The sequence below is a fragment of the Callospermophilus lateralis genome, chromosome 18 (genome assembly GCF_048772815.1).
Source record: "Callospermophilus lateralis isolate mCalLat2 chromosome 18, mCalLat2.hap1, whole genome shotgun sequence".
NCBI classification, from domain to species: domain Eukaryota; kingdom Metazoa; phylum Chordata; class Mammalia; order Rodentia; family Sciuridae; genus Callospermophilus; species Callospermophilus lateralis.
Genome location: NC_135322.1, coordinates 5,834,475 through 5,900,570, shown reverse-complemented (window position 1 = coordinate 5,900,570; position 66,096 = coordinate 5,834,475). Strand labels below are relative to the sequence as shown.

The 66,096-nt window shown below is 54.0% G+C and overlaps 8 protein-coding genes across 13 annotated transcripts in view; all 8 read right to left on the bottom strand.

Annotated features, from left to right (window-relative positions):
• Positions 1-294, bottom strand: part of Klk6 (kallikrein related peptidase 6) — a 7,549-nt gene extending 7,255 nt beyond the window's left edge. Inside the window, exon 1 of the mRNA XM_076838136.2 lies at positions 180-294. The gene's annotated coding sequence lies outside the window, so the exon portion shown is untranslated. The remainder of the gene's footprint in view (positions 1-179) is intronic.
• Positions 295-8,153: 7,859 nt separating this feature from the next.
• On the bottom strand, positions 8,154-11,211 carry Klk7 (kallikrein related peptidase 7). 2 transcript variants are annotated; one of them, XM_076838137.1, is made up of 5 exons: positions 11,139-11,211; positions 10,677-10,840; positions 10,311-10,554; positions 9,574-9,710; positions 8,154-8,309 (listed from the first exon to the last, which is right to left on the bottom strand). In XM_076838137.1, exons 1-5 carry the CDS (start codon positions 11,209-11,211, stop codon positions 8,154-8,156), a joined length of 774 nt encoding a protein of 257 aa, XP_076694252.1. The 2 variants fall into 2 exon arrangements, with proteins under 2 accessions (XP_076694252.1, XP_076694253.1); XM_076838138.1 differs by having other exon boundaries at positions 10,311-10,558; positions 10,681-10,840.
• Positions 11,212-19,188: 7,977 nt separating this feature from the next.
• Positions 19,189-23,368, bottom strand: Klk8 (kallikrein related peptidase 8). The gene is made up of 5 exons (XM_076839532.2): positions 23,299-23,368; positions 22,693-22,852; positions 22,236-22,498; positions 20,424-20,557; positions 19,189-19,344 (listed from the first exon to the last, which is right to left on the bottom strand). Exons 1-5 carry the CDS (start codon positions 23,366-23,368, stop codon positions 19,189-19,191), a joined length of 783 nt encoding a protein of 260 aa, XP_076695647.2.
• Positions 23,369-25,048: 1,680 nt separating this feature from the next.
• Positions 25,049-29,741, bottom strand: Klk9 (kallikrein related peptidase 9). Its single transcript, XM_076839533.1, has 5 exons — positions 29,699-29,741; positions 29,369-29,525; positions 26,769-27,034; positions 25,525-25,661; positions 25,049-25,201 (listed from the first exon to the last, which is right to left on the bottom strand). The coding sequence occupies exons 1-5, from the start codon at positions 29,739-29,741 to the stop codon at positions 25,049-25,051; spliced, it is 756 nt and encodes a 251-aa protein (XP_076695648.1).
• Positions 29,742-32,415: 2,674 nt separating this feature from the next.
• Klk10 (kallikrein related peptidase 10) lies at positions 32,416-37,171 on the bottom strand. Its single transcript, XM_076839528.2, has 6 exons — positions 37,060-37,171; positions 36,458-36,562; positions 35,313-35,490; positions 34,423-34,697; positions 33,964-34,097; positions 32,416-33,545 (listed from the first exon to the last, which is right to left on the bottom strand). Exons 2-6 carry the CDS (start codon positions 36,546-36,548, stop codon positions 33,393-33,395), a joined length of 831 nt encoding a protein of 276 aa, XP_076695643.1. The 5' UTR covers positions 36,549-36,562; positions 37,060-37,171; the 3' UTR covers positions 32,416-33,392.
• A 1,788-nt stretch (positions 37,172-38,959) lies between these two features.
• Klk11 (kallikrein related peptidase 11) lies at positions 38,960-41,477 on the bottom strand. Of its 2 annotated transcripts, none has more exons than XM_076839531.1 (5): positions 41,411-41,477; positions 40,855-41,011; positions 40,235-40,500; positions 39,615-39,751; positions 38,960-39,112 (listed from the first exon to the last, which is right to left on the bottom strand). In XM_076839531.1, the coding sequence occupies exons 1-5, from the start codon at positions 41,448-41,450 to the stop codon at positions 38,960-38,962; spliced, it is 753 nt and encodes a 250-aa protein (XP_076695646.1). In that variant the 5' UTR covers positions 41,451-41,477. The 2 variants fall into 2 exon arrangements, with proteins under 2 accessions (XP_076695646.1, XP_076962027.1); XM_077105912.1 differs by having other exon boundaries at positions 40,235-40,610; positions 40,851-41,011; positions 41,411-41,450.
• A 2,697-nt stretch (positions 41,478-44,174) lies between these two features.
• Positions 44,175-47,209, bottom strand: LOC143384458 (kallikrein-12-like). Of its 2 annotated transcripts, XM_076839534.2 has the most exons (5): positions 47,173-47,209; positions 46,709-46,868; positions 45,764-46,020; positions 45,144-45,277; positions 44,175-44,330 (listed from the first exon to the last, which is right to left on the bottom strand). In XM_076839534.2, the coding sequence occupies exons 1-5, from the start codon at positions 47,207-47,209 to the stop codon at positions 44,175-44,177; spliced, it is 744 nt and encodes a 247-aa protein (XP_076695649.1). The 2 variants fall into 2 exon arrangements, with proteins under 2 accessions (XP_076695649.1, XP_076695650.1); XM_076839535.1 differs by lacking the exons at positions 45,764-46,020; positions 47,173-47,209 and having other exon boundaries at positions 46,709-46,835.
• Positions 47,210-63,632: 16,423 nt separating this feature from the next.
• The window catches only part of LOC143383781 (kallikrein-13-like), a 9,182-nt gene continuing 6,718 nt past the window's right edge, over positions 63,633-66,096 (bottom strand). For all 3 annotated transcript variants that reach the window (XM_076838698.2, XM_076838699.2, XM_076838701.2), the window contains 2 exons: positions 65,945-66,081; positions 63,633-63,866 (listed from right to left, as the gene is read on the bottom strand). In XM_076838698.2, the coding sequence (XP_076694813.2) occupies positions 63,678-63,866; positions 65,945-66,081 (326 nt within the window). In that variant the 3' untranslated portion in view covers positions 63,633-63,677. The remainder of the gene's footprint in view (positions 63,867-65,944; positions 66,082-66,096) is intronic.

Sequence of the window (66,096 nt, the reverse complement as noted above, 5' to 3'; positions counted from 1 at the left end):
AGTTTTTAAGAAGCTGACTGAGGACCCAAATGCCAGCCTCCAGATAATCAAATGGAGGCCCGGCCTCAGGAGTCCCCCACCCCGTCTGAACTTCTGGGACCTGCAACCCTCACTCCTGGGCGGGGAGCACTGAGGCCCTGCACCAGCTCCCTGGGTTCAGTGGGGTTGGGGTGACTCACCTGCCCAGAAGTCCCTCTGTGGGTGCTGACGACCTCTGTGTCCCAGGAGAGTGTGAGCAGCCGGCAGTGAGAAAGGGTGTGTCCGCTTGCTGGCCCTGGCCCCCGGCGCGGGCTGGGGAGCAGGCCCAGGCACTGTGGGGAAAGGGCCCCAAACAATCCGGCTTTGTCCGCCCTGCACCCAGTGCCGCGCTCCCAGCAGCTCCGTTTCTCAACCTCTTTCCAGGCAGGCGGGTGGGAGGCTGTGTCAATGGCTCTCCTTTGTCCCTGTCTGATTGGCAGTCGGGCCAGGTCCTTGACTGCCCACCTGGTCCTGCCTGGGTATTTCAGCACTCTGGATCTGCCTGGCCCTGCTCCTCTAAGTCTGGCCACCTTTGGGGTCTCTGGCTCCATCTTTCCCCCGGCCCTGGTCAGGTGTCTCCATGTCCGTCTGTCTTCTCCATCTCTGGTTTGTGTCTCTCTAACCTTTGCCTCTTTCTTGTTTTCTCTGCATCTCTCCCCCTCCCCACCTTGGCCGTAACTCTTGCTGCTTGTTTTCTGCGGGTACCTGCAGGTTTCCTGGGAAGCGTGTGTTCATGGAGTTGGTCTCGGGGCTGCAGTGGTGGGAAGCTGGCAGGGCCCCGGAGCAGCTGAGGGCTCACTGGTGAGATGAGGGCACTCAGGGAGGGACACAGAGGGAGAGGGAAGCAGGGATGCAGATGACTCGGGAGCCACAGGGTTTGGTGAGAAGTGGGGTACCAGGAGCCGCAGGGATCTGGGAGAATTTGGGGAGGTGCCTTTGAACTTGGGTCTGGAAACTGGAGGCAGGTGCTAGTCAAGGGCAGAGGGTGTGGCCCCTCAGGTGACCTTGTTTTCCTTGCACTACATCTAACTGTCACCCTAGATCGCTCAGCTCCTATCACCTTCAAACACGGTCCAAACTGGCATTCAGGATCCTCTCTGGACCCTTCACACCTGGTCCCACCTGCACTTAGCATCTTCTTCTTGGGACCTAATTGCAGTCCTTGGAGCTGTAACCCTGTCCCCCTGCCTCCTCTCTGTGTGGGCTCACCTCCCCTCTGGCCCCATGCTCCTGGCTCCTCTCAGATCAGACCCCCCACCATCCAGGGGCTCCTGGTCTCTGCTTCCCCTGCTGGGCCCCAGAGGGTCTCTGTGCCCTGATTCCGATCCCTGCTTCTCACCTCCCTGCTGTGGTTCCCCACACCTCATGGGACAGTCTCAGTTCTTGACCTGGTATTTGAGAGACTTCAGCATCCAGAGAAGCACTAATCAAGACGCACATAATGCCCCCCAACGCTTACGGTTTCTAGTAGTCACGTTTCTTTAAAAACTGGAACGAAGGCTGGGGTGCAGCTGGGGGTAGAGCACTCGCCTAGCATGCTAGCCCCAGGGTTCCATCCTGAGCACCCCCAATAGTAAAAGTAAAAAAATAAATAAAAAGAAAAAGAAGTAAGATCTTCCGTGTTCTTACCACACACACACAATATGAATCAACATGTGAGGCCATGTGTGTGTCAAATAGCTGGATTTCGCCTTCACACAAGGTACACATGACTTTTATCAAGACCTCATGTTTTACAATATAAATATGCCCAACTTTTACTTGTCCATTAAAAAATTTAAGAAGGAAAAAAGTAAAAAGAAACAGGAATTCATTCTAATACACAAATTAACTCAAGGTGTTAAAAATTAACATCTTAGAGAAATGCAAATCAAAACTAAGATTTCATCTCACTCCAGTCAGAATGATAGCTATTAAGAATGCAAACAACAATAAGTGTTGGCGAGGATATGGGGGAAAAGGTACATTCATACATTGCTGGTGGGACTGCAAATTGGTGCAGCCAATCTGGAAAGCAGTATGAAGACTCCTTGGGAAACTGGGAATGGAACCACCATTGGACCCAGCTATCCCTCTCCTCGGTCTATACCCAAAGGACTTAAAAACAGCATACTACAGGGACACAGCCACATCAATGTTTATAGCAGCACAATTCACAGTAGCTGAACTGTGGAACCAACCTAGATGCCTTTAGTAGATGAATGGATAAAGAAAATGTGGCATATATACACAATGGAATATTACTCAGCAATTAAAAAAAATAAAATCATGGCATTTGCAGGTAAATGGATGGAGTTGGAGAAGATAATGCTAAGTGAAGTTAGCCAATCCCCAAACACCAAATGCTGAATATTTTCTCTGATATAAGGAGGCTGATTCATATCGGGGCTGGGATGGGGAGCATGGAGGATTAGACGAACTCTAAATAGGGCAAAGGAAAGGGAGGGAAGGGAGGGGGATGGGGGTGACAAAGATGGTGGAATAAGATGGTCATCATTGCCCTAAGTACATGTATGAAAAGAAATGAATGATGTGACTCTACTTTGTGTACAACCAGAGACATGAAAAATTGTGCTCTATATGTGTAATATAAAGTGTAATGCATTCTGCTGTCATAGATAACAAATTAGAATAAAAAATTATCATCTGCACATGAAATTACAGTAAGAAAATCAGCACAGGGATCTTGGGGTACCCCCTGCTTAGACTCTGCCATCTTTGACATGTCAGCTCCTCTCAGGGATACTCACCACACCTAGGGCCATCAAAAGCCAGCGTGGCTGGGGGCAGCTGAGGGGGGGTCATGGGAAGACCGGGGGGCCGGGGGGCTGAGGGCCGCCGTGCCTCCCATGTTGCCTGGCGTGCGCTGCCCGCCTCTCTGCGCTCCACCCCCCAGAGGTCCTAGCAGCGCGTGCCCCTGACCTTGGCCTCCACTCTGCTGGGCCCTCTTAGAGGCTCTCACCACATTTTCCAGGCAACAACCACTTGTTCTTCCGGCCTTTCCTGGGCCTCACCTCTTCCTTCCCTGAACACTAGTCACCTCCACCTGCTGCCGTCATTAGTCACTCTCTCATGTGGTTCCCACAGCCTGTGCCTCCCTCCAGTCACCCTGGACCACGGCCATCTGGATCAATGTCCCTGACCCCCACGGGACTTCAGGCTCTTGGGGACAGGCCTGGGGCTGACTCACTGCTGGGTCCCACGTACCTGCACAGGACCTGGCCCAGAGGAAGCCTTGGGAAATGTTGACCTAATGACTAAAAGACTTTGTTACGCCCACTTCTGTTTTACAGATTGGAAAACTGAGGCTCAGAAAGGGGAAGTTCATTGCTCAATATCAAACAGTCAGGAAGAGGTGGAGCCTGAATCGGAACTTGACCTCCAACTCGGTGGTGAACAAGGCCCATCTCTTGGCATCCCCTTGGTGGTCAGCCTTGGGGAGTGGAGGAACTTCTAAGAGAGACCCAAGCCTCCAACTCCAGCCATTTGACAGTAACTGTCACGGTCTTGCTGTCCCCCCAGCCATCCTGTTTATTCATTGGATATTTGTCTCCAAAGTGACTTGCTCTGCAGAGGTCTTCAACAAAAAAATTTTTTTAAAAAAATTTATATTTTTTAAAAAAATTTATATTTGACAGTGGAATGCATTATAATTCTTATTACACATATAGAGCATAATTTTTCATCTCTCTGGATCTCTGGTTGTATACACAGTATATTCACACCAATTTGTGTCTTCATACCGCACTTTGGGTAATAATGATCATCACATTCCATCATCATTAATAACCCCATGCCCCCTCCCTTCCCCTCCCACCCCTCTGCCCTATCTAGAGTTCGTCTGTTCCTCCCATGCTCCCTCCCCCATCCCACTATGAATCAGCCTCCTTATATCAAAGAAAACATTCATCATTCAATGCATGAATGGATTAAAAAATGTGGCCCATGAAAACACTGGAATATTACTCAGCAATAAAAGAGAATAAAATCATGGCATTTACAGAAATATTACTTAAAAAATATATTTTTTTGTAGTTGTAAATGGACAGAATGCCTTTGTTTATTTTCATATGTTACTGAGGATCCAACCCAGTGCCTCACAGGTGTGAGGCAGGCTCTCTACCACTGAGCTACAGCCCCAACTTGATAAATTACTTTTTTTTATAAAGAAAGTTCATAAGAGAATGAGCAGGAAAAATACCAGGAGGCATAAATAATAAAACCCAACACCTATTGAAGACTTATTCAGTGTCAATGTTCCAGAATTTTCTACATATTAACTTATTTAGTCTTCATCACAACCCTGTGAGGCAGGTACTCTTTCTCCCAGTTCAAGGGTGAAGGAGAAGCTAGGCACAGTGGTGCTCACCTGTAATCCCAGCAGCTCTGGAAGGGGAAGCAGGAGGATCTAGTGTTCAAAGCCAGCCTCAACTACAAATTTCCATAGTGGTGCAGCCACTATGGAAAGCAGTATAGAGGTATCTCAGAAAACTTGGGATGGATCCACCATTTGACTCAGCTATCCCACTCCTTAGTTTATACCCAAAGGACTTAAAATCAGCATTCTATAGGGACGCAACCACATCAATGTTTATAGCAGCTCAATTCACAGTAGCTGAACTATGGAACCAACCTAGGTGCCCTTCAACAGATGAATGGATTAAAAAAATGTGGTACATATACACAATGGAATATCACTCAGCCTTAAAGAAATTATGGCATTTGCAGGTAAATGGATGGAACTGGAGAAGTTCATAATAAGTGAAATAAGCCAGTCCCCCCAAACCAAAGGCCTATTGTTCTCTCTGATAAATGGATGCTAATCCATAGTGGGGGAGTGTTGGGAGTCCCCCCCCCACTCCAAAGACTAACTTCCCCATCCCCCAAGAAGAGCCGTCCAATGGTGAGCCCTGCTGGCTCACATGATCCTGCCGTCCAATGGTGAGCCCTGCTGGCTCACATGATCCTTACCCACCAATCAGAAAGCACCCCAGCCAACTGTCAAACCATTCAACCATTAAACTGTCACACCGCCCCTGGCTCTATAAATATGCAGAGCTGTGCCTCAATAAACGGGCATTTTCTCCGCCGGCAAGCCTTGAACGTTCTTTCAGGGAGAGGGTTAGGGAAGAATAAAGGAACTTGGGTTTGTGCAGAGGGGAGTGAGGGGAGGGGTGAGACTGTGGGGGTGGGAAGGACAGTAGAATGAGACAGACATTATTACCCCTATACATTATGATCACACTACTGGGGTGGCTCTGCACCATGGACAGCCAGAGGAATGAGAAGGTGTGCTGCATTTGTGTGCAATGTGTCAAAATGCATTCTACTGAAAAATTAATTAATTTTTTAAAAAGTCAGCCTCAGCAATGGCAAGGCACTAAGCAACTCAGTGAGATCCTGTTTCTAAATAAAATACAAAATAGGGCTGGGGGTGTGGCTCAGTGGTTTGAATGCCACTGAGTTCAATCCCCAGGACCCCCTCCCACACACACACATAAAAAAGGCTGAAGGAGAGGGACAGTGAAGTAATGCAGGAAGAGTGATCAGCTGAGGTGGGCTGCAGTCACATGGTGTATGCACGAGACCCTGGGTTCCATCCCAGCATTGCACACACACACACACACACATACACACACACACATATACACACACACAAATAGCTGGGATTTAAATCCAAGAAGCCAGGTCTTGGAAGCTGCTGCTTTTGACTACTATACTATATTATACTGTCTGTTAAGAAAATGATGTTATTATTTTTTTAAAAATCAAAATAAGGAGCTGGGGTGGTGGCTCAGCAGTAGAGTACTTGCCTAGCATGTGTGAGGCCCTGGGTTCCATCCTCAGCACCACATTAAAAAAATAACTAAATAAAATAAAGCTATAAAAATTTATATTTAAGGGGTTGGGGATATAGCTCAGTTGGTAGAGTGCTTGCCTTGCATGCACAAGGCCTGGGTTAGATTCCCAGACCAAACAAACAAACAAAAATATCTTTAAAAAAAAATATTCAGCTGGGCTCAGTGGCGCATGCTTGTAATCCCAGTAGTTTGGGAGGCTGAGACAGGAGTTCAAAGCCAGCCTCAGCAATGGCAAGGGGCTAAGCAACTCAGTGAGACCCTGTCTCTAAATAAAATACAAATATGGGATGGGGATGTGGCTCAGTGGAATGCCCTTGAGTTCAACCCCTGGTACCAAAAACAACAACAACAACAACAACAAAAAACAAAACCAACCAAAAAACCAAAACCAAAAAACCAATTTAACATGAGCACCATCGCCAATCTTTGCAAACCAGCCCACCTACAGATTGCCCATGGAAGCAGAGGACCAGAGGCCTCCAGGCCAATTCAGTGCAGCAGTTTTTTTTTATATTTTAGATGTGTGTTGATTTGGAGTGGATGCAGGAGAGAGAAGGAAAATGGCTGAGCTTTGTGGGGTTGAGTGAATAAAATCCCTTCACATTCCTTAAATGTGGCCCCAAGACAGAGGGAACTGAGGAGCTGGGAGGGCTGGGGTCTGAGGTCCCGGATCTGAGGGAAGCAGGCTGGGCCTGGACCCCTGGGTCTGAGGGAGGAGGTTGGGCCTGGACCCCCGGGTCTGAGGGAAGAGGCTGGGCCTGGACCCCTGGGTCTGAGGGAGGAGGCTGGGCCTGGACCCTGGGTCTGAGGGAGGAGGGCTGAGGTCTGGCTTCCTGGTCTGAGGGAGGAGGCCTGCCTCTTGTGAGCCTCCTCTCTGCACAGGATCGGTGGTGGCAGTCCCTCGGTATGACAGGCTTGGGGGATCAGGAGAGTCTCAGGGAGATGAGATGAGAGGGAAGACCTGGGGAATGTTGGTGGGGAGGAAATTCTGGGAGAGAAACAGGAAGGACAGGTAGGAGAGCAGCTCCTGGGCTGGAGAGATCCCTCTGTCAGCAGCGTCTGAGGTGTGACTGCCCAGAGTTGTCCAAGGGCAAGTGGCTAGGAGGCCACCTGCCTCTGAGTCACAGGAGACTCCCCTGCCCCTTTGAGAGGCCCTTCCCCATCTTTGTGGAGCAGGAGCGCACTCACCACCTCCTTCCTCTGGCACCTGGACACAGGTTGCTGAGTGGGGGCAGGCCTCTGGGGCTCCCCTTGTCCTGTTACCTGCCACACCCATCCCTTTCTCCCTCCTGTGTGTGGTTCGGGAGATGCTCAGAGCATTTTCACATCCTGCTACCTGATGTAGTGGGCAGCTCCTCTCCTCCTTCTTCCCACCCTTTCTATCTCCCACTTTACAAATGAGAAAAATGAGACCCCCGAAATGGAGAGAAATGATGACCAGGTGTGGAGGAGAGACCAGGCTCAAAGTCAGACACTTTCCTAGTCTCCTTCCTCAAGGAGTCCTCCCTGGCAACCTTAGGACTTTGGAGCTTTCTCAGCCCTATTTTTCAGGCTATGAATATGCACATCCATAAAGGAGTCAATAGAAAAAAGGAAACTCGCAGCATTAACACCACCTGCAGGTTGGCACATGTCCTTCCAGGTTTTATTCCGTGAACATTTCATTTTACATACATTCTACATGGTTAGGATCACATAATTTTTTTTGTGGTTTTCTTTCATTTAACATCATATAGTGTAAACATTCTTGCATGACACAATTTTGCCTATTATTTTTAATAACTTCGTAACATCCTTGGACAACCTGACCCAATGTCTAGACAAGCCATTCCTTTGGAACGTATTCAGTGTTTCCATGATTTTGCCACAATACATAATGTGGTGATGGATTCAAACCTCGTTGATGTTTTTTTTAAATTCTGGTACTTTCTCCCTAGAATTGGAGCTACTGGGTCAAATGCACTAAGTGAGGTTTTCAATTCATGTGGCCAAACCACCTTCCAGAAAGATTGTACAAATTTACTGCTCCAGCGTTTGAGAGTGTTGGTCTCACTGCGTTTTCCACAGCACGGAGGGTTTTTGTTTTGTTTTCTTACTTCTTTGGGTTTTAGAGCCTTGCTATTTTGACAGGTTTATAAACATGGTGTATTGTGGAGGTTTTATTATGTCTTTAAGGAAAGAAAGTCAGATTTGACTTTACAGGTCATCCATGTCCTTATCTCCGCAAGCTTTCTGTTCAGAGCACGCGGTGATGTATTCACTCTTGGTGTCGCGTTAGCGATACCTTTTCATGGTCTCTTTTATCCAACTGGTAAACTTGCAGACTTGGGTGTAGACACCTGGGTCATTGGGTTGGCCACAAGGGAAAGTTCCCCAGGACACTATACCTTGCAGGGTACCTTTGCACACCAATGGTCCTCCTGAGTCACCCTGGAGGGAACAAAGGAGGGAAAATGGATTAGCTTTGAATTCAGATCAAAGCCCCCTAGAGTCCTAACTCAGTCTTCTACACCAGCTCACGGTCTTTGTCTTGGCAGACCAGTGGCTTCCACTCTGGCCAATGAGAAGAGACTCATCTCTGTGAACCAATGGGAGAGCAGGAATTAGTACCCTAGCAGAATGGACAGACATTGATTTGAGTCTGGCCAACGCAGCCAATCTCAGGAAGGGGGCGGGGCTTCCAATGATGCTAGGCCATTAATTTTCCCACACAAGGTGAACCATAAGGACTTTTCCAAGTCAGTGGGCAGAGGAGCATTTCTCCAGGGGAATGATGTATGACCCCTCCTGCATGAAGTGGGCCAGGAATTCCAGGACAGCAACAGGGGAGCTTTAAACCAAGCGTGGGACCCTCTGAGTGTGAGACTCAGGGTCCCTACACAGCTTGTGCATTCACGAAGCCAGCCTTCAACAGAGGAGGGAAGGATGCCCACTCTGTCCAGAACATGCTCTTGTCCTTCCTCGTTCCTAATAACACTGTTCCACCTCCCCTGAGAGCTGAAAGGGAGGAGTCATGGGCAGGTGGGGACCAAGCCTGCCCAACACAGAGACAAACTAAGAGAAAGAATGAAGTTGGGCATAAAGAGAGAGATGTGGGGAAATGTTCAGAGACAGAGGGTGGTGACAACAGATGAGGAAGAGGGGACAGGATCAGGACAAGGGTCAGGCAAGTGAGGAATTAGCATCAGGCATAAAATCTCAGTAATCACAGTAAATAATGCTTTAAGATAATACTTTCAAGATCAAATGTAAATCAAAAAACTACCACCTGGATGACACAATAGCAAATTTTAAATAATAACAGCATCAGTCCCAGGCTGTGCTGAACCAGGCCGGTGCCTGAAGCAAAAGGACATTCAATAAAACGAATCCACTTTTCATTTAAAATTGTGACACTCTGTTCTTTGTGGGCTTTTTGCATGAACAATATTAAAAATGTGTTGCTTAGAATATGATTTATCTTAATCACTGAGTTTTTGGTGCCTGAGGCTGCTGAGTGGCCCTACCCATCTTTTCCAGTCCCACTGAACTCTGCACATGCCCAGGGTCACAGCAGCCCCTGGGTGGGGTCCTGCCCCTGACCTGGCAGAGAGAGGGGTAGAGAGAGCTGAGGAGGCCAGGCCTGCAGAGACGGCAAGGGCAGGTTCAGAGCTGAGAGGAGGCAGGCAGGGTGGCGGCTGGAGGGGGTGCTCACGTTGCAGGTGTTGGTCTTGGAGTCAGGGACACCAGCACACAGCATGGTTTTCCCCAGGAGGTCCTTGTAAACCTTCTTGCAGTCCTTGGAGGAGATGAGCTGGACATCACTGCACATGAGCGCTGCTGGAAAGGTCACTGCAGGGAAGGGGGCAGTGTCAGTCAGAGGCGTGGGTGCCCGGGCTGCCGGTGCTGATGGGGAGAGGATGGGGCCAGAGTACCCAAAGGGCCAAGGCCAGGCTCCCAGATCTGAGGGAGGGGGACTGGGGCCTGGACCACTAGGGTCTGAGGGAAGAGGATGGGGGGGATGGACCTGGACCTGTGGGCCTAAGAGAGGAGGCTGGGGCTGGACCCCTGGGTCTGAGGGGGGAGGCTGGGCCTGGACCCCTGGGTCTGAGGGGGGAGGCTGGGCCTGGACCCTTGGGTCTGAGGGAGGAGGCTGGAGCTGGACCCTTGGGTCTGAGGGAGGAGGCTGGGCCTGGACCCTTGGGTCTGAGGGAGGGGGGCTGGGCCTGTGCCCCTGGGTCTGAGGGAGGAGGCTGGAGCTGGACCCTTGGGTCTGAGGGAGGAGGCTGGGCCTGGACCCTGGGTCTGAGGGAGGAGGCTGGGCCTGGACCCCTGGTCTGAGGGAGGAGGGCTGGAGCTGGACCCTTGGGTCTGAGGGAGCAGAACTGGGGCTGGACCCTGGGTCTGAGGGAGGAGGCTGGGCCTGGGCCCCTGTTCCTGAGGCAGCCTCACCATCGGGGCTGGTGGTGGTGCCCCAGCCAGAGACAGTACATGTGGTGCCCGGGGGCTCGCAGCTGGAGGGCAGGTCGACCTTCTTCACTTTTGACGACAGCCTGGCCCGGCTGTTCAGCCTCACAAGCATGAGGTCGTTGGCGTGGGTCTTGGTGGAGTAGCCGGGGTGTCGGAAGGACTTTGAGGCCCTGATCTTCTGGGCACTCTTGTCCCCCAGCCGATCGCTGCCCAAGTGCACGTTGTACTCACTGGGAGAAGGAAGTGACATTCAGAGACCTGACAGAGGGAAAGGGCCGGGACCCAGAGAGGGGTGGAGGCCTGGCTGCCCCCCCACCACCCGTCCACCCGCCTGCCCGCCCCGGCCACCTGCCTCATCCTGCAGTGGGCGGCCGTGAGCACCCAGCGCTCGTCGAGCAGCACGCCCCCGCAGTGCAGCTGGCTGTTCTTGAGCAGGGCCACCTGCCACGGGTGGGAGCCTCTTTCACACGGGAAGCCATCGATGATCTTGTCCCCACTCTTGTCACCCTGATCTGAGGAGAAACGTGGAGACCCGTGCGTGAACGGCAGCAGAGGGGGGCGGGGATGGAGACCCCGGGACATTCTCAAAGCCCGCGGGGGCGTCTCATCCCAGGCCGAGAGGAGGGAGAGACGCTGAGGGGAGGAGACAGGGCCCTGGGCAGGCAGGGGCCCCTGGAGTTGGGAGGAAGCCGCAGAGAAGGGGCACAACGCCAGGCAGCCCCCCCCCCGGGGAGGAAGATGCCCGGGAGGAGGGAGCGCCGACTCAGGGATTGCTTGGAGAGTTCAGGGGGACGCGGGGAAGGGCCTCACCATCCTGTCCAGCAGTCCCCAGGGCTAAGGACAGCAGTAGAATTAGCAAGGACGGGAGAAGGGATCCCTCCATGGTGCCTCTCAGGGACTGCCAGATGAGGACTGGCCCCTGCTGGATCTGAGAAGGGGAGAGAGTTCAGGACACAGGAGTTCAGCTCAACCCTAACCCTCAGGCCCAGGAGTCCAGCCTCCTCCCTCAGGCCCAGGGTCCAGGCCCAGCCTCCTCCCTCAGGCCCAGGGGTCCAGGCCCAGCCTCCTTCTTCAGACATAGGGGTTCAGGCTCCAGCTCTCCCCTCTCAGTCCCAGAAGCCCAGACCCAGCCTCCTCCTTCAGACCCAGAGGCCCAGGGCTCACTATCCTCCCTCAGACATCCCTCATACCCAGGAGTCCAGTCCCAGCCTCCTCCCTCAGACCCAGAAGTCCAGGTCCCCTGGCCCTTACAGGCTCAGGTAAGCAGGCTCCCATCCCTCTCCCACCCTGTGAACCTGTAAGTGGGAATCCTCAGTCTCTTTCCAAGTTGCAGGCCTCCAGCCCCATGGCACCTGGAGTCAGCCGGTCTGGCCAGCATTACTGCCTCGCCCCCACACAACCTTCTTGATAAGGTCCCTTCTCACCTTTGGAAGGTTGATCTGATCTCAGCTCTGGCCTCTGTTGGGAGCCAAGTGTCTGCAGCCCTCTGCCGGGCTGTCCTCTTATACCACCCCCGCCCCCGTGCCCGCCCCCAGCGCCCTGGGGTGCAGGCAGAGCCGGCTCCAGGACACCTTCTTCCTGTGTTCAGTTAGGGTTATCTGGAATCCCTGGGGCAGCCGAAGTAATTGATACCACACTGCTTCCCCACCCTCCTGCCCCAGCCAGGCTGGGCGGCACCCAGCTAGCTCACCCCTACATATTCAGCCCCACCACCCCTCCTGGTTGCTCACTGGGAGGGCCCAGGTGCAGGGCCTGAGGAGCAGGAGAGGAGCAGGATTCAAGAGAGGCAAGGCACAGCTGCTGGCTCTGTCCTGGGTCCTCCTCTGGGGCCATTCCCTTGCCCTCCCCCGCTCTCAGGTGGCCTGGGCCCTCCACCCTATGGCCGAGGAGCCTGTGGGAACCCGGAGAGGCCAGATCCCAGTCTTACCTTTGAGCCTGAGCTTGTTTCCAACTGAGGGTTTACTGTTAACCGCTGAGTCTGTGTTCTGTTTATTTCTATTCACGTCATATGTAGGTTTCTCTCTGTAGCCGGTATATGTAATAAAAAATGTCTATAGCAAATATATCTAATGCAACCTTTTTTAATATTTATTTTTTAGTTGTAGTTGGACACAATACCTTTATTTCACTTATTTATTTTTATGTGGTGCTGAGTATCGAACCCAGGGTCTCGCACGAATGAGGTGAGCGCTCTACCACTGAGCCACAACCCCAGCCCCACCTTTTTTTTTTTAAAACTTTACAAAATATTGTGAACAGTTGTCCCTGCTGGTCCCTTTAGATCCTTTCCCCTTTCTTTCTAATGTTGTATGATATTCCGTACTATGGCTTTAGTATTGTGGCTTATGTAATCTGCTTCACTTTGAAGTTCGCTTGCAGAGTTTTGAATGTAATAATGAGGAGTAAATTGGTTTCTTCATCTTTGCTAGTTGCATTCATCCTTCAAATGTCTACCGTGTGCCAGAAACTGCTCTGGGTCCTGAGGCCATGACAAGACAGATTTCTGCCTTGATGGGGACTGCCTGCTTGGTTGAGTTGGAGACCCAAAAATAAACATATGGAAATAAATAAGCTCATGAAATACAGAGTTTGTTAAGTGGTGGTGAGTGCCATGGAGAGAGACTGACATGTGATGTAGTTCTAGCCAATGAGGAGTGAGGGGGAGACCCTGGCACTTCTGAGAAAGCAGGGAAGAGGGTGAAAGAATTATGGGTTCCCCCTGCCCTCCAGGATTCTGGACTCTCATATTAGGAAAGATGTTTCGAAAGGCTCCTGGTGAAGGTGGCATGTGCACTTGAAGGAGGTGATGGAGGAATCCATGTGGTTACTTGGGGGTGGAGAGTTCCGGGGAGAGTGAATGGGCAGGTGTGTTAGACAAGCAGCAGGCCCAGAAGGCCATGCAGCCGGAGCTGGGTGGGGAGAGGAGCTGGCAACTAGGCAGAAATAGAACAGGACTCTGGTGGCGGGGACCTTGAAGGCCAGACTCAAACAGGAACCATTTTCAGATTATTTCTTCAACACGATAGAATTGACCTCAATTTCTAGATCAGACTCAAAAAGTGATCCAGTCTTCAACCCTGAGCCCAGACCTGCTCTCAGTTTGACCCCCCCTCCACCTTTGATCTGTGTTCTGACTGTGACAGGTATTATGTCCACCCAGGCTTTTGTTCCTTCTGCAAACTCTGATTTTCTTTCAGTAACCTTTTTTTGGGGGGTACAGGAGATGTGCCCCCCTTTTTATTTATTTATATTTTTGAGACAGGCTCTAAGTTGCATAGGGCCTCACTAGGTTGCTGAGGCTGGTTTTGAACTTGCAATCCTCCTGTCTCAGCCTCCCAAATCACTGGGATGACAGGCGTGAGCCAACACACCTGGCTTTTTGGATAACCTTTTATCCTCATCATGGCTGTAATCCTGGAGGATCCAATTATGGAAACCACATGATGCTTGCTGCTGATTGGTTTAAAATTGACATGTGATATGGTCTTAGCCAATAAGGAGTGAGAAGACCCCCCCAAATTTTTTGAGAAAGATGTCCTAATTTTCCCAAAGACAACACTGGAAGTTTCTTTATTTACCCGTGGCGTCTCTTCTGAATGCAGATTCTGGAACTGCGTGAGCGGACCATGAGGAGAAGTGGGCAGAGGATTAAGCCAAAACACTTCCGGAGCCCACAGGTCATCGGCTGGGTCTTCCATGCCATCGCTGGGGTGGCAGTCCGCCAGCTGTGCAGCCCCATCATCACATGGCTTTTCCAGGCTTCCTGTGGGGGTCCAAGTCCTTTGGTCCTTGTAGTCAAGTTCATCCTTACTAACACCTCCGTGTTCCTGTAAATCCCAACTCCGATACCAGATCTTGAGCCGGAGCCATGAATCCAAATCCAGTGCCCATTTGAATCCCTATCTGGAAGCCACTGTAGTCACCAAACCCAACCCTTCCTTCAGCCTTCTTCCCCTGTCCACAGAGGCCCCATCCTTCACGCACTTAACAACACGTAACAGGCAGAGCTGTGCCAGGCGGGGTCGGTGCTGAGTACTGTGGGGCAGGTCACTCCGAAAACACACCAAGTCCTCGTTTTGTCCAAATTGAAGAGTCTTTATTGTTGGACTGGCAGAGACTGCTTCCTACAGGACCAAGTTTTCTCTGCAGGAAGACAGCCTCTAGCCTCAACATTTTCGGATATTTAAAAGCAAAAACTGCAAAACCCACATTCAGGTTGACATAGCAACCAGCAAGCAAGCAAGCAGGCAGGAGTCCAGGAGCTGAATGACACCATTAACCAAACAATGCAATGTCCTTAATCGTATTTTCACTCTATTTCAGAATTTCTCATGGGATTTTTCCATAATCACAATCAAAAGAGAAATGGATCAAAGTGACCCTAGTCGAGTACAAGTTAAAGAATGGCTACTAACGTCTAATCAATTATTCCCCAATAAGGTACACTGCCCAAGGAAAATGGGAACCAAAGAGAGGGATTTTACATCCTATAAGAATTGCTACTTTGTGTTGCCAAGTATGCTGTGCTAGGCAACTAGTCATGGGTACAGGGGTGGGGCTTTCCTGCGGGAGAAGCATTTCTTACATGCTATGGAGTCTCAGGGTAAACATGGAGTCTGTTTGGTCATTGCCCATAAAGCCTGGCCCTTAACACTGAGGGCACCTGCACAGATCGGGATAGAGCCCTTTTCTTCAAGGAGCTGTGGGTCTCCTCCAAAAGAACAACCTCAAATAATTCAGAATAAGCCAATGTAAAATATGGTATGCTCCGAAGGAAAAGGACGGGGTATCGTGGAAGCACATCGGGGAATTTTGACAATGAGCTCAGAGGTGAAAGAACAGCAAGCGTTGACTGGAAGTTTATAAGCGGAACAAGGAGGACACACTGTGCAAAGAAAGTGACAGGTGCAAGGGCCCTGTGCTGGCCGCGATGTGGATGCAGCCCAGAGCCAGAGGCCGATGGGGGCAGGCCCCGAGGAGCCTTGCGTGTCGCAGTGAGTCCCACTTTATCCTGCAGACAATGAAGAATGACTTGGACTTTAGTGAGGAGAAGAGCATAAGAAGACCTGTATTTTCAAAACGTCACCCTGGCTGCTGTATTTGGGGGATGAGAAGACCCTGGGAGACCATGAGGAAGTCATTGCTCTTGTCTAGGGAAGGGACGTTGGTGACTTGGACAAGGACATAGGGAGGTGGAGATGATGGTAAGTGCATGGATTCGAGTTATGCTTAGGAGAGAAAATCAACAGGTCCGAGCCAACAACAGATGTGTGCAGGGTGCAGGGTGTCAAGGCCGTGGCCTCTCGAGGGTGCTGATGGAGGAGGGGCATGGCTGGTGTGGCCAGCTGCTTCCGACAGAGGCAGAAAGAGCTGGGAGGCCAGCTTCAAGGTCAACCCTAATGCCAGCCAACACCAATCTTCACATAGCCCTGGGCTGAACTCCAAACCTTGACTGGTACACAATCGTAACACCAAATTCTGCTCATCCTTGACCAACCCCAATTTCTACCTGAACCCAGAACTTCAACCCTGACTTGAGTTCCTGACTTCAAATATCCACACAGGCCAGAACCCAGACCTCAATAACCTTGACCCTGGATCTCCCCTAACCATAAGCCAAACTCTGCCTGAACCCAAATACCGAGTATCACCATAGCCTCAGCCCCAGACCTGCCCCACGTACAACTCAGACTTCAGTGTCTGCCTTGGCGGCAGGGAGCCCACTTGACGTCCTCCCCACAGATCCACCCAGCTGCCATCCCACACCAGTCCCAACACCCTGACCCCAATCCCACCCTGATTCTCATCTCCAACCCAATTCCTACCCTCGGTTCTATTCCAACTTCTCCCCAAACTCCACTGTCACTTCTTCAACTGACCCTTCATTAAACACAAACTTGAAAATAAACTCTGCCAACTAACTCGGTTCTGACGGGGGTGCTGGGCTAATTCAGTTCAGGCTAATTCTTTAGCCCTGAGATGCTGACTCCCGTCAAGTCCAACAGCAGATTCCAGAACTGGGCCCTTGGCCTTGCCCACTGCACAGCAGGGCCCTGGCCTTGGGGAGCATCAACCTTCCTGATTTGAGCTCCCAAAACAAATGCAGGCAGACCCTGGGCCATGTGAGGTCACAGCCCCATGACCCAGCACCTGAATCTTTCCTTCCTGGCTTCCCAAATAGAGGAGTTTTAGCAAGACTCGCGGGATGCTATCTCCTGCCCACATGCTCATCCCAGATCCTCTCATCCCTCAGTTCCCTGCCTCCTCAGCAAAGGAAAGGCGCTATGTTGGCGCGGAGCCCTGTCATCCACCCCTAAATCACCAGATGTGGTTGGCAGACCTGTCACCCTGGAAGCTGTGGCCCTAATTATTTAGTCTGGCTTTGTTGCTAAATGCTGGTCTTCAGAAGCAGAGGCGCTCTGTTGTTTTCTTTAGCACCCAGCCCAGACCAGAGAAGATAGGAGGGACTTACACAAACACTAGTTTGCAAGCCTCTGGCACCCACAAATCCACTGCCTTTGTGCTCAGGCCTCCCTTGATCTCTGAGCCATTCTGCCTCAGGGTGTCATAGAAAGAATGTGGCTCACAAGTCAGTCCAGCCCAGGTTTGAGTGCCTGTTGCCCACCCTGCAACTTCAGGTAAGTGACTTCTCTTACCTGAGTCTCATACTGCCCTTCTCTCAGGCGGGAACCCGCAGAGCTTACCTCTCGAGCCAACTGGGAGGATTATAGAAAAATGATGGGAAGTTGACAGCTACCCAGCAGGCTCCAAGTTAGTATCAGCTCCGTGATCCACCATCCAGGGAAGGAAGCAGGTTGCCACTTAGCTCTACCTACAGGGGGCGTGTCCAGTGTTCTCAGATCTTATCTCTATTCTTATCTCTATCCAGCCCAAGTGAGGATTGACATCTTCATTTTACAAATGAGGAAATGGAAGTTTAAGAGATCAGATCCCCTGAGCAAAGTAGCACGCTGAAGGAGCAAGTGTCAGAATTTGACTGTCAGGGATTGAAGAGCCCAGGGTATCCCTGCTGCACAGATGCATACTCTGAAAAGGAAAGTTCCCCTTTCCACCCTCAAACACCTTGAGTCTCTCTGCTTTCAAGACAGATTCAGAACCCTGGGCCTGTTAGAGATGCATGCCCCCACATGGGTTAGAGCCCCCTGTGCCCTTCAGGGTTAGTCCCAACACCTGTTGCTAAGTCCACCCAGACACCTGGCCTCATACCTCCCGCCCTCTGACCCATGTCCTGAACCTCTGTCTGGTGACTCATCTTGCAGCACATGATCACATGAGAACTGGCATCTGACCATCCTGCCCCAAGGGACCCTGGACACACTGACTCTAGCACCTCCTGACTCAGCCTGTGGTTTGATGGCCCATTGTTTCTGACTTTCTGGATTCCCTTCTCCCTTCCTCCAAGAGCAGCACCCCACTTCTTTAGGGGAGTTGCTCCCTCATTCCCTGTAGTTCTGGAACACTGTCAATCATAGGTCCCCAATCCCAGCGGCCCACTGGGCCACAGGAAGGACTCAGGCCAAGCCAAGGAATCTCATGCTTGACCTTTAACGATAATGATGGGCCCAAGGGGTGGGGCCAGTTCAAGCTGGACCAATCAGATTTGGAGACTGCTGTGGGCAAGACATCTCAAACACGCATAGCCCTAGTGGAGAATGGCCTTCCAACAGCCCTGAGTGGCCAAGTTTCCTACCATGTGACTCCACATAGCCACCATTGGATAGGACTGGTTACCTGACCAGAACGCAAACAAATGGTCACTCAGTGAACTATGCCGTGGCTAAAGGAGAAAAGGTGAGCTGGATCGGTCAAATTCTCTTTTATAAGAATAATCTGAAATCCTAGGACAGTGACTGTTTATGTCCTCACACTATGTACTACCCGCCACCTTTCCCTAAGAAAATATTTATTTATTTTTCGAGATGCTCAGGATGGAACCCAAGACCTCACACATGCCAGGCAAGTGCTCTGCCACTGAGCTATATCCCAGCCCTCCTAAGACAATTTATGTGTTTTCTAATGAACAGTTCCCAAAAGGCACATTGCTCCACATTTCAATTTGGACACAATGTCATTTCCTATAGTCATGGCAGATGCCCCAAGACAACTCTAGGTTGTGAGAAGGATTTCTAGATATGGGGGCTAACAGGTATATTTTTTTTGCTAGTTCCCCAGGTGTCATTTGTAAATACCTGTTCTCTTCTCTATGCAGATTTCACAATTGAAAAAAGTGAAAAAAAAATATCTCCCCAAAGCTTATAACACTTTAGCTGCTCAAGAACAACAATGACTACAACTAAATGAAACCTTTAAAGGGACGTATATTTGCTCTCATATGTGGAAGCTAGAGAGGAAAAAGGAAAAGAAAGGTGGGAGCGATCTCATAAAAATCAAAGGGAGAAAGTAGAGGAAAGAGACTGAGGGTGAGAGGTGTGGACAGAGAAGGGGGAGTGCTGGGAGTGACGCTGGCCAAATTATATTGTCATCTTGTGTGTATGTAGGAATATGTTAACAACAAATCCCATCATTATGTATAATTATAATACACCAATAAAAATATGGGCAAAAGACTATTTTTCACATCAGTCACCTGAATATTGAAAAATTTTGAACGTCGTTTCTCTCCTGAAAAATGTTCCCACTCACCCAAGTCCTTGGGGGTGGGAGTCAATTCAGGCAGTGGGATGGCCAGAGTGGCCAAGGGTCCAAGTCTCCGCAGAACTCCCGCCAAGCCCGCCAGCAGGGGGCAGCACCTCCCCCGCCCCGCCAGGCAAAGCCCAGACAAGCAAGAAGCCAGCCAGTCTCGTGAGTTTATTAAAGGAGGCCCGGGGTGCCCCCAGGATCATCCCCTCTTTCCCATGGTCTTCTTGATCCAGTCCAGGTAGCGGCAGAGGTTGGTGTAGACGCCAGGTCTATCGGGCCGCCCGCAGGGGTCCGAGCCCCACGACGTGATGCCCTGGAGCAGGCCGTCGCACACCAGCGGGCCTCCGGAGTCGCCCTGGAGGGGGAGCCAGACGGCGATGTCCCTTAGCCACCCACAGTCCCTCCCGCTGCTGCACCTGGCACTTAGACCAGGTCTTCAGCAAGATTGGTCCCTGGAGCCAATGGGGACGAGCACCGGCCCCTGAGACCAATCAGGAGGGAGAAGGCGGGACACAGGATGTCTAAGGGCTATGGCCAAAATCCTGACCAGTGAGGAAAGAGTGAAGTCTCTAGGGTCCCACCCCGAGAGAAGACAGTGGGGGCCAAACGGAGGGGACTGAGCTGTTTCCTCCGTGGATTCCAGTTGCCAAAAATGGGAGACGGAAGCAGAGTTCTTGTGGAGACAGACGCACGGACGGACACACACACACACACACACACACACACACACACACACACACACCCACATCCCCAGGGAAGAAACCCCTGACCGGTGGAAATGACTTCATTTTTGGCCAATGAGGAAGAAAGCATTGTCTTCAGGGGCCAATCAGTAGCGACGGGGGTGGGGCTGCCATGGAGGAGTCAAAGCCAGGGGACCCTGGAGGGCCCCGGAGCAGTTACAGCCAACAGGGAAAAAAAGGCCTCAGGAAAGGGGATGGGAGCTTACTGAGGAGGCTGCAAAGTCGAAGCCAACGTTCCCTGGCCACCTGGCGAGGCAGCCTTGCTCCGCAGGAAGCAATCAGAGGAGAAGGGAGCCATCCCAGGGGACCCAGGAGGTAGGGGAGGGAAGTGGCTGACTTCCTGCCCGGTGCCAGCAGATTCCAGAAGTAAGGCTGGGAGGGCGCAGGGAGCCTGCCTAACCTCAGCCAGACTCTGTCCCCTTCGAGGACGTCTCCCTCCTGGTCTAGAGCGCCCCTCCCGGCAGGTTATCCTGCAGGCAAGGGTTCCTAAGAGGATGACAGTCACATCCAATGCTCCTGATCCCTACGCCCTGTGACCTCGACTGGGAGTGTGGCTTCCTGTGTGCCTCCTTCCCACTCAGTAGGGGTTGGGGCAACCTCTCTGGGTACTAATTCTTTGGAGTCCCCTTCTCAAGACTGGAACTCCTGAGGGGCCTGCGAGATGAGGGAGGAGATCTCAGAAGTCACTCACCTGGCAGGTGTCAGCCCCGTTGCTGTTGCCCGCGCAAAGCATGCCATCTGAGACCTGCCCTGGGTAGGCAGCCTCGCACTTGTTCTGGGAAAAGATTTGCACTTCTGCACAGTTGAGGGTATCAGGAAAGTTCTCTGAGGAGAAAGAGGTGGTAAGAGAGCAACCCTTTCTTTCCATTCCCCTCTGGATCTAACCCCCACTTTGTTCACTGGAAGCTGCTCTGGGGGAGTTTTCTAGAACATTCTGCTGGGCCCACGTACTAGATACATTAAAGGAAACTGCAAATAATACCACAGACGTGTCTTTACCCATCTAGAGAGTGGCTCTCTGATCTTATCTTGTCCTAAGTCATTTTCAAATCGAAAGGCAGGTGACTGGGGGGAAAGGGGCTGTGATGTCCCTTAAGACACCTCTGACCCTCTTAGCTAGTCTTCTTGCCCTCAGACCAATAGGGTGGAGGGGGGAGGGCTCAATTTTAGATAATTCCACTTTCCAAATGTCACTCTTTCCTAGAAACATTTCCTGGCTCCTCTAATTAAAATGCCACCCCTCTACCGCTCCCTACATTTACCCTCCACGTTATTTAATTATAGCTCTTAACTCTACCTGATATTTTATTTTATGAGTATTTGCTTACTCTCTATTTCCCTCACCTGGCAACACAACTCCATAAGGACAGGGTGCTATGGTGTGTTCATGATTGGATCCCCACTGCCTACAATAGCACCTGGGGCATGCTAGATGCTCAATAAATAAGTGTTGAATTAATGCTTGAAAGTGGAATTCATTTTTTTCATTAATCTCCTTTGAGGAATAAACATAAGAAAATAATTTTCTGTGCTAGAGTGAAATGCTCACAATCTCATGTAACACAGCAGGTCTTTGAAGGACAGACACATTCCTTCACTTTCTTGTTACCTCAGTTGTTCAACAAATACTTGTTGAGCACCTTCTATGTACCAGTCACCATCCCAAACACTCAGAACACACAATGAAGAAAACAGATGTAACCTAAGGCCTTGTGGAGCTGAAGAGAGTCTCTTGGATGATGATTCTCAACTTGCAGATGAAGAAAGGGAGGCTGAGAGATGGAAAGGGACTTCCCCAGGTAAAGGGGCAGAGCTGTGGTTTAGGTAGATTCATGAGCAGATGTGTTTCTGCAGCAATACAACATCTCATCTGCATCAGGAGTCAGGCATGCAGGGACCTGAATCGTGCTTTGCCACTTCCTGGAGGATCCTATTGCTTCTGAGAGCTGAGCCCCCAACTTTTATTTTCCACTATGAAGTAAGGCAAGGGGCTGTCTAGATTCTGAAGTCCCAAAAGGATGCCTTTAATGGAGGTCCAGACTTTTGGACCAAGAGTAAGAAGGGAACTAGGGACCTGGACCACTGAGTGCTGGGGGAGGAAGGGTATAAACTCATAACAAGGCAAGAGGGGATGGGGCCAGGTTTCCTGGGTTCTACAGGGAAGGGACCGAGGAGCCTGCTTTCCTGGGCTCCTGCAGAGCCCTATATCCCAGGTCTGTTATGAAGATTATATAAAATCATATACAATGAAAGTTTTCATGAGATGGTGCTATCTACCAAAAAGAGGACTTTTGGGTTTGTTTTTCCAGCCCTGCTTAGCGATCTGTTGACTCTCTTTCCCTCACCACTCCTGTCTCGCCTTCAAGGTTTCCAATATGGACCTCTGGTGAATCTCAACATCACACATCACTTTCCCTTCTTTATCTTCTGTGGGAGCTGTGCCTTGCCCATGGCTCAGGGTCCACTGGGCCAACAGCTCCTCTTCTCCCTCCAAGCCCACTACCTCGGGGGCTGGTGACAGTGCCCCAGCCCGATATAGTGCACTTCTGGCCAACATGGGCGCATTTATCCGCCAGATCGATGGGCTTCACTTTGGGCCCCAGGGATGCTCGACCACGTAGTCGGATGAGCATCAGATCGTGACTGTGGTCATCCATGTCGCTGCTGTTGTAGCAGGGGTGTTGGATGGACTGAGCCACTGTGATTTCCTGCTCGGGCCCGTCTTTACTCTGCAGGCTGTGGTCACCCAGTCGCACTGTGTACTTCCTGCAAGTGGTAGGAGGTAGCTTGGAACCCAGGCAGGAGCATCTGATTACTGGGGCACCCAGCATCTCCTCCCTCAGGACCCAGAGTCCAGACCCCAGCCCTCTTCCCTTAGACCAGGGGTCCAGCTTTCTTCCTGAGTGAAGGCCTAAACCCCCTCAGACTCCAGCCTGCCTCTGCCCCAGAGATCCACTCACATTTTTTTACAGTGGGCAGCTGTGAGGATCCAGTTGGCACCAACAAGGACAGCCCCGCAGAGCAGTCGCTGGCCCTGGAACAAGGCCGCCTGCCAGGGCTGAGAGTGGGCTTCACACTCCTGGCCCTCCAGGATCTTGGACCCCTGTGCCTTGGCGCATCCTGCGGCAGGAGGGACAGGGTTGGATCTCCACCCTCCGGGTCAGTGCCCGGGCCAGGACAACCACTGTGGGTTCAAACGGACACACGGCCAGTCCTCTGCGTGCTCGCTCACTGACGGTCCCAAGTCATCGTGAGTCACATAGCCAAGTGTGCGTCCACATGCATTCACACAGATCCTCATACGATACTCCCATGTGTGTCTGTGCAGGCGCCCCCCTGAGTACTGATGCCATTTTCAGCAGAACTGAACCCACTCCCATGCCTGCGGTGTCTTCTACACCTCCACCCACACCCAGGAGGCCCACAGAGGCTCCCACACCAAGTCACACGCTTCACACGCCCCACACCACCACACGCACCCACATACCCACCCAGCTTTCACCCAGGCTCCCAGCACTACTGCTGCCTTCTGCCCCCTCCCTTCAGGGGCCTCCCGGTCCCCCTACCTGCCCAGGCTCCCAGCAGCAAGAGCAGGATCCTCCAGTAAAGAGCTGCAAGGGGTGGGGGGCGTCCCATGGTGTCTGAGGGAGGGAGAGGGTGGGGCTGAGACAGAAGGGAGGAGCCTGAAATCCTAGCATTTTGGGGCTGGGGAGGGAGCCAGAGGATCGGGAGCAGTTGGGAGCTGTTGTGAGTCCTGTACCAGGAAGGAGCTGGGGATCCAGATTCTTGAGTCTGAGGAAGAAGGGGACAGAAGCCCAAATTTCCAAAGCTAAGTATGGGGGCTGGGTGAGGCTGGGGAACTAGATTCCTGCATTCCGAGGAAGGAGGGAATTCTGCTCCTGGACTTCTGGGTCTGAGGAGAGAAGGACCTGGGAGTGGGACTCTGAGTCCCGGGGAAGTGGGAGTTGGGGTCGGATTGCTGGGTCTGGAGGGAGAAGGGTCTGAGGCTGGGGTCCTGAGGCCTGGCGGGGAGGGGTCCCTGGGCCTGAGGCCAGTGTCTGAATACCTCTGCACCTCACCTTCCAGAATCCAGGGGGCGGGGTCACCTACTGATTTCGGGCTCAGAGGAAGAGGCCCCGGTACTTCAGTTCTGTCTGCCTGGTACACGATTCTTCAGCCTTTTAACTGGGAATCCCCGCCCCCTGCTCCGGCTCCTCCCGCATCTGAGCTGGGGACGCATCTGGGAACCCAGGGTGTGTGTGAAGAGGGGCGGGTGGGGGCTGAACCGAAGTCTTGGGGACGGGGCTGGAATCTTGAATTGAGGAAATGGAGAGGGGTGCTCGATGCTGGGGCGGGGACCCCCGGGTCCGAGGGAGAAGGGCTGGGGTCTGCGTTCCTGGGTCAGAGGAAGTGCTGGGGCTGAATTCTCCTCTTTTTGGAGGGAGGGGCTTGGAACCTGATTCTTGTGGGAGGAGGGGGCTGCTTCGATAACCCGGAAGAAAGGCGGGTCTTCTGGATTCGGAGTGTAGAGGGCGGACCGGGCCCGCCCGCGGCCCCGAGAGGTGCGGGATCTGGGAAGGCAGGTTTGGGAAGCACCGTGACCTGGTTTCCCCTTCCCCTGGGGGTGGCGGGACCAGCCCAAACAGAACTCAGTCCTGCGCAATGGAGATGATGGAGACCGACGTCAGGCAGGACTTACTAGGGGTATGTGCAACTCGGCGGCGGAGCCCTCATCTGCCCTTCGCCTCCCATCAGTGCCCCCCTCATTCCACAGCACAGGCAGATGGAAGGCGCGGCTCCCCGCTTTATTGTACAATCATCCCTCGGCTCTGAAAGGACCGAGACCCCCAACTTCTCCCAGTCGGGTCCGCGCCAGGATTCAAACCCAGGACACGCCCAGGGCAGGGCCGCGAGGGGCGGAGCCCAGCAGGGTCTGAATTTCACGTGGGCGGGGCTACAGAGCCACTGACGTCATGGGGGCGGAATCGCCGTCGGCGGAGGCGGGGCCCAAAGGTGAAGTCCCAATGGGAAAAGTTCGGAGGGGAGGGGCTACTGGTTCAAGATGTTCCTTAGGGCGGAGCCACACGGTGGGGCAGTTCCAGGGGATGGTGTCCGTTCTTGGCGACGTCATAGAGACTTGGCCAAGAGATGCGGACGGGTGTCCATGCGCCTTTCCGAGGGGGTGTGGCTACACCGCGGTTTAAGCGCGGGGCGGAGCCTGAGAGAGCGCACAGCCTCAGAGTCAGGGCTTAGTCTGAACCGTGACGGTTGAGGCTGGATCCCGCGTCCTCGCACAGTCGTCCTTAGCTTGAGGGTTCAGTTTTCCTCTATGGTTTTTCGAATCCAGTCCACGTAGTGGCGTACGCTAGTAAAGACAGTGGGACGCCGGGGTCTGGAGCAGGGCTCAGCGCCTCCAGACACCACGCCTGCAAGGGTCCCATTGCAAACCAGGGGTCCCCCAGAGTCACCCTGTGCACGAGAGAAGAGCAGAGAAACTGTTAACGCCAGTCATGACAATTACATTGGCCACTTCCTCTTTCTGGGAAGTCCCCCAGAGTCCTCAACTGTCCAGCTCTCCAGTCTTTCCTCTCTCAGACACAAGAGGAAAAGCTCAGAGACCCGTCCCTCCCCACGACCTGGCATTCTGAGCTCCTATCCCTCTCCTTCCCCAGGACTCAGTGCCCCCTCCCTACCTCCCAGTCTCCTGGGAGCTGAGGTGGGGGTCTGGGGGTTCCAGTTGTCTCCTCTCCCAAGATCAGGCCTATCGCCTCCTCCCCACAGCAGGGTCTTACCTGGCAGGAGCCTCGGCCCCCCTCCCACAGGCCTGCACATATCATGCTGTCTGAGATGTGGCCTGGATAAGCCCAGTGACAGAGTTTGGCGTCCAGGATGCTGATGTTGGCACACTGCAGCGTGAGTGGATACCGCACTGTTTAGGAAAGAGAGCCACAGAAAATGAGCTGCCAGCCCAGCAATTCCCCTTCCTGAGTCTTCTCTGAAGCCTTTCCTCTGGAGAACCCACAGAACCTCATCATAAGACTCAAGGATGGAGACAAGAGATGGTGACATAGACAGTCATAGATGTAAGAGAAACAGAGGGATGGAGGAGAGACCAAGAGCAAGAGAAAGAAAGAGGAAGCAGCAGAGAGCAAGAGATGAGAGCTGTGTATCACTCACTTGGAGGGAGGTAGAGGCTCTTTAAAGGGAGATTCTCAGAGGAGACCATGATGAAAGAGAAGAGACCCAGAGACATGGGAGGGGAGCAGGGCAATAGGGAGGAGACAGACGGTCACTGACAGAGACAGAGACACACATAGAGATACTGCATAAAGCTCGAGGTAAGCTACAGCCCGTCCAAGAGAGACAGACAGGGATACAGATATGCATGTAGAATGTATGTGACACATAGCTACAAATCAGGTGCTCAGGGGACTTGTTGGGAAAATACGAGTCCCGGTGGGGACTGTGCAGCTGGCGGGCAGCCAGAGGGGTGGAGTGCAGCGAACCCATATCTTGTCTGAAGAGGGCAGCCTCTACTCACTCTGCCCAGGGTGCTGTTCTCGGGATGTGGGCAACTGTTATCAGTTCCTTAAAAATTTCAAGCAAATCCAGAAATCTGGCTTTCTAAAGTGTCCCTGTTTTAGATGTTGGCAGCAACAAATTCAGACTGATTTGTTTTAAAGACACTTGGGAAACTAATGCTAACATGAAAAGTCAAATGTGGCTAATGGGTTGCCAGTGGGAGGGAGATGGAGGTTTGATTGCAATTCTAAGATGCACAGGTGTTCTCATTGAAATGTCTGTGGAACCGGGATGTGTTCTCCAGTCCGTGAGGTCAAACAATCAACTGTACTTTTTTTCCATTCTTAGCAGTTCATAAAATAATTATGCTTCTTAAACTTTGTAGCATTTTAGATTTGATGAATAGGTAGGTGAATGGGGGAGAGAACAGAGGAGAAAAGGCAGAGACGGGGGCAGGGAGCCCAGCCCTGGGCCTGAGACCCAGGGGCTGTGTCACAGGCAAGGAAGGCCATACCCTTGGGGCTAGACACTGCCCCCCAGCCTGAGATGAAGCACTGAGTGCCTGGGGCAAGGTAGGTCTGGCTGAGGCTGAGGGGCTGCACAGCAGGACCCAGGCGTGCCCGCCTGGGCAGACGGATTAGCATGATGTCATCGTTGTGGTCATTGGCACTGAGGTCCTCATTGAACCCGGGGTGGGGGAAGAAGTCTGTGACCCGGAACAGCTGCTCTGGACCCTCCCACTGCCAGAGGTGGTGCTCCCCAAGGCGCACCCACAGGTACCTGCTGGGACAGACTTCAGAAGTCACGTTAGAGGGAAGTGGTGGGGGGAGTCAATCAGCCTCAGTTCTCTTTTTCTCTCCATCAGGGTGCTGTGTGACCCTCCTCCAGCCATGCACCCTTTCTGGGTTTCTGCTTCCAGCTCGACTTTCTGTCTCCCTCTGCCTCTGTTAGCCTTCCCCCAACCGTTCCCCTTCATAACCTACCATGCTGAGTGAGCCACTGTCCTTCCTGCCCCACCTAGAGTTCCAGTGGTGACCTGGGTCCCCTGGAACCTTGTAGACCACACAATTAGAACCATACAATAACAACCCCACCTCCTGTGCCCACAGGGCTGTTGACTTGTGTGGGAGTGGCTCTAGGTATGTTTTGAGATGTGTGTGTATGGAGAGAGATGAAATATGGAAAGTCCCCAAATTGGAGGTCATCCCATGGCCTTGGGCTTTTTCTGTCATATTCTTTACCCTGCAAGGCAGTTCTTCTTCTTCTTCTTCTTTTTTTTTTTTTTTTTTTTTGTGGTGCTGGGGATTGAATCTAGGACTTTGTACATGTGAGACAAGCACTCTACCAACTGAGCTATATCCCCAGCCCTAGGCAGGGCTTCTTGAGTCCTAACCTTAAGTCCTCTTGCTGTAGTCCCAGCCCACCTGTTCTAGTCTAGGTCCATGCTCTGAACGGGTGGGGGCCCTTTAGGGGTCTACATGTTCATTCCCCATCTCTGACCCCTGACTTAGGCCCTAGACTCATAACTGAGAATTTGGGATTTAGGGAGTATGAGCTGGTATTTCTGTCTCTGTCCCCCTCTCCACCCTCGTGGTCTTGACTCTGTGTTGGGGAAGTTATCCCCTACACCCCCATCTTTGCCTCTGAATCCCTTCTATCTGCCTCTCTCCTTTTTTTGTCTTTGGGGCTGAATCTAAACATTGTTCTCTCATTCCGAGGTACAGGCTTGGGTTAAAAGAGACCCCATTGGGCTGGCGATATAGCTCAATTGGTAGAGTGCTTGCCTCATATGCATAAGGCCCTGTTCTCAATACTCAGGAGAGAGAGAGAGAGAGAGAGAGAGAGAGAGAGAGAGAGACACCAACCGAGAGAGACCCCGTTGTGGAGCAATGCATGATGGGAAATTCCCATCTGGCATCCCGAACCAGCATTTTTGCTTCACTCCTGGAGAGGATATTAGAACAGACAGGCTGGCCTCTGCTCAGAGATAGCATATGGAAGATGACTGCATCCCATAGACCCTAGGATTCTACTAAAGTGCCCAAAATCTAAGATACTGGAATTTGAAGATCCCAACACCCATTATCTATTGTTGTAGGAGTCTCAGAGGCTCAATTTTAGAATTTTATGGATCCAAGATTCTAACATCCTATATTTCTGTGAGTTAAAAAGTACCGGATTGGGCTGGGGTTGTAGCCCAGTGGTAGAGCACTTGCCTGGCATGTGTGAGGTCCTGGGTTCAATCCCCAAGACTTCCAAATACAAAACAAAACCCTATAATATCATCATTCTAGAATTCCATAAATCCCTGATTTTAGAAATTAAGTGTCTAGGAGTCAATGAATTTAAGATTCAAAACTCTCTGAGTTAAGCTCCTTGTCTTTTAAGACTCTGGCATGATCAAATTCTGAGGTATTGATTCTACATGTTTATGAAAATAGGCTTCTAGAATTCTGGAATCACAGTGTCTGTGAATCAAAGATTCCATGACTGTAAGTCTCAATGTCCCATGAGCCTAAGACACTTGGAACCTAAGATTCCAGGATTGCCCTAGCCAACACCGCCACTGAGCACTTGAAATGTGGCTTGTCCCAATTGAGATGTGTTATCTGTAGAAAATACATGCTGGATTGCAAAGCTTTACTAAAAAAAAAAAAAGTGAGCTATGTCATTCATAAGTATTTAAAATGTTATTACATTTTGAATCAATATTTTGAATATGTCCAATTAAATCTATTATTAAAGTCAAATTTGCCTGTTTCTTTTTACTCTTTAAAGGTGTCTACTGGAAAACTTCAGCTACACCTGTGTCTGGCATGACATTTCTGCTCCATGGGCTGATGTAGACCCCCGAGGTTCTAACAGTCTCTGCATCTGTGATTCCAGAATTCCAAGGCTCCAAGATTTCCAGACTCTAGGATTCTGGGTTTCTCGGGCCAAAGCCTCGAATCTTAGACTCCTAGAACCTGGGATGTTTTAGGGCTCTGGAAAGAAGAGTTAGACTTCTGGGGTCAGAAATGGAGGTCCCTCTGTGCTCCACCCTGAGGCCCCTCCTCCGCCACCCTCTTGGGCTCCCCATTCCGCTGGCCAGCGTGGCTGGTCCGGGGCACTCACGGCTTGCGGCAGTGGGCAGCTGTGAGCAGCCAGCGGTCACTGATGAGAGTCGCCCCGCAGAAGAGCCGGGTGAGGTAGAACAGGCCAGCCTGCCAGGGCTGTGAGTTGCGTTGACATTCCTCCGCCCCGATGGTGCGGGTGTCTGCCCAGCCTTGCCCTGGGGTGGGGGCAAGAGGGGTCAGGGACAGCAGGCAGCAGGCGGGAAGGGAGGGCCTGGGAGGGGATGCCGAGCCCAGAAGGCAGGGTGCCTGAGCTGGGGCGGGGAGGCCTGCTCAGAGGGGCTGGGCAGGAGCCGAGCCTGAGAGGGCAGCAGGGCTGCGGTGGGCTCACCTGCTAGAAGGGACAGCAGAGCCCAGGTGAATCCCAGCTTCATGACCTCCGGGCGTGCGGGTCCTCAGCTGGCGCTTGGCGCCCGAGCTTCTTTAAGGTACACCATGCATCTCCTTCCTCCTCCCCGGGGCCGCCCCTGTGATTAATCAGCATTGGGAAACGTCCCTGGGGGAGGGGGAAACCCTGGGGTTGTGCTAGGGGTGGGGGAACCTTGGGAGGGGCGGTGGGCTCAGGGGGACCCCCCTATTGGGACAGCTGGACCAGAACTCCACTAAATGGGAAGGGGTGCAGGTGTGTGGAGGGGATGTGGGTGGCTCCTCTGGGCCTTCAGGTGGGGGCTGCTCTTCCCCATGATCTTGGGCTGCAGGATCTGGATCAGAATCTCAAGGCCTGGAGGAGGCAGGGTACCTAGGGCAGGATCCCAGGAGGAAGGTGAGTGGACTTTGGGAGCTGGAGTAGGGCGCTGGACCCACCCCTGGGTGGCTGCCCAGAGCCTAGGCTGGGGGAGAAGGACCCAGGCAGGCAGAGCGAGTGTCAGGGGAGAGAGGAAGAGCAAGAGGGGGACCCCAGTGAGGGGACCCCAGACAGGCCAGGGCCACAGGGAGCCCCACACTGCACAGAACCCGCCCTGCCCCGGGGACTTAAGCCCATCCCAGAGAGAGGCCTCTTCCACGGTTGGGGAGCCTGTTTCCCGCCCCGTTAATCCCGCCTGTCCCAGCCTGCCCCCTTCCCCACAGCCCCACCACCCCAGGGACCAGGTGCCCCACCTGCCTGGACCCACGTGCCCTGCCTGCTCTCTTAATGCCACCTGATCTCTGCCAAGTCCCAGGAACTTTGGCCATATCCTCCCCACCCATCTCTCCCCTCCCTGCCTCCACTGTCCTTCCCATCACCCCCTCGCCTGGCCTCTTTCCCCATTTCTTCTCACCAGCTGGGCACCCCTGAGGAGCCAGGCCCAGGTCTGACTCATCTCTGTGTCCCCAGAATCACCCGTCTGGGCTGGGCTCACAGGAGTCCTCAGGAGATGTCAATTGATGAGTGACGTCTTTCCCCACAGCCTTCTTTATCTGGTAAACTCTTACTCACCCTCCAAGGCCCAACCTAAATGTCCCTCCACCAAGGTGCCTTCTCTTAGCTCTCCGGGCAGAGTCAACCCTGCTTCCCTGGGCACTCACAGCCCCTTCTGCTCTCCATTGGCCTCGGGCTTATCAGCTGGGTGGCTCCATCTGGATGTCCCCAGCTGTGGTCTCAGGGTCTGGGCCGTGCCTTCTAGAACTGAACCATCTGTGCCCAAGTCCCCTGCTGGCACCGGCTAGGCATGTGACCTAGGGCAGGTCACCAGGCCTCTCTCCTCTGCTCAGTAGCAGTAATATCCAGGGTTTCAGGGTGCAGTGGGGGGCAACGGCTAAGAGATTGGGAGCACCCAGGAGTGGGCCGACTCGCGGTGGGTACTCAGCCTGGCTGTCCGTCTCCTGCAGAGTCCACCCCATCTTCCTCAGAGCATGACATGCCTGTGGTCAATTCCTCCCTCTCCCAAAGGACCTACTGTGTGATGAGAGCCCCACTAAACTGCTTTACAGGACACTGAAAAGCTATCTTCATTCTGTACCTAGAGAAGGCATTGCTCATGAGTATTAGCCCATTCGATCCTGGTGAGTCTAGTCAAGCAGGTATCTCACCGCAGAGCCGAGAACTGAACTACAGAAAGCATTCGAATAGCTAGCTCAAGGTGCCATGGTGATCTGCATTGTCTTCCCCAACCCCTAACCCTGGCGAACTCCTACTTATCATTTAACATCCCCCCAAATATCCCTTGGTGTGAGAAGCCTCCCAACTCCTTCAGGCAAAGTCCTCAGATGCTCCGAGGTGTGTCTGTGGTGCATCGACTGATGGATCTGTGTTCCTTGTTCATTCAACAATACGCTGATGATTTCTGTGCCAGGCACTGGAGCAAGTGCTTAGAATACACAGTGGACAGTACCTGAGTCCTTGTCCTCCAGGACTCTGTGTGTGTGTTGGGGGGACGCACAGTCATTATCAAGTAAACAGGTGAGTGAAATAACTCCAGCTCTAATGAGTGCAAGAAGTAAAGGGAGCAGTGGGACTGGTGACCAAAAGGGGACCCCCTTCCAGGACAATCCAGGAAAGCTTCCTGGAGGAGGTGACCTTTGAACGGAGACCTGAATGACAAGAATGTAAGTCCTGCCTGCCTCCCTCCTGGACCTGACGCACAGCTTCCTGAGGGCAGGGCTTAGTCAGACTCATCTCCGGGGCCTGGCACAAGACGCAGCTGCGTAAACAGCACGGAGTGCGTGAAGGCATGGACGGACTGACTGGAAATGTGTCCAGCCCCGAGTTCCACCTACTTCACTTGTGATCCCTGATGACCAACCGGGCTGATACACAGGACTGACATTTCCTGGGTGTGCTATGGGGTGGGACGAGGAAGAGCCAAGGGAAGGAAGTGGTATACCCTACTGTGTGCTCACACCTCGACTGCCCATCTTCTGAGGGCTCTGTGGGAGCAGGGACCTTGTGATCACCAGTGTGTCCCCATCACCCAGCATGGGGCCTAGCATAGAATAGATGCTCAATAAATTGGTGTTTGAAAGGGCCACACAGTCCATGCTTTGTGGAAGAGTCCTGCTGTGTCAATGTTCAGCTGCGTCATAACTTACAGGTTCAGACTCCAAAGTCCAGGCGAAGCTGAGACCCTCGAACATCTGCTTGTTTTATTTTGCCTGGATTCTGTGTGTAAGCCCCACTCCCCCAGGACAGAAATATTTACAGAGACAATTTCAGGGAGAGGGGAACAATCCCTCCTTCCAAGCTTCCAGGACGAACATCGCAAAGCCAGTTAATAACGAACCAAAGGATCTCCCTAAACCTCAGAGGCTCTGGGCACCGAGGCAGGACGCGAGGCTTGGCCCTCTGGTCCTGGGGGCCCCGAAGGATGCAGGGTGAGTTCCCTGGAGTTGAGTGGCCCCGTGAAGGCAGAGAGCAAGCAGATGAGTCAAGGGCAGGCTCACGGCTGCTGGGACAGAGGAGCTGGTGTTGGGTGGACCCAGAAGTGGGAAGTAGTGGGTGGGAAGGAGGAAGCAGGTGCAGTGCTCCCTGAAGCTCAGATGGAGAGCAGGGAATGGTTCTCCCATCAGCCCAGGGTGGGGCTGGGGTTTGGAGTGAGGGCTATGCTGGATTCTCTTCTGCCTTGGACAGAGACACTGTTACCACAATGTGGTCATGACAACAGGTACCGTTTAGTCAGCGCTCACACTCATCGATCAGACTTACATAACAATTACCAGAAAGATTTACGGACGTTCCGTCACCTGTGCCTGATGGTGCATTTAAGAGGTAGGCACTTCATTGTCCCTGTTTTTCAGGTGAGGAAACCAAGGCTCAGAGAGGGTACATGGCTTGCCCCAGGTCACCCAGCAGTGAATGGTAGAAGAAGCCAGGTCGGCTGACTCTGATAACTTCGCTCAGAGATTAGGTGACTTTCAGGTTCCTCACTTTTCCTGAACAAACCTTTGCCACAACTTTCTCTACTTTGGCTCCAGAGTGAGCAGAGAACAGGAGTGTCAAGGGAATGAGGGAAGAGAACAGATGGGCAGGCAGGGTACGGAGGGTCTGGCCAGCTGGGGAGGAAGGGCCGAGGAGGAGGACAGGTGGTGAAGGGGTCTTGGGGGCTGGATCATTTGGAGCGTATGGTTTTCTTGATCCAAGGGACATATTTGCAGATCTGGGTGTAAACAGCCGGGTGCTGGGCAGAGCCGCAGGGGTAAACGCCCCAGGAGAGGATGCCCTGTAGGGTCTGGTCACACACCAAGGGGCCGCCCGAGTCGCTCTGCAGGTGGGAAAAGGGAGACCCCAGTGTGACAGCTTCCACTCGGGGTCTGATGAGGAGGGAAGGGGCTGGGGCCAGGCTAGAGTTAGGTGGGATAATGATGGGGTTGGGTGGGGTTGGAGTTAGGTGTGAGGTTGGCGTGCACTGGGGTGAGGATGGAAGTGGACCTGGGGTCCAGGGTAGGGTCAGGAGATGTGCTGGGGTTGAGGTTGGACTCTGGATCATGGTAGGTGAGGGGTGGATAGGGATCGGGAGATGGGAGGATGTGGTGGGGTGAGGACAGCTGGAGGGTGGGCTAGGGGCTGAGCACAGGGATGAGAGGGTGAGGAACGGGAGGGGGGGGGCTGGGGTCAAGGATGGAGTAGGGAACGGGGTTGGGGCAGGGACAGGCATCTCTTTCCTCCTGGCCATTCCCTACCTGGCAAGGGTCCTGGCCCTGGTCCAGTCCAGCACAAATCATGTTGTTGGTGATCACTCCAGGGTAGAAGACTTCGCATGCTTTAGGGGTCAGGAGAGTGACCCTGGAGCAGCTCAGGCCCTTGTTGTACTTCACTGATGGGAGAACATGCCAGCTAATTCCTAGGGCCAGCCTAGCCTCTGTTGCCCAGGGGTTAGATGCAAGACTGCCTAGCCCAGGCCCCAGATGTCCTCCCAGGAATCAGGCCCTAGCCTCCCCCCTCAGGCCCAGGGGTCCAGGCCCAGCCCTCTTCCCTCAGACCTGAGGTCCAGGCCCAGCCTCCTCCCTTAGACCCAGGGGTCCAGGCCCAGCCTACTCCCTCAGACCCAGGGGTCCGGGTCCAGCCCTCCTCCCTCCTCCCCGAGGTGCAGGCCCCACCCCTCCTCCCTGAGATGCCAGCCTCAGGGCCCCCACTCTTGCCTCTCCGGGAGGATGTGGTGCCCCAGCCAGCGATCTGGCACTGTTCTCCAGGCTGGGCGCAGCGGTTGGGCAGCTGCAGGACCTGGACGCGGGGCCCCTGCACAACGGGCCTGCCCAGCTTCAGCAGCATGAGGTCATGCTCATCTGTCCGCCTTGGCAGAATGGGGCCTGAGCCCTGGAGGTACTTGGGGTGGACAACGGGGTGGCTAGCCAGGCGGAGCTGCTCCCCCTGGAGAAGAAGCAGGTGGTCATCCCCAACTCGAGCCCACAGGGACCTGGGGAGGAAAGAGTCACAGGGAGGCAAAGCCTTCTTGGAGCTTGGGCCCCGGGTGCCTGGGGTGGAGGGTGCAGGCAGGGAGTGAGGACCCACACCTGTGTCCTGAGGTAGGAGGGGTCTGAGGGCAGAGGGCCACAGGAGCAGAGCAGGAAGGGGCTGGAGAGGGAGTGGGGCCTGTGGTCTGGACTCCTGGACATGGGGGCAGGGGTTGCTGGGTTCTGCAGGAGTTGAGGGCTGGGGGCTGGTCCTGGTTAGATCTACCTCCTACTTTCTCTATAATGACACCCAGTCCTTCTCCCTGGGTGGGACTCCTGAGGTGAACATTACCCTTTACTTCTAAGTTCCTGACCACATCAGATCCCCACTGGGGCCTTACTCCCAATGGAAGGGGAGAATCAGCTAGCTGGGCAGGCATCATGGACCCGGAAACACTGAGAGGGTCCACACCGCCCCCTGGCGTCCACCGCACAAGCCCTGCCTCTCCATCACCAGGAAGGCCTCCACGATTAACCCCATCTGGAGCTGGGAGAGACCCAGTTGTTCCTACTCTTCCCGCCCCTCCCTGGGATTGGTTCCCACCCACTCCGTGGCGTCCTCGAGGAGCATCCCCTACTTGTCGTTCCGGCAGTGCGCTGCAGTGAGCACCCAGCTCTCGTCCACTAGGACGCCTGCGCAGTGGAATTTGAGGCCCTTGAAGAGGGAGACCTGCCAGGGCTGCGAGCCGCGCGTGCAGGGGGCGCCAAAGGCCGCAAGTTCCAAGCCCGTGTCATTTACTGGGAGCGCATCCGCGGCTGGAGAGAGAACGGAGAAGACGGGGCGGGGGATAAGAGCCCGTAGGAAGTGTCTGGGGACTGGCCTGGCAGGGAGGGGACGCTGCCAGATACCAGGGAGTGGAGAACTGGGAGGACTGCTTGAACTGAATGAAAGTGGGCGAAGAAAGGCGCGAAAGTGCAAGGAGAGGTGGACGGAGTAGCGCAAGTCAGAATGGGGGGGTCTGGAGGGGCGAGGACCTCACACCTGACGCTGCGCACACAGAGGGGTGGTAAGGCGGGGCCGCGGAGGGCTGTGGCGTGGCAAGGGGCGGAGACAGACTGCTGCGGATTATAGGGGGCGGAGCTAGAACCCGGCGGGACTCTCAAGGGGGCGGAGCTAGAACCCGGCGGGACTCTCAAGGGGGCGGGGCTAGAACCCGGCGGGCGGCCAGGGGGAGGAACTAGAACCCGGCGGGACTCTCAAGGGGGCGGAGCTAGAACCCGGCGGGCGGCCAGGGGGAGGAGCCAGAACCCGGCGGGACTCTCAAGGGGGCGGAGCTAGAACCCGGCGGGCGGCCAGGGGGTGGAAACCGAAGGCGGTGGGGCGGTAAGGGGGCGTGGCCAGAACGCGGCCGGGATTGCGCCGGTGGCTGATGGAAAGCCATCGGGGAGGAGGGATGGGAATAAGCAAGTGGAATTGGAAAACAGGAGAAAAAAAGTGGCAAGGCAAAGCTCGGGCAAAATGCGGCAGAGTAAGAAGAGGCGGGGACAGAATGAGGCCGAGTAGGGGGAGCAGAAGGACTGGGGCAGGACAGCACAGTCTGAAGGGGCGGGACGCCAGGGGCCGAGCTAGCAAAGGGACTCCTGGACGCGGCTGCGACCCGTGCTCGGGAACGTGGGGTGGGTGCGGGGGTCCCCAAGGGAGAAGGGCGCGAGGGCGGGTGGCAGCAGCGCGTACTCCTCCCTTGGTCCCGGCCCTTCGGCCGTCCCCGGTTTCCCGTCTCACCCCAGAGTTGCGCCATCAATAGCGGCAGCAGCAGCTTCATCAGGGCCCAGGCGCCAGAGGCAGCGGAAAGGTGGCGGTGCGAGGGTTTCATGGCGAGGACCAGGGCTGGGAGACGGGAGGCGGGTTAGAACAGATGCTCAGTCAGGGACCCCACCTCGCGGGTCTGTCCGTCCTGCCTGGGCCACCCCAGATGGCCGCGACCCGTTTAACCTGCAGCCGACCACCGCGGGGGCGGGGGAGCTGGCAATTCGGGCCTGAACAGCCCTAATGGGAGCAATTACCCTAATGACACCCTTGGTAGCTTCCTCCTCGAGTGGCTTCCTCCCTTCCTCCCGATGTCCCAGAGGAGACCTCGGAGAGCCCGGGCGGGCGGCCGCGGTGGCCAGCCATGTCGCGCGCCGGGTTTCACCCTCCTTCCCAGGTGGGGTGGGGATCCCAGACCTGAGCCAATGGGGACCTCTTGTAAATTGCACTGCTTTGGGATTTTCCCGTCCCACAAATGGGGAAACCGAGGCTCAGACAGGGCTCCTGCCTGTGGCCTGAGGGCCCCCACCCAGCCTCTCTAATCCGCTCCAACGCGGGTGGACCGCATCCCGCTTCACCTGGGAGTCCACAGTGGGAAGGAGGAAGAAGAACCAGAGTCCCCTGCCCTGCTGTGTGGGCCGTCAGAATCCTCTGCCCAGGGACCCCTGGCCAGACCTTCCCTTTTAACCCTGGAGATCCCGGAAGCTTCCCCACCCTTCCCCCAGGGATTCACTCCCTCTTTTTCCCTCAGCCTAATTACCCCGTGGGTGAGGCTGGCACCCGACCTGGGCCCCAGATTCCTGCCCTGGGAGGGGCCCTGGAATACAGGCTTCTCCCTGTGACCCAAACACCCTTTTTGTGGCTGGATCCTAATGGGGGACTGCCGGGGTCCCCTGTTTCAAGAAGTCTTTCCTGGTGTGGTTGGGGTGGGGGGAGGGTGCCCCGTCTCCAGGGAACCCAGGGGTGGGATGGCAAGTGATGGTGTTCAGCCACTGGAGAGAGGAAATGAACAGGGAAATATGCACCAGGGAGACAGGTGAGAGCTGGCAGAATGCGGAAGGGGAAGGGAGTAGGAGGGACACAAGCCAGCGGGGGAAGGGAGACCCTGAGGAAGGAGGCGGAGGGAGGGAGGGAAACAGGAAAGACAGAGGAGGAGAGGAGCAGAACAAGAGGCCGAGAGAAGGATGCTTTGTGTCTGGAGCCCACCCGACAGCCGACAGCCGGCGCAGTGGGCTTTTTGTGTGTGTGACTGGCTCTCGGTGTTGGGGGGGCGGTGGCCTTGCATCATACCATGCATATCCATCTCACACCCTCCCTGCCATCTGTGTGTCTCCAGATGACACTCGGGCTTATGAATCACAAGAGGCCCAGGCTGCAAGGGGCATCAACATCACCTGAGACTACTCCCTTATTTGGGGTGAGGAACTGGCAGGCTCAGAGAAGGCAATGACTCACAAGAAGTCACACAGCAAGTCCACCTAACAACAGAGGGCCCTAATTCCAGCTCTGGGCCCTTACTCCTCATTCCAGATACCTCCCTTGCAAGGCGAGCAGAACATTGGAAAGGATCCTGAATTCCTGATGATTTATGAGGCACCTTGTCCTTCGGGAATTAACTTCAGAGGCTGTTCAGCTCAGCCCTGTCTGACCATCCTTTTGAAAGGATGCTAAAGTTCTGTATCCATATCTGATGTGGCTGAGGAGCATTTGAAATGCGTCAAGTGTGACAGAGGAACTAAGTTTCTGATTTTATGTCATTATTTTTTATTTAAATGGATGCATGTGGCCACCATATTGGCCAATGTGGGCCTCAATCAACTACTTGTCACAGAGGTTGGAACATAACTAGAGGCCTTGCTATGTGTGAGGCCTTGCTATGTGTGGGCCGACTTATTTTCTGTGCTGTCAGACTTTTGGGTGCACTGTTTTACAGCTAAGGAAACCGAGCTTCCGTCAAGGTGGGATCACTTGTTAGTTAAGAGATCGCCTGGCTTCAAATCCTTGCCTTTCTTTCCCTTACTGGCCGTGTGACCATGAGCAAGCAATTTCTTTTCTCCATGCTTAGTTTCCTCATCTGTAAAATGGGTATGATAATAGTGCTGACCTTACAGAGTTTGTGAGGATTGTGTTGATTGATGTATTTAAAAGCCCTTTGGACCAGGGTCTGTCTGGCCCATAGTAAGTACTCCATGGATTCATTCACTCTAAATATTTATTACAACCTTGGTGTACATCAGGAACTGTCTCTGGGGTTAGAGATATGACAGTGAACATAACAGCTATCATCACTTCCAGAGTCACAGGTTAGTGCCAGCCAGGCCGTCCCTGATTCCAAACCCCAAGTTTGGACGCTATAAAGCTATAGCGTCTCCTGCAGCCAAGGAAGTGCACAGAAGAGTCCTGGCTTAGGGTTTCGCGTGAGCAGAATGAATGAGATCAAATGTTTACAGGAAGATGGGGCTGAGGAGTGGGTCCTGTTTAATTGTTGTTCATGGTCTCCTGGATCCAGTCTACATATTTGCAGACTTTTGTGTAGACACCGGGCTTTCTGGTGACAGCACATGGATCTTGGCCCCAGGAGATAATGCCTTGAAGAGACCCGTTACAGACCAGAGGGCCCCCAGAGTCACCCTGGGCATGGGAAGAGAGAGAACCAGTCAGAGCAAAGGGCGGAGGTACTGGGAAGGGGGGGATGGTGTGGGAAGGGAGGGAGGGGGGAGAGGATGTGTTGGTGATGGACTGGGATGGTGAACTTGGGATTGTGGGTGAGAGTAAGGATGGCTTTAAGGTCAAATGAGTTTGGGGGGCTGGGGTTGTAGCTCAGGGGTAGACTACTTGCCTAGCATGTGCGAGGCACTGGGTTCAATCCCCAGCACCACATAAAACTAAATAAACAAAATAAAGGCATTGTGTCCATCTACAACTGAAAAAAAAAATGAGTTTGGGGATGGTGCCATTGGAAATGGGGGTGGGCATGGGGCTGGGGAGTGTATTGGAGTCAGATATGGCAACTGGGGATAGAGTGGGTTTAGCTGCAGGGCAGGTGGCCTTGGCACTGGGGTTGGGGTTGTGCATGTCACTGAGGTTGGGGAAGGGGCTGGGTGTGGTGGGAGACCTGGCCCTGCCCTCTGACCTGGCAGGAGTCCTTGCCCTCTTTCTTGACGCTGGCGCACAGCATGGTGTCCGTGATGTTGCCCGGGTAGGCGCTCTCACACTCCTGGTGCTCAATGATAGAGATGTTGGCGCATCGCAAGGTGTGGGGCAGGCGCACTGCAGAGACAGTGGGAGAGGCGGTGGGAAGCCAGCCCCCCTCCCCAGCCCCACGAGTTGCGCTCCTCTGGGGAGAGCCCTTGTCCTCTGTACACACGGCCAACTTGACTTTCTGCTTATACCAATAGCAACGGTCACACCATTGAGCCAATCTGTCTGCAGTCGCTGTCTACATGTTATCTCTAATGCCACCCTGGTGTGTGTGGGGGGAGAAAACCAAGCTTCAGAGAGGTGAAGCTCCTCATCTGAGGTCCCCTGTTAGCAGTTTTAGATTGCACATCACACCTGCCCCACTGTGAAGCTGTCCCCGCCCCCCACATGCCCAGTCCTGACTTTTCCATCTTTCCTCCAACAGATCCTACTCCTGACACCCCCAGGCAACCCCTCTTGCATCACTATGAATCGGACCTCAGAAGGTTCCTCTGATCCTCGTGACCACCCCTCCCTTCCCACCCCCACCAGGTTCCCCTCTATAGTCCCTACACTGGGGGCTGGACGTGGTGCCCCAGCCGGAAATGAGGCAGCGGGTGCCAGCAGTGACGCAGTGTGACGACAGGGTGAGGGGTCTCACGGCCCTGGTAATGAGGGCCGGGGAGGACATTTTCACCAGCATGATGTCATTGCGGTGGTCCTTGTTGGGGAGGTTGTTGTTGAAGTCTGGGTGGGGGAAGGACTCGGTGGCCGTTCGCCTCTGCTCACAGCCATCCTGATGCTGCAGGTTGTGCTCCCCCAGGAGGACCACGTAGCTGCTGAGGTGGGAGGGACAGTGGTCAGAGATGGAGAGGTGGAGGGGACACATGCACAGGGTTGGGGAGGAGAGATGAGTGACAAAGGGACAGGGCTCTGCTTCCAACCCCATCTCCCTCTGGAGTTCCCTTCCAAGCTCCAACCCCACCCCCAACCCATTCCCAGAACCACCAGGTCCCCAAACATCCTTCCCTCTGTCTGCAATCCCAGTGGATCCCACCCATCCTGCTAACGCCCCCTCCCCATCTGCGCCCTGCTCTCCACCCTCCTCCATGTCCTTCCTGTCCTCAAGCCCCCTGCCACCCATCTCTCCGCCTCCAGCCCCCTCCCAGCCCCGCCCCAGCCCCCGCACCCACGGCTTGCGGCAGTGGGCTGCTGTCAGGAGCCATTTGGGGGCGATGAGGGTGGCCCCGCAGAGCAGCCGCGTCTTCTGGAACAAGGCCACCTGCCAGGGCTGGGAATGAGGAGGACATTCGTACCCCTTGATGATCCTGGTCTCTCCCCGGACATGCCCTGCAGGAGGTGGGGCAAAAGAGGGGCTCAGGCCTGAGAAGGGCTAGGCCCGGGGGACCCCGATGTGGGAGAGGAGAGTGAGGGGCTGGGCTGGCCTTGACCCGGGTCCCACTGGGTGTGCCCTGGTTGGGTCAGGTGTTGAGGAACTGAAGTGCTTCCTCACTGGTGGCTCAGCAGCCTCTGTCCTCAGCCCTCCCCACCACAGCTCCCTGGCCCCTCCTCTGGGCCCCTGACCTCTCCCCATGCTGGCATCTAGAGGGGTTACACCCAGCATGGCCCTATGGTGGTCTCCATGCCAATGACACACAGGTCTGTCTAGGTTTTGAATACCAGAGGGTAGGGTTCCCAGCGATGGCAGAACCAGGGCCCGGCCCTCCCCGTCTGTCACCATCACAGTACCTGTCACCAGAGCAAGCGTGATGAATCGCAGAATCATCATGGCCTGGAGCGGGGCAGGGCAAGGCCCGGGTTCCTCTGGGGACAAGAAGGGAGCCGGCCCTTAGCACTCTGAGGGGAGAGGAGGGCTGTTCACGACACCCTCGCCTCACGCCAGCTGCCCCCTCTCCTGGCCCTGCCTGCTTCCCCCACGGAGGAGCCAGTCTGGGGAGCCCCCTGGTTCTCATAGCACAACAATCAACCTTAAGGTCAATCTTAGGCTCCAGGATGGCCTGGAGGGGACTTGGGCCAGCTAGAAGCTTCTGGAATGCCAAGGAGCCAGAGGAAGTTGCTGGGAGGGGCTGTGGGGTGCGCCAGGGCCGGGCCTCTGGGCACACTGTGGAGGTGCTCTTCTTCTCGCCCCCCCACACCTGGCCAGGGTCCAGGCCCCATTGGGTAACCACCCCATTTTTTGTGGTTTCAACAGCAGGGCCACATGGAGGCTTTGAGGTCTGCCTCCAAGGAAGGAAGTGGTCAGCGTGGGACCGTGTCTGCCTTCCTCCTTTCCCCCTGGTGCACCCCTGCCCCTTTGAAAGCCCGAGGGAGCTGGGCGGGGTGGACGGGGAGGGCTGTGCCCTGAGATGCCCTGCCAGCGGGGATGGGACTGACGGGTGGACTGAGCTTCTCAGCTGGGGTCAGAGGTCATGGAGGTTGGGGGTAGCAGGTTGGAGGTGAGAGACCAGAGAGAGGTAGAGAGCCCCACCCAAGCTGGAAAGGACAGAGCAGAGGGGAGTGGGTACCGAGGCAGAGGAGGACTGGCGTCCAGGGTCAGCAGACTCCTGGAGGGGGCTTCTCTTCCCTCCCCGACTCACGGGCTCTGGGCTGGGGCTCCGAGGGACCGGCGGTGGCAGCTGCGGCAGGCTGGGTCAGAGCGCCAGGCACCAGGCAGGCCGGCAGGCAGGGGTGGCCCGGGGCAGACCGGGATGACTGGCCTCCAAGCCCTGCCTTGCTGCCTGGGGGCGGGGTGTGGGGGCCTCCCTGGCACTCTGCTGCCCGCGTCACCTCTCCAGGCCCCTCTTCCCCTGTGTCATCTGTCTTGTATGCACCGGTCCCCTTCTTGCTCATCTCTGAATCTGTTTCTGTCATTCTCTGCCACACTGGCCCTCTGTGTGGAAGGTCTTCTTCCTTCTGTCTCTAGGCCTTCGACCCTCTCTGCTCCTTCCTCCGTCTGGGCTCTGGGCCCTGTCTCTCGAGGCCTGTCCTTCTTCCTGTCCATGTCTCAGTGGCTCCCAAGCTTTCCAGTCCCTGTCTTCCTCCAGTTCCTCTGTCTCTGCCTGCCCTGCCCCTTTCTCCTCGAAGCCCCAGCTGGCCGTGGCCCCTGGCCTCCTCTGGGCCCCTCCCTTCTCCTTTCCGAAGATGGGGGAAACTGGGGCGTCAGGGAGGTGGGGCTGCTGCCAGGCGAAGGGGCAGGACGGCAGGTGAGAGAGGCAGGTCGGGGCCTGCACAGCCAGGGCCCAGCAAGGGGAGAAGAGCCCGGCAGGTGCCCCAAGCCCTAGGGCTCTCTGGATCCTCCTTCTCTGAAGCCTCTTCCCTCTGCGGCCCTCCCCACCTCCTGGGCCTCTGGATGCTGGACATCTGGGGCCAAGTCCAGCTGTGCACTTACTCACTGCTGCGGGGCCTGGGCCTGACGACTTCCAGTCCTTCAGCCACCTCAGCCTCCTCATCTGGGAAACCTGGTGTGGAGCCCCACTTCTCCCAGCTGTCTGTTCTCAGATCTCCTCCCTGGGTCTTTCTCTGCTCTCTCCCTAACCAGATGTGGAACAAGGCGGGGTAGCCCTAGGTTCTGACAGCAGCCAACCCTGGCCTCAAACCCCGGTTCTGCCTCTTCCTACCTCTGTGACGTGGATGAGGGACTCCACCCCACGAGGCTCAGTTTCTTCATCTGCAACATGGGGGTGATGGCCCTGCCTTGGGGTGGGGTGGGGGGTGGGATGAAGACTCCAGAGAGTCACGAGGAGAGCCCAGCTCTGTCGGGCCCAGTCAGTCACAGGCCTGGCTGCACTGCTGAGCCCTGTCCCCCTCAGTCCCCAGGCCCCCATCCACACTTTTCAGAGGATGATGTTCTCTTTCGGCCTGTTGGAGAGAACCCCAGAGGTGGGCAGGACCCTTTGAGACAGAGGCCACATTCCACCACCCTGGGCCATCCAGACATTAAAATAGACTGACTTCCTCCACCAATATAAGTTGGCTCAACACAAAAGAGCCAAGCCGCCATTGGCCAATGTAAAAAAAGTCACATGTCATAGACATTTCATTAAATGGTCACTGAAATTTGATTTTCAGTTGGCATTTGATGTTTTCTTTTTCTTCTTTCAGGTTCTTCATAAGCCACTGAAGAGCATATAAGCTCTGGGCACTATTTCTATCATGCCTGATGGAGAAAGATGACCTTCGTTTTTAGTATTACCAGTAAATTTTTTTTTGCTCCATTCCTGTGTGATCCCTGAGGGAAAACCCTACAATCTCTGATGTCTATTTCTGTATCTGGAGGTAGAGGAGCCCAGGAGGCTCCCTCCAGTCTCAAAGAGCTTAGGATCATCAGACAGACACAGCCCTCCTTCAGTTACACGGTATTTATTTCTGACAATTGTGCAGTCCTCCCCTCAAGTCATGGGTCTCAGGAGAACTGACTAGAATCGCAGTTCCAAGAAGTTCCCCAGATCAACAAGATTCTGGTGCTGAGGGTCAGAAAGGCTCCCAAGTTGAGGGTGGAGATGGAGAAAGCAGGTCAGTTGTTCCTTATGATCATCCGGATCCAATCCACATACTTGCAAACATTCGTGTAGACTCCTGGGATGCCTTTTTGCCCGCAAGGCTCCACGGACCCCCAGGACACCAGCCCCTGAAGGACTCCCCCGCATACCAGGGGTCCTCCAGAGTCACCCTGTAAGACGGAATGCTGCATAAATAAGGGAGTCATCCTGCTCCTGCTTTCCTCCCCACCCCTCGCCTATCACAGATCCTTTCCTAGGCCTTAGGGGTGGTGGTCCAAGCCTGGTCTTGAGAGGGAGGAGCACAGCCAGGCTCCGGGAAGACAATAGAAGTGGCCAGCCAATCGAAGAGAGCACACTGTCCCTGAGGGCCAATCCCAGGAAGGGAGGTGGGACTCTTCCAGGACATTGGCTGGGACGCTGGCCAATGAGTGAAGAGAAAACTGTCTCCTACGGCCAATCCCAGAGAAGGAGGGCGGGACTGCACGAGGGCAGAGAGTTCTCTTAAGGACAGTGGCTGGGTACCCGGACGGTGAGATTTAGCAGCCTCCTCCTCCTTCCTGGGGGCCGCCAGAGAGCAAGAATGTGGAATCAGAGGGTAAAAGCCCACTGGCCCCTTCCCGTCTCTGTCCCCACATCCCTTTGTCACCCTGGAGCCGCACCAGCTGGAAGATAGTGTGGGGAATGCCCAGAGCCCTGGGTCTGGCAGCTCCAGATCCTGGCTGGTCCTTTGCCCTCCTCACCCTTTGTCCTTCTGTTCCCCCCTCCCTCTCTTTGGGCCACCTGTCCGTCTCCACCTCCCTCCTCCATTCCCTCCCTGGCTCCGTCGGGCCCTCGACCTGTTCTCCGCCTCCCTGAACCTCGCCTTCTTTCTCACCCATCTCTTCCTCTGTCCCCATTTCCACGAGTCCCTCCCTGCGTTGGTTTCCCTTCCTCAGCCCCCACTTCCTGTCCTGGCTGACCATGCTCCTCCTGTGTGTGCTCACCTGGCAGGCGTCCCTCCCAGCGACCCCGCCGGCGCACACCATGTTGTCGGTGATCCTCCCGGGAAACACGGCCCGGCAGGCGGCATTGGAGACGATGGAGAGGCTGAGGCACTGGAGCCGGTCAGGGAATGGGCCTGGGGACGGGAGGTCGTGCTACAGGGTCCCTCCAAGTCCCCCTCTTCATTTCCTTTGTCCCAACTCCAGAGTGTCTTCTGATCCTAGTTTATTTGACCCCAGATTCTATGAACCTAAACCTCTGGCCCCTGACTTCTAATCTCAGATATGAGATAAAATCCCAATTTATACCCAGATCTGCAACATCTGGATCCCAGGACCTCTATACCCAAGCCCCTGACCCTTGACACCCAGGTCCTACTTATATAGACCTTTACTCCAGTCTGATGACCCCTGACCTCACTCTGACCTGATTGCACCCCTGACCTCTGACTTCTGACCCCACACCCACTCCCTTCACCTCTTTAAGTCCTAGGAGATCCCTCCTGATCTCTGACCCCAGACCTGGTCCTGGTGTCTACCGCACTCCCTTGCTGCCAGGCCTGACCTCTCACCCTCCACCCCGGGCTTTCCCTCTTCTGATCCCTGCCCAGGGGGCTCCTTACTCCATGGTTTGTTGGTGGTGCCCCAGCCGGAGATGTGGCACTCTGTGCCAGCTGCTGCGCAAGAGCTAGGCAGGGGCAGGGGCCGCACGGCGCGGGTCACGCGCACTGGTGTCCCCAGCCGCAGCAGCCTGAGGTCGTGCTCGTGGTTCTGCAGGGCTCCCCGGTAGCTGGGGTGGGTCACGGAGAAGCCGCTGCGCCGGATCTGCTCGGCCCAGTCCAGCCTGCTGAGGCTGTGCTCCCCCAGGCGCACCCAGTACCTGTGGGGTCGCAGCGGCTCAGCTGGTGGCTGGGCAGCCCCGCCCGCTCGGAGCCGCGCCTGCTCCCACGCTCTTAGACAGTGAAGCCCACGAGGTGGCAGGAGTTGACATCTCCCCTAGTTCAATGCCTGTCCCTGCCACTTGGCCCCACAGAGGAGTTGTCAGTACTGTTGTCTGAGCAAGTGGATTATGCATGGCATCTCTGTCCTGCTGTCCCCACGTCTTTCAGTCCCTTCAGGTCTGATCTCCCCTTTCATCAAAAACCCCAGAGCGTCAGACCTAAAAAGTGGCTCATCTTACAAATGGGGCTACTGAGGCCCAGGAAGGTGACAGACCTTGTCCCTGTGGTTGCACTCAGTTTGGGGTAAATGTGGTCCAGGACCCAGACTGGGACCAGTAGTGACAGACTGGTGACAGAGGCCATATAGGAAAGGGTGGCGCATGAGGACCCTCTAGGTCCTCCACCCACTACACCTCACCCCACCCAGCCCCACCCTAGTCCCACTCTTGAGGAAGTTCCACTCCTCGTCTAACCTCAGACTCTTTTGTTGCAGAACTAATTTTGTACCCTTGGCACCCTCGTCCCCTAAGATCTATTCTGAGTGATGCCTCCGTGGGGGCCCTCCCTGGCACTTGTCTCCCCGTCACCCTTCTTTGCCCACCAGGAAGGGCCCAGACTGGGGCTCACCTGCCGCTGCAGTGAGCAGCTGTGAGGACCCATCTGCGGTCAATGAGGACTCCCCCGCAGCGCAGGCTGGTGCCCTCAAAGAGCCCCACCTGCCACGGCTGCGAGTGAGGCAGGCACTCCACGCCATTGACGATCTTCTCTGTGTCGGCCTGGCTCGCCCCTGGGGACAGGCACAGAGCTGGAGAGAGGGAGTCAGAGACCAGGGGTCAGAGAAAGAAGGGGAGCACAGAGATGGAGAGAGCCGGTCTGAGACACAGTGGCCCACCAGAGCGGCCCAGAGAGGGAGGGAAAGGGGACAGGGAGACTAGAGGGAAGCAGAGAGCCCGAGACACAGCGGCAGCAGGGCAGGCCAGGTGTGGGCCAGAGCCGCGGCCCCATCCCATCCTAGGGCCAGGCTGGGGCCGGAGCTGAGCTGGAAGACGGAGCCTCCTCTCGCCCCGTCCTGGCCCTGCCCAGGAACTCACCAAGAGTGCACAGGAGCAGGGTGATGCCCAGCCTCATAGCGGCCGCCGCCACAGCCTGGGAGAAAGGGACTCAGAGCTGGCCCTTCCCTGGCCTCCCACCCGTACCCTCTCTCCCCTCTCTCCTTCTCTCTGAAGATCTCTCAGGGGCTGACCTACTGTCCCCTCTACTTGTCCCCACATGCCACCCCTCCGTGGTGGATGGCCTGTCCCCGCTCACCTTCTCTGTGGCTGCGGGATCCTCTCTGTGGCTGTCCCTGGTTCCGCCTGCCTATCTCTGTGTCCACCTGCCTGCCTGTCCTTTCATCTGCCGGCCACCTTTCACACTGGCCACCTGGCTCCTCAGCCACCTGTCATGCTGCCCCACCTGTCCCCTCTGTCAGCCGCCCCAGGCCCCAGGCTGACGAGGCAGTTAGCTCTCTTTGTCCCAGCCCAACTGGGACTTCTGACTTCCGGCTTGTGGGAAGGGGACGAGGAAGATGAGGTGGGGCTCTCTAATCCCCAGGAGCTCTTTCTAGCTGACAGGTGACTCCTCGGAACCAAGGGGACAGGGCGGAAGGAACCAGGGTGGGAAGACCCGGCCCCTCCTCTCCACACCAGCTCGCAGCCAGCTGATGACTCAAAGCACCGGCTCCTGGAGCTGGGTTCTAATCCCCATTCTCCAGTGACAAAGAACCGGGAGGGTGGGGCTGCCTGGAACCTGTGGGCAAGGAGGCAGGAGGAAGGGGAGGCTGTGGAACCCGAATTCCAGGGCAGAGAGCACCCCAGAAAGAGAAGGGGGTGTTGCCAAACAGGTGTCCAGGGAGAGGCAGGGAGGCTCCCCAACTGTGTCCTGTCTGATTCTAAATACAGGGTTCATTCTGGTTACCCCAGGATCCTTGCCTTCCTGCTTTTTATTTTTATTTTTTTGGTCCTGGGGATTAAACCCAGGGGCGCTCAACCACTGAGCCACACCCCCAGCACCTTTTTATATTTTATTTAGAGACAGGCTCTCACTGAGTTGCTTAGTGCCTTGCCGTTGCTGAGGTTGGCTTTGAACTCCTGTCTCAGCCTCCTGAGCTGCTGGGATTACAGGTGTGCACCACCACACCCAGCACCATCCCCTCCTACTCTGTCTGCCTCTCTCTCCTTTCTGTCCCTGTAGCTCCTCCCACCTCCCACCTGGACACTTAGCCTCTAATCTCCCCCCTCTCCAGTCCACCTCCTACATGTGGATGGCTCTGTCTACACCCAGAGCTGACCTGCTCACAACCCTCTTGTGCCCCACCCCCGTATCCCAAAGTCCTGGCCCTCCAGCACAGATCTCCAGGTCCCACAAGACCCACCAGCAGCCCCCTCTTGGCTCTCTGCCCCCAGCTTGGCCTTTGGGAACTAGAAATGCCTGGACTCTCGGTCCCCAGGCCAAGGTGCCTTTCCCTGCACCGCGAGGCCCCTTCCTGATCTCATCACAGGAAGGAGCCCGGAGCTGCACAGGCCCAGAAGCCCCCCGACCTCTCCAGGCTGGTCAAGTGCCTGTGCGTCCCCCTGGGAACCCACAGAGGGACCTGCCTCTCGGTGTCCCTGTGTCCCTGGGCCTGGGCCTGGGGTACATGCTTCTCGGTGGGTGAGCAGATGCAGGCTCAGAATGTGCCTTGCCCATCCCCCTTTGACACCCCACTCACTGGTTGTGAGCACCTCTCAGTGCACAATGGACCCCTGCACCCCAAATTTTGTTCAGTTGCAGGGACTAACAGTGCCCTGCACCGCCAAGAGGGTCAGCGATGCCTGGCATGCTCATGATGAGGTTTCCTGCGGGGAGGAGGCAGAGGTCCCCACCTGGCCCCAAAACATCCTGAGATAGAACGGAAGGGCCGGTGGGGTGAGGGGTCCCGTGCCCAGCCAGGGCGCGTGTGGGCTGAAGGAGCACCGAGGTTTTCCCATCTATGGGGAAGAAGGGAAAAGGGAAAGGAAGACTTCAAAGTTAGCAGAGGTCAGACATCAAAACGGAATCCAGCGTTTTATGAGGATCCACCCCCGAGCTGGGTGGATGAGTCACAAGGACCATGTTTCCTAGACCTGCCTGTGGACGTGTATAGCAAGCTGTCCCGAGCTGAATGGGCCCGAAGCCCGAGTTCAGTAAAGGAAAGTCTACCCTGTCCAATGCCTTGTCCCAGAGCCACACTCAACATTCCAAAGGAATAAAATGTGTGCCCTGGTCATTGTCAGCCACCTGTGGAACCCTGAAGAGGAAAAGGAGTGTTTTGTCAAGGATGGCAGAGAGGTGTGGATTTGATCAATGGTGGGTACCTGTGAAAGGAGATTTCCAGAGTCTTCCCCCAGGGCTGACGGCAACTCTGGAGAAGGAATCAGGACCTAAGGGCCAGGTCACTGGCAGCGGCTCAAGCACCTTTAAGAACATGCTCCTGCTGTGGATTGCTGGCATAATCATCCTGAAGCGCATCCTGTCCCATTCTCCCTCAGGGACACCCTGGGCAAGGGATGAGAGGCAGCTGTTCCCTAGAAAGCTCCAACCTGTGTGTTGGTGGTACTGCCACCCACGCAGTCCCCATTGCCATTCACTCCGCTGGTCCCTCCAGCACCACTGCATCTGCAAGGAATGGTGGCTAGGGGAAGTCACCCTTTCCTGCAGGTGGGACGTGCCAGCGCCCTCAGACTCAGCTCCATCCTGACTAAGGAGGCCTCATAGCCATGCTGGATGTGGGCTGCTGCTTCCAGGGTTAAAGGCTTAAGCCATTATTGGCAGTCAGTTCAGAGGTCACAGGCTCTGAGTCTATGTTTCCTGGAAAACCCAGCATGGGACCAGGAAGTGTCTCTCTCGCTCAGGGCAAATGGCCTGAATCCAAAAGCACAGTCAGAAGCCCAGAGGCAACTGTGGCCCTCACAGTGGTCCTGTCCCAGGAAGCCTGAGAAGCTGCCAAAGCCTGCCTGGTGAGGGAGACTCTGGGCGCTGGTGGGAGCCCGTTGTGTGTGGTGGCCGGATTCCAGAGCCTTGGTTGGAGGCCTCCCTCCTTTCAAGGTGGCTTGCTCTCTGAGTAATGGCAAGAGTGGGCTTGAGTGAAATTTGTAGATGAGGAATACATTGTTCCAACCCACTGCGGCCTGAAACATTATGTGTGTGTTTGGCGCTGTGGGTGCTCAGAGGCTCAGTAGCTATTTCTTGAAGTGCCAAGGCAGGGGGGTTCTGGTTACAACTGAATAATTTTCAGAAATTCAGCCTCATACTCTGTGTGGCCAACCCCCTCCCCTGTACACGAGCTCTTTGTGTGAAGGAGTGTGTCGGACAGATCCCCGGGACAGGGGCCACATCATCAGCTGATGTACCTGTGTGCCAACAGCCTGATGGCCTATCTCTGCTTCTGGGAAGAGCTGGATGTGGTGAGTGTTATGCCGCGGAGAGGCTCAGAACTCCATGTCCTCAAGCCCGGAACTCTGGCCGCTGAGCACCGTCCTGCGTCACTTAGCCATGGGGATATGTCCTTGGAAATGCATTTGTTTTTGTCATTGTGCACACAGGGTGAAACTCACTCACTACCTCAGTGGTCAGTCAGTGACTCCACATGGCCTCCTAATGCCCTCGAGTCGTGGAATATGGGAGATGGAGGTGTTCTGTTTCACAGTAAATATTCTTTTTTTTTGCGGGGGGGGGGTACTGGGGATTGAGCATAGGGGCATTCTGCCACTGAGCCACATCCCAGCCCTATTTTGCATTTTATTTAGAGACAGAGTCTCACTGAGTTGCTTAGTGCCTCGCTTTTGCTGAGTCTGGCTTTGAACTCGTGATGCTCCTGCCTTAGCCTCCCGAGCCCTTGGGATTAAAGGCTTGTGCCACCATGCCTGGCTGTTTCATAGTAAGTGCTTAATTTTTTAGTTGCAGATGGAAATAATATCTTTATTTCATTTTTATGTGGTGCTGAGGTTTGAACCCAGAGCCTCACGTGTGCTAGGTGAGTGCCCTACCATTGAGCCACAATCCCATCTCCACAGTAAATGGTGTTTATAAGCAGAAGGCATGCACTCTAATCATCATTAAAAAGTCGGCACTTGCCTAGCATATGTGAGGCGCCGGGTTTGATCCCCAGCATCACGTAAAAATAAACAAATAAAAATAAAGATATTGTGTCATCTGTAACTAAAAAATACTAAAAAAAATAAAAGCTGATACAAACATGAACCAGCAGCACAGCCATGTGTCCCCATGATCAAGTACATTGCCCCGAGCCACCATGGGCTGTGTGTGTGAGCTGTGCACATTTGAGTGTATGAGGAGACTGGTCATTGTGCCCCCATTGGACCGTTCCACACAAAAGTGCCTGCCGTCTCGCTCTGCCTGTGACCCCACACAGCACCTGAGAGGGTGTGGCTTGCCAAGGGCCAGTCAATCTGCTGACCACAAGACATCACCAAGCAAGACTCCACCCTTCGGAACCCTACCCCTTGCCTTATTTGGGTGGAATATTCTAAGGAATGTCTTCTCCCCAGTAAATAGGGGGGTTCCAGGGGTGCTGCTCTCTCTTGCCTCGCTTGCTCCTCTTGCCCTTCAGCCCAGGAGCTGACCCCTGAGGTCGCAGAGCTGTCCCTGACTCCCGAAAAAGGTACTTTGGGTTTGTGTGGTCTTTTCATTGCCAGCCCGATTCGTACGGAGCCACCCTGACTCCATCGCCTGCCCGGGACGTGGGCACCGAACATGATACTTCATCATCAAGTGCATGACGTGATTGTAGGTGCCACCTTTGATACTCTGCGAGTGCAGTTCGTCCATTGGCACCAACAGCACCAGGAACCTTGAGGAGTGTGTGGCACCTTGCCATCACTAGGCGATGGGAATTCTTGAGCTCCGTTTTAATCTTAGGGACCACCAGTGCACACGCGGGCCATCGCGGACTGAAGCCTCCTGGTGTGGCCTGTGAGGTCCGCTGAGCTGAAGGAGGCTGGCCTCTGGAGCGAGAAGTTCTCCCCGGAATTTTCCCCTCCTCCTTCCTCCTCCCACTTCTTTCCCAGAGTGGCTCCTGGAAACTGGAACTTCTCTCCCCCAAAGCAAGTCACTCCACCTAGAAATGTCACTCTCTGACCTTGTCTCTAACTCCCTGAAGACCCTCCGGGGACAGGCCCTGCCTCCCCATGGACAGAGGAATGGCACACAGAGGCCCAGAAGGAGCTGAACAAATGGGCTGAGCAGGTGTCCCCTCCGGGATCCTGACCTCAGGTCAGGCTCTTTGGTCCAGCTGCATTCCTACCCGATCCCTTCTGCACCCAGCTGGAGCGCAGAGGTACGGCTCCCCTGGGGCTTCGGGCCTTCATTTCTGAAGACTCGGTGTTTCACCAAACTTGGTTAAGTGCGCAAATTCCGCTGCTCTTGGGCTAACCCATCTTTTACAGACTTGTGAGCTGCAGACCCTGAAATGGGCGGGGGGAGGCATTCACCATTTTGCCCCGACATCTGCACACTGTGTGTGAGGCCAGGCTGCGGTACCCGGGCAGCTGGGCAGGCAGACTGTGTCCTTTTGGAGGAGGCCAACTGCAGCCGAGGGGCTGTGACAACAGGACAGAACGAGCAGAGCAGCCAAGTCTGGCCAAGCACAGGAGCCAGCGACGGATGGAATGGGACGATGTAGTGCAGTGACCCTGGGTGGGGGCCTTAACAGGCGGGACCACATAGAGACTATTGCAACCCCCCCCCCCCCCCCCCCCCCGAGAATGAATGAGCTGTTAAAGGGAGAAGCATTGGGGACAGCCACCCGTCCTCTAAGTGGGACTGGTATGACAGGTTTACATCCTTGAAGGAAATTGTTTTTTTGGGGTCTGGATGCAGTGGGACACGCCTGTAATCCCAGTGACTCAGGAGGCTGAGGCAGGAGGATCGCAAGTTCAAAACCAGCCTTAGCAACTTAGCGAGGTCCTAAGCAACTTAGTGAGACCCTGTCTCTAAATAAAAGGTAAAAAGGGCTGTGGATGTGGCTCAGTGGTTAAGGGCCCCTGGGTTCAATCCCTGGTACAATAAATAGATAAATTAAATTAAATTTAAAAAAATAGCTGTCAAATAAACTGCGCAACTTATGGGGTTCTCCATGATGCAGGGCTGTGGGTGTAGCTCACAGTGGAGCACTGGGGTTCATCCCTGACCCATAGTGGGGGAAAAGAAAGAAGTATGTGTACCTGTGGAATGGCTGAGTCAAGCCAGTTACCCCGCGCCTTGCCTCGCATGCTTGCCATGTTTCTGTGATGAGAGCGTCACACTCTCCTCCTCCCTCTTCTCAAGTGTGCAACACATTGTTTTACGTTGGTCACCACGTTGTAAAATAGACCCCTTGAACTTTTTCCTCTTGTCTTAAAAAAATATTGGTTTTTCTGACTATTGGATGCACTTTGGGGTGGGGTGTCTCCTCTCCACCCTATTCATATTTACACTTTTTTTTTTCTCTAGTGAGCCTCAAGTCAGTATTCCTGGGGTCAGCTCTCCCACCCTGTGCCACGGCAGTGTTGGATTAGTGGGTTTGGGGACTTCAGGCTTAAGTCAAGTTTAAATCAACCCCTAGCCAGAGCTGGGTGGCCTCTGGGGTGTGTGTTTAAAACATTTTCTGGGAATGAGGGTCTTTGTTCTGGTAGAGGCAGCAGCAGATACAGTAGCAAAGTTATTTGTAGGGTCCTAATTACCAAGCCATTGGCTTTTAAGAATGTGACCTCAGCTTGCAACATTGTAATTATCCTTCCACAAGTGTCTTGGAGAACTGTCAGGTTCCTATGTAACACAGGCGTGTGCCCCCGCCCCAACCAGGACCCTAGAGAATGGGAGTCCACCAGTGGGACCCAGAAGAGAGTGGGAAGACCCTGGGGTGGAGCTTCAGCCTCCGAGTGTGGTGGCATTAAGACACAGAGGGTCCAGGCTGAGACACTCGGCCCAGGCACTGAAGGAGAGTCCCAACCCCATATTTCTGTTCCTAGACACCAACTGTCAAAACCTCAGACTTGGGTTGGTTACAGCTGTAGCAGAACCTCTGTAGGTCCGGTGGCTTGGCTCTGAGTGAGTGCCAGCAAGCCAGTGAGCCAGAGGAGCCAGTGAGGGAGACCCCTGGTCCACCCCCGTGGGGACCGTCAACACCTGGACACCCCCCCCCCCACAGCACCAATTGTGTGGTCACCCCACAGAGGCTGTGGCATGGTCAATCTCCATGTCCAAGCCAGTTCTAGATGGAGTCCATCCTGGCTGAGGTGGCCACATGTCCACCGAGACCCACCGAGCTCCTTCCTCTAAAACTCCTGACCTGAGGTGGGCTTTTTTTGCCCCTGCTAGTCTGGAAAGTCCAACCAGGTCTCCGCCACAGGCCTCGCATGTGGGGGTGGGGGCGGGAGGCATGGCTGAGCCTGCCCTGGACGCTCCGGGCTGAAGGGGTGGTCCTGGGGTGTTCAGGACCACACGCCCCTCAGCCTGGACGGGGTGACATCAGCAGTGCACTTTCCTCAGTCTACCCTTCTGTCGAATGGGACAGTTTTGCCCTGGGAAGGATGAAAGAAAAGGGTTTCCCACGCTGTGCGGAGCTGGGCGGGGCCAGGAGCACAGCTTTCCCTCCAGGAGGGGGGAGTCCCTCCTCCTCCTCTCCCACCAGCCCTTCCTTCCCGCACATTCCTGCACAGGCCTCCATTGTGACTAAAACCCCGTGGGCAAAAGCAGGAAGAGGAGGCCCTGAAATCCCAGGGGAGGGTGGAGGGGGAGGCCACAAGCCTCGCCCCCCGCTGGCTTTCCTGAATGGAGGTGTTGTTGGTCGAGCCTCAGCTCAGCTACTTCGTTATTTTCTGTTCCACAGGAAGGCTCTGGGCGGCTGCCTCCTACTCTCTCAAATCCCCAGCTGTCACTCAGAGCAGCTGGCTCTGGCCCTGGGACCTTGGAGACATAGCATCATACCAATTATATCAACAATAAGTGCAACCACCATGATAATGGTAATGATGACAGCCACCAATTAGGAAGGTGCTCTCAGGCTCCGACAGTAATCCCAAGGGACCCTGTGCCTCTCTGAAGCTGGTGTTAGTTTTTGTTAACTTAAAAATGTTTTTTCAATGTGTTTAGTTCTTGATCCTCTGATGGAGAGAGTTGAATTAGTTGGTGACATTATCTTTAGTGATGAATGTAAGGCTCTTGTTTTCCTATTTATTTGATCCCTTTGATCCCTTGATGTTGTCTTTATATTGCATATCTTTTGCTCTTATCTTTATGAATGTGTGTCCGTTGCTATTGCTTTTATTATTGTGTATGCTTTGCTATCTTTGTTACCATGTGTCCTTTGCTATTATCTTTATTATCCTGTATCTTTTGCTATTGTACTTATTATTGCATTTGTTTTCTTAGGGTGAAGTTCACACAGACAATTAAAGTGTAGAATTTAACAGGGTGTGGTGGTGCATGCCTGTAATCCCAGCTACCTGGGAGGTAGAGGCAGGAGGATTACAAGTTCGAGGCTCAGCCTGGGCAACTGAGCCAGACCTTGTGTCAAAAAAATAAATAAAGTGGGGGGACTGGGGTGTGTAGCTCAGTGGTAGAGCACCCCAGTATGGGGGAGTTCAATCCCCAGTATGGGGGAAAGAAGTGTTTAATTTAGTGCATTCACTATTTTTTATTAGTGTATTCACAGATCTTTTTATTCATGCATATCTTACAAGTTCTGTAGTGTTTTGTGTGCACATTTTTCTTTTATGTCAATGGTGTGGTGGTGCACAGTTTTTCTTATTTTTTCACTCAAAACTGTCTTTTTATCCTTTTTTTACTTTAACTAGTTATTATTACATAAAAGTAAATACACTCTTCTTGGGGCTGGGACTGGGGCTGGGGCTGGGGCTCAGTGGCAGAGTACTTGGTTGGCATGTGAGACACTGGGTTTGATCCTCAGCACCAGATAAAAATAAATAAATAAATAAATAAAGGCACTCTGTCCATACACAACTACAAAAACCAAAACAAAAGAAAAGAAAACCACTCTTCTGAAGTGATCACTTTGACGAATCTTGGAAATTGGAGGCAATCAGGTAATGAGTTCCATATAAAAATGTAGAACACCCTCTCCCCCTTTTTCACCCTTTCCCCAAGCTGCCTACTACCCCTTTTGCAAAAATTTTCATTGCCCATGCTGGCCCCAGGCGACCACTGAGGTTTCTTCTGACACAACAGTTGTGCTTTGGGCTTCAATAAGTGATTGACGTCTTTCGCTGGAACAAAGCATTTCAGGTCCCTCCACGGTGTTGCGAGCCTCTATCAGTAGTTCATGGTCCCTGTGCAGAGTGGTGTCCAATCCATGGCTTTTCCCAACTTGTTTATCCATCCACCAGCTGTTGAATACCTGGGTGCCTTCCAGTTTCTGGCTGTTACACAGAACACTGCTGTGAACATTCATGTGCAAATCACTGTGTGGACATATGTTTTCATTTCTCTTGGGTACATACCCAGGAGCCAAATTCACCGCTCCTAAGATAAGTGCAGGGTTAAGTATGCAAGAAATTGCCAAATGTTTTCCAAGTGGTTTGGACCATTTCTCTTCACCACCAGCAGTGCTTAAGATGCCCACGTCTTCACCAACTCTGGGTATGGACAGTCCTTGGTACCTTTCAGGTTTGATTCCTAGTTTGTGGCTTGGAACTGCCATGCAGTCCTGTGTGGTGGGGATCGACCACATCCTGTGGGAAGCCACTCCTGAGCTGTTCAGCGTCTTCACTGGGCCTTGAGCCAAGGAGATTTTGGTCTGGCATGGCAGGCTATTTGGGGGCCCCTCCCACTCAATGGATTATGCAATGCACGTGACTTAGTCTTCCTGGGCTGGGAGGCTGCTCTCCTAGCTCCGGAGTTGGGCGTGACCCGTTGCGCCTGGACGGCCCCCCTCCTGCCTTGTTTGACCAAGAACAGTCTGTGGAGAACCTTTGAAGTTTCCCATATATAATAAAGCAAACGCGGGCTCCCCGTTCTCTCTCTTCCCAGGGTGGAGACTGGACCCCTAAGGTCTAGAGCCGTCTGCGCTCGCTTTCCAAGATGACTTGCGTGTGGTCCAGTTTCTTGGGACTTCTTCTTAGCTTAATTTTGCAGCCAGCCCGCTTCACACACGGGAGACCAAATTCCATCGCCTGGGCAGGACCCGGGCGAGAACAACCTCCATCCACATCCCGGCTAAAGAGCGCTCCAACTTCCTCTCATTTCCGCCACAGGAGGGAATCAGGTGACAGACACCTCCGCCCCTTCTTGCCCGGACTGAGTCCTAGGACGTACATATATAAGTGTTCAACCGATGATAGATAAATCCATCGTAAGTTGAAAATACGTCAGTTGAAAATGCACTTACCACACCTGACCCACCAGATGTTACAGCTCAGCGACACGGAGCACGTGGGGTCAGTCATTGCTCCTCAGGGTGGTGGGGCTGACTGGGAACTATGGCTCACTGCTGCTGCCTGTGTCTTGGGAGAGAATTGCCAGCCCAGGAAAATACCCACGTGCAAAAGTCACAGTGCAGCTTTTGCCGAATTCATCCAGCGTTTGCACCATTCTAAAGTTGAAAAATTCTGAGTCGAATCATTGTAAGTTGGGGGTTGTCCATACTTAGTTCAACCAGGGTGTGCAAATGACTTTTCCAGGTACACATACCAATCTACCTTCACGCCAGCTGGGCGCAGGGTTCCCGTGTTTCTGCATCCCTGTGAAGACTGGGGCCAACTTTCCAAGTTTTTATTTTTTTATATTTTTAAATCCATCTAATGAATACAAAGCGATGTGTTATTTGTATTTCTTACACAATTAATGGTTTGAGGATCATTTTGAATGACATTTTGGGGTTTCCTTTTTTACAAATCTGTTCATATCCTTCGCTCATTTTTCTCACCTGTTTGCAGGAGTTCCAGAAGGACTGAGCGGCACCTCCGGGTTGATAGCGGTTTAAGTTGCAAATATCCCTGAGCCAGGCTGTTACCCATCCACGAACTTTGTCCAGTGTCTTGTTGTTGAATAGAAGTCCTTAGCTATGATTAATCAAATTAAACCATCATCTGCCTCTAGGTCAGTCCTTCTGATGTTTTCAAACGTCTTTTCTCACCCCTAAGTCACAAATATGTCCTCTGCCATTATGTTCAATTAACTCTGTGGACAACCTTTTGCTTTTGGGTCTTAAGGCTGCTGGGCGGTAAGCACATTCTTTCACCCACGTGAGCGACTGGAGAACTGAAGCACAAGGAGGGCAGGTGGCTCTGGGTTGACAGTGAGTGACAGAGTTGGGATCCAGACCCAGGCTGCCTGGCCTCAGCCACTGTGTCCCTTAGGACTCTGCTCCTTCGCGGAGGAGGAGCTGGGCTGCAGGCAGAGCTTTGAATTGCTGATCTTCCACTCAGTCCTCCCAGCAGCCCTGAGCTGGAGGAGCCCAGGCTCCCAGGACACAGTGGCCAAACCAGACCTGCCCGACTCCACCCTCTTTTGAACACTAAACTAGTCATCCCTGGCCGTGCAGGGGATTTGTTCCAGGACCCCCTCAAACACCAGAATCAGTGGGTGCTGAAGACCCTTCTAGAAAATGGTATAGTGTCACGGGCTGGGGTTGTGGTTCAGTGGTAGGGGACTTGCCTAGCACGGGCGAGGCACTGAGTTCTAGCCTCAGCACCACATAGAAAGTTAAAAAAAATCTATGTCCATCTACAAATAAAAATATTAAAAAAAGAAAGTGGTATAGTATTTGCATATGTCCTAGGCACACCCCCAGTATTCATTAAATCATCTATAGATAACTTATAATACTTAATATAAGTGCTGTGTAAACAGGTGTTGTACTGATTTGGTTTGGGTCTGGGTATCAAACCCAGGGCCTTGCGCATGCACTCCATATGGAGCTCCATCCCCAGCCCCAAACAGGGGCTGTACTGTATTGTTTAGGAATAACATCAAGAAAAGAGTCTGTATGTGTTCAGCTTTTTTTTTTTTTTTTTTTTTTTTTTCTTGGTACCAGGATTTAACCCCAGGTGCTTAACCACTGAGTCACTATCCCCAGCCCTTTTAATTTTTCATTTAGAGACAGGGTCTGCCTAAGTTGCTAAGGCTGGCTTTGTACTTGCCATCCTCCTGCCTCAGCCTTCTAAACTGCTGGGATTACAGGTGTGCACCACCATGCTCAGCCAGACACAACTTTTAAAACTTATTTTGAATCTGAGGTTGGTGGAATCTGAGTGTGCAGAGCCGAGGGTGCTGAGGGCTAAGTTCTCCTGGTGAGAACCGGGGTGAGCAGGGAGTTATCCTCCACTCCCTTTTCACCCCCACAGGCACCGTCAGTCTGACTACTCACTAATTCTGTATTTTTTAATATGCCCACTTGATAAAAACTCGAGATGCCCTCAAACCAATCATTGTGGGGCTTTCATGGTCACTTCGGACTCGCAGCCTGGCGGAGTCTGAGGTGCCACACGCAGGATCCCAGCTCCTCCAGCAAGCCGGGGCTCTGCCTCTGTATTTCAGCTGTCACCCCTTAACCAAGTGTCTTTACCTGGTCTCGGTAGTGTCCGGTTTCCCTTTTATCCTTGTGTGTGTGCACATGTGATTTTGCTGTTTTTAAAGTGTCCCCCAAGTTTAGTGCCGAAGTACTGAGTAGTGCTCCCAAGGGCAAGAAGGCTCACACACTAGACTCACACACTAGATGACCTTCCTTCTGGCTGTTTAGTGCCCTCGGCTGTCACTTCAATGTGGATGGATAATGCTATATATTAAATCAGGTGTCTTTCAACAGAAACATACGTAGAACATACTTGATGGGTTGACAAAAGCAGTGTGGCTGGCAGGACCCTCGTTCTGTACTTCTCCCTGGGAGCACTATTTCGGTATTTGCTGATTCAGTGTTCACGATGGCTGGACTCCTATGACTGACAGACTTGACGCCCTTGGGTGGTACTGCACTCCTCTGCTGATCCACGACAGCTCTTCATCTGTTGGCACCCACACGGTCACCTTGACAGCGGATTACTACAGGGCGCCCCAGGTTCACCTCCCAGCTCCCCCATCTCCTCAGCCAGCAGCCAGAGAGAGGGCGCATCTCAGGTAAGACTCGTCCCCTGTTCTTTGCTCCTCAGGGCTCCCCCAGCACACCCAATAAAGAGGAGCTCTTCTAACGTGGCCTAAAAATGCCCTGCACACGTGCCTCCAGCTGGATCCTCCAATCTCACTCGAAAACTCAGACTCGGTTTCTCCTCTGAGCTCACGCGGCAGCAACCAACACTTGTCCCTTCTGTGACTCCAAAAGGTGTGGTGTCTCCCCACCAGCAAGTCAGCCGGGTGTCCTCTAGCCCAACTCAGTTCTGTCGCATGGAGCTGGAGGAGGTTGCCTCTCTTCTCCCTGCAGACAGGGTTAGATCCCATAAATTAAGAGCTCGGGTCCCCATACTGCCCCCCACCCGTTGCTGGCCTCAGCCGCCAGCCACAGCCCCAGGTTGTTTTACCAACAGGCTGTGAATCGGGGTTCCCACAACCCCTTCCTGACATCCAGTTGATTTGTTAGAGTAGCTCAGAAAACTCAAGGAAGCACATTTACCAGTTGATTGCCAAGATTACAAATATATATTTTGGTACCGGGGATCAAATTCAGGGGCACTCGACCACCGAGCCACATCCCCAGCCCTATTTTGTATTTCACTTAGAGACAGGGTCTCACTGAGTTGCTTAGCACCTTGTTTTTTGGCTGAGGCTGGCTTTGAACTCGTGATCCTCCTGCCTCAGCCTCCTGAGCTGCTGGGACTTCAGGCGTGGTCCACCGCGCCCAGCTACAAAGAATATTTTAAAGGATACAAATAAACAAGCAGCCGGATGAAGAGATGCTCAGGGCGAGGTCTGGAAGAGCCCCAGCTCAGGTGCTCTGTCCTTTGAGTTGGGGTGCACCCCAGTGGCACCCCGATGTCTCTTGTTCACCCTCCTGGGTGTGCTCAGCCACTGCAAGCTCTGCGTCCAATCTGTTTCCTTGTTTTTGTTTTGGGTTGCTCATTACACAGGCATGATGGATCAGCCTCAGCCACTGTGACCCACTGAGACCTCAGCCCTCGCCCCTCCCTGGAATTTCAGCCTTTAAAGCAGGTGGCTGATCCCTGGGCAAACAGCCCCCCACCCCCAGTGGTTTTCTAGGGACTTTCCAAAACTCTCCTCTTGACCTAAGTTCAGCTGTGCTTTGGAAGGACTTGTGGAGAGCACAGGCATGTCCTTTATATTGGTGACACTGAAGCCGGTCTGGGGCAGCTTCAGGAACCAAGGACAAAAAGTCAAATGCTTTAACAAAGACATTCTATTTCTCTAGTGACACAGGAAATAACAGGTCCCGGGAGCCGTGAGCCAGGAGCCATGGGCAAAAGCCAGAGAAAATATGATGATGATATCCCGTCATCACTCCCCCGCCTTCCCTCAGTCCCAGGACAGGCTAACCCCACCCTCGGGGACTTGCCTGGCAGCTCCCTCTTTCGGAGGAGGCGGTCCCCAGCAGCTGCCTCCTCCGAGAGTCCCTCCCGGACCACCTATTCTCTAACACGAAACCCTGTTACGTCCTTCATGGAAACAGAGATCACTGCAGTCTGTCGTGACCGCATTTGTAGCTTTATTTTCTGTAAGTTCCCCGAAGGCCAGGCCTATTTACAGTTGGCTGTCCCAAACAAACTCCCTGTCCCGGCCCCCATGCTCCCCACACTCAGGTCAGTCTGAGGGTCTCTCTCTCTCCTGCACACACTCCCGGGCTCAATGTCAGGTGCCTCCAACAATCCCACCAACCAGAACTCCTCGCTCCTCTAAGGCCATCACTGTGGTGCAGGATTTGTCACCTCCAGCCTAGGCGGTCAGGGACACTTCCTCACGGGGCTTCCTTTTGCCTCCTGAGCCTGTTCCCCACACAGCAGCCAGAGAGATCCAGTCCACACCCAGGTCAGCTCACAGCCCTTCCCTGCTCAGAGCCCTCCCTGGGATCCCAGTTTACTCAGGGTCAAAGCCAAGTCTCACCGTGGCCCTCAAGACCCCAAGCAGCCCCATTCCCTTCACCCTTGCCTCGCTCCCTCTCCTCCTTGCTCATGGTGGCTGCAGCCACACCAGCCTCCTCACTGATCTTCAGGCACACCACATAGCTGCTGCCTCAAGGCCTTTGCACCTGCTGTGCCTGCAGCTTGCAATCCTGCTCCTCAGATATGCCACTGGCTCCTGTTTTTGAATGTTACCCTCTCAGATCCTCCTCCCTGACAGACCATCCTGTTCAAAACAGCCTCTCTAGTCCAGTCCCATCTCCAACCCAGCGTTCCCTATCCTTCCTTCCTGCTTCCTTCCTTTATTTATTTTTCTGGTCATTGCTTAAATTATCAATTCACAGCTTATTTTTATGCTCTTCATTTTTTTTTATGGTTTTTCCCCATGAACATAAGCTCTACAAGTGCAGAAGTTTGTGTCTGTTCCCTGCTCCTGTGCGTGACTCATAATAGGCACCGATATTTGTTGAATAAATAACAAAGTTGTGCTTCCCAACACTGGAGAGTCCTGGCATGTGGTTGGCACTGAATAAGAAAAATAAATGCCCCTAACTTTTTCTTGGGCACTCTGCAGATGGGAGGGGTTGTACATCTGAAAGTAGTATTTATATGGAAATAATAACCGTGGTGAGCTTCCACACAGGTTTGTAACAATGCTAGGAGGAGGAATTAAGAGCCCACTTTACAGATGAGAACACAAAGAGGCTCCGAGTTTCACGACTTGGGGGATTGCATTAAGCAGACTCCAGGAGCTCAGCACGGAGCCCCTGCATTTTTGAGGTCACGGGCAACGACAGAAAAACAAGGGACATTGACCACAGATGTTCGCGGGGGAAACGCAAGACAGAGATGCAGGACAGGAAACTTGGTGGCCCAGCACACTGGCCCTTGGGGATACTGAACCCATCACTGTGGAGGTTGGTGTGCCATTGATCCTTAGTGGGGACAGGGATTCAGAGAGAGGGGACGTTGGCAGGGGCGGGCATTCAGAACGGAGACGGCAGCGGGGGTGAGGACGTCTGTGAGGCCCAGGGCAGGTGAGTGACCGTTCTGAGGATCCCGAGTTCGCGGACGAGCCACAAAGGGGCGCCCAGAGTGTTGTCAGGGCTGAAGATTCCGGGCAGAAGAGATTTTCAGGAAGCAATCTCGTGGGAGTCGGCACCTCCTTGAGTGTGGGGCGGCGGGACCTGCTGCCCTGGCACTGAGTGAACACTCGAGGGTCAAGGGCGGGTCAAGGGGGTCTGTTCGCGGGCAGAGCGCACAGGGGTCCGCCTGGGGCCTCAGTGACCTGGGAGACCCAGGGTGCCGTCCCAGGGTGAGTCATTAGAGTCTGTCCGGGGTGCAGTATCTGGGAGGCCGCACGGCTGGCCGTGGAGGGGTCTCGAAACCTGGCCCTTCGGGTACATTTTGAGAACAGGGACCAGTGGTTCAGATGCCGCACTCGGGGCAGAAGGGACAGAGGTGGGCTGAGCAAGGTAGGGGGCGCAGTGAGGAGGACAGGTAGCTCCGTCCAGCGGCTACTGAACGCCCTGGGTCCGCTTCTGCTCCTGGCTTCCGCGTTCTCCGATTGTTTCACGGATCCACTGGACGTACTTGGAGACGCGGGTGTAGACGCCAGGCCGGTTGGGCTGTCCGCAGGGGAAGTCTCCCCAGGAGATGATGCCGTGGAGCGTGTGGTTGCAGACCAGGGGACCCCCGGAGTCGCCCTGAGGGGGGTAGAAGAAACAGGGTTGTGGCTAGGGCCACAGGAAGGCAGAGATGGGGGAGAGAGTGGAAGACCGAGAGACACGCAGAGACGGGGAGTCAGAGACAGAGCCAGACACAGAGAAGGCAAGACACTGAGAAAGAGAAGTCAGCACCGGGCGCAGGCAGACAGTGGGAAGAAGACTACAAAGAAAGATCCCAAGACAGAGAGAGAGGGACAGAGATGGGTGTCTGCATTTCTGTTTTCTCTATTCTTTATTCTTATTAAAAGGGGGTGCTAGGTGTGGTGACACAGGCCTGTAATCCCAGCAGCTAGGGAGGCTGAGGCAGGAGGACCGCAGTTTCAAAGCCAGCCTCAGCAACTTAGCGAGGCCCTAAGCAAGTCAGCCAGACCCTATCTCTAAATAAAATATTTTTAAAAAGGGCTGGGGATGAGTCTCAGTGGTTAAGCACCTCTGGGTTCAATCTCTGGTACACCCCCCCCCAAAAAAAATAGACACAGCTTATATCTTTCTGGGTGCCCTGGCACCAGCTCAGCTGCTCTGTGCTCTGTGCTCTGTGCCATGTCCCTACTGACTTAGCACAGTCAGGCATGACAGGGTATGTCACACCCATGCACCTCCACCCGGGGCCCAAGCAGACATTACTAATGCAACAAGGCTCACGTCATTCATTCACCATCATACCCTTCCCCACTGAACCAAAACTCTCTCAGCAGCCTCTCTATGGCACCGTTTTGAAATAATCCAGAATGGCTACTCTGATCTTTCTTGATAAGGTAAATGGAGAACCAGGCAACCGTGTGGTGCTGAAGGGTGGGCAGAAGCTGGGGTCTGGGCAGAAGCTGGGGTCTGAGCCTGCATCAGAGCCTTAGAGGGGAGATCTCAGGTTTCAACGCCACAGACTGGTGAAATATTTGATGTTTTTACCTAAAATTCCCAGGGAGGCTTTGGGAACTGCCAACAGGGCTACAGTCAAGGCTAACAGACTCTGGGACAAGAGCAACCTAGCTTCTCTGCCAAAACGATGACTAAGAAGACTAGAAAGTCAAAAGCCTTGGATGACACCAGTCCAGAAACAGAAAGCTTCTCTCCTTTGTCTTGACGTGCCTGGAGGGCAGCAGGCTGCACCCCCAGCCCCTTGATGCCTGGGAGGGGAGAGGACTTGGGAACTTGCAGCGGGCCCTTCACCCACCGTAGCACCTAACCTGCTGCTGTCCCCTCAAGTGCTCGGTTGACTCTGCCACCAGTATGCTATGACCTGGATATTTAAATTTCTTAGTGCTTTATAGTCTGAGCATGTTGGTATTAACAAAGCATTTCTTTGTTAAAAGGAGGAGGAGGAGGAGGCTGCGGCGGCTCTCTATTGTTCTGTCCCTGGTATCTGTTTCCCTTGGTTTAGCAACAGTCTCCTGGCTTTTGTCTGGGAGCTCCCCCATTCTCTCTCAACCCAGGCCACTGGCCCCCAGTCCTCTCTGGCTCCCACAGCGCAGGCCAGGGCAATGGTTCAGGACACATGACAGGTCAGCCTAGTGAGAATGGTGCCCAAGACACTTGTTTCAGCTATTGGAAAAGAGGTGTTCTCTCTGTCCAACAGGGTTCTTAAGAGGGTAGGTGCAAGCCCTAAGCTGCTGGGCTGTCCCGAGTTGCATGGGAAGCACTGGCTGAGAATAAGGCCCAAACAGAAGAGAAAAGCTAGAGAGAGACAGAGTTCCCAAAACATGCTCTGAACACCTGGATATATCTGTGCCTGAAGGCGGCCACTTCTGGATTTTCAATGTCAAAAATCCAGGGTTTTGTTTGGTTTTGTTGTTTTGCTGAAGCCAGCCGGAGCTGGGTTTCTGTCACAACTGGAATAATCTCAACCTTCATGCATCTTGATGCAGGGACCTGGGCAGCTCCTTGGTCAAAGCTGAAGCTTGAGATGAATTCTATGTGCCGTCCCTGGGTACCCTTTAGTCCTGACATCCTTAAGCTAGAGGTCATCTCGCCTCACAAGGACGGGTGTCCCCAAGGTCGGAGCAGACCCTTCCCCCACACCTGCCCCAGCTCCACTTCCCATCCCCAGCCCCTGGTCTCACCTCACAGGAGTCCTTCCCGCCCTCGGGGGTGCCGGCGCACAGCATGTTGGCCGTGATCTTCCCTGGGTAGACCTGGCGACACTCCTCATCCGAGCGCAGCTGGATGTTGGCGCACTGTAGGGTTTGGGGGTAACTCACTGAGGAGGAGAGAG

What these genes read in the sequence shown, in the direction of transcription:
- Klk10 (XM_076839528.2), bottom strand. Translation starts at nt 36,548, where the DNA reads ATGAAACCCTCGCACCGCCACCTTTCCGCTGCCTCTGGCGCCTGGGCC. An exon ending in GCGCACTGCCGGAACGACAA is followed by an intron (nt 34,698 to 35,312) that starts GTAGGGGATGCT and finishes TTTCCTCCCCAG; the next exon opens with GTCCCTGTGGGCTCGAGTTG. An exon ending in CACCACATCCTCCCGGAGAG is followed by an intron (nt 34,098 to 34,422) that starts GCAAGAGTGGGG and finishes TTCTCCCATCAG; the next exon opens with TGAAGTACAACAAGGGCCTG.
- Klk8 (XM_076839532.2), bottom strand. Translation starts at nt 23,368, where the DNA reads ATGGGACGCCCCCCACCCCTTGCAGCTCTTTACTGGAGGATCCTGCTC. An exon ending in CACTGTCACCAGCCCCCGAG is followed by an intron (nt 20,558 to 22,235) that starts GTAGTGGGCTTG and finishes CTTTCTCCTCAG; the next exon opens with AGAACTTTCCTGATACCCTC. An exon ending in ACGGGGCTGACACCTGCCAG is followed by an intron (nt 19,345 to 20,423) that starts GTGAGTGACTTC and finishes CTCCCCCTCCAG; the next exon opens with GGCGACTCCGGAGGCCCGCT.
- Klk9 (XM_076839533.1), bottom strand. Translation starts at nt 29,741, where the DNA reads ATGAAGCTGGGATTCACCTGGGCTCTGCTGTCCCTTCTAGCAG. An exon ending in GCTGCCCACTGCCGCAAGCC is followed by an intron (nt 27,035 to 29,368) that starts GTGAGTGCCCCG and finishes CTGTCCCAGCAG; the next exon opens with GTACCTGTGGGTGCGCCTTG. An exon ending in GGCAGTGTCTAGCCCCAAGG is followed by an intron (nt 25,662 to 26,768) that starts GTATGGCCTTCC and finishes TTTCCTAAACAG; the next exon opens with TGCGGTATCCACTCACGCTG.
- Klk11 (XM_077105912.1), bottom strand. Translation starts at nt 41,450, where the DNA reads ATGATGATTCTGCGATTCATCACGCTTGCTCTGGTGACAG. An exon ending in CACGCTTGCTCTGGTGACAG is followed by an intron (nt 41,012 to 41,410) that starts GTACTGTGATGG and finishes CACCTCCTGCAG; the next exon opens with GGCATGTCCGGGGAGAGACC. An exon ending in AGGGCAAGGACTCCTGCCAG is followed by an intron (nt 39,113 to 39,614) that starts GTCAGAGGGCAG and finishes TCCCATGCCCAG; the next exon opens with GGTGACTCTGGGGGCCCTCT.
- LOC143384458 (XM_076839534.2), bottom strand. Translation starts at nt 47,209, where the DNA reads ATGAGGCTGGGCATCACCCTGCTCCTGTGCACTCTTG. An exon ending in GCTGCTCACTGCAGCGGCAG is followed by an intron (nt 46,021 to 46,708) that starts GTGAGCCCCAGT and finishes GCGACCCCACAG; the next exon opens with GTACTGGGTGCGCCTGGGGG. An exon ending in CTGGGAGGGACGCCTGCCAG is followed by an intron (nt 44,331 to 45,143) that starts GTGAGCACACAC and finishes TCCGTCTTACAG; the next exon opens with GGTGACTCTGGAGGACCCCT.
- Klk7 (XM_076838137.1), bottom strand. Translation starts at nt 11,211, where the DNA reads ATGGAGGGATCCCTTCTCCCGTCCTTGCTAATTCTACTGCTGTCCTTA. An exon ending in CCCACTGCAGGATGAGGCAG is followed by an intron (nt 10,555 to 10,676) that starts GTGGCCGGGGCG and finishes TCTCCCAGTGAG; the next exon opens with TACAACGTGCACTTGGGCAG. An exon ending in CCAAGACCAACACCTGCAAC is followed by an intron (nt 8,310 to 9,573) that starts GTGAGCACCCCC and finishes TGTTCCCTCCAG; the next exon opens with GGTGACTCAGGAGGACCATT.